We start from the raw sequence: 72,089 nt of genomic DNA, 5'->3' as shown, positions 1-72,089 counted from the left end.
CGTTGGGTTCGCGTGAAAAAGTCTTGTCTGAAGTTTTAGAGAATTAATTTTTTTCTAAATTGTTAAGAAAAATTTGATTGTCTATGTAAAAAAAACTGTTTGCATCAAACCCGGCAGAGCTTAGAAATACATTTGAATTTTCGTCAAATTGTTGAAATAATTTTTTCCCTGAATTCACTCAAGGCTTTCACTGACATTACGCTTTATCAAGGCTCTTCTTCCATCCGTCTTTTGAAATAAATATTTAATGGCAATCGCTTTCAAAAAAGCAATTCTCTCTAACATATCCATATGTTATAACGGTTACAAGTTTATTCGATGCGATTACGTTTGGCAAAGTTCCCCAAAGAAATATCGATGATTCGAATTTAGAGATAAGAATTCTCATAAAACTATACGGTATTTGTAAAGACAAGAGCTTCAAGAAATGCACGTCAATGTAAATATTTTCATTTCAACATACTAAACAGCAACGTTTTGAGACCAATATTAGTCCATTGAATAATCATTGGAAGAGTTGATTTTTTAAATGACGTCACATTTACTCAAAAATGTATCCATAATCAATTAATAGAACTGTAATTAATATCAAAAGCTCTAGTATATTATAATATCCATGATGTTCATCACACAAATGTACATAATATTTTCTTTTCTCATTTGCTTCCTCGTCAGCGATGAGGAGTAGTAGTGATTAATGGAGTAAGTTGACAGCGCGGGACACTTTAGCCGTTTGGTATATTTGGGCGATTTTGTGGAGGCATTATATTCAGAGACAAGAGGAAGGGTAGAGAGAGAAATTCGGCGTCGGATTCAGCCTAAAGGCGCCTAGGAGTCACAAAGTGGGGGATCCATCCGATGGACAGCTCGTCAACGCTGAGGAAAGGTCGCAACGGTGCTCGAATGCCAAGTTGGTGAAGAACGGCCCCTGCGGTCGAAGAGGGTCGAGCGATAAGCCAGTCTGCGAAATGTGTCTTAGACGTCTTGCTCGCCACGTGGTGTGGAATACCCTCTCTCCCTCAAGATGGCGTATCTTTACCTTAAAGGACTGCTAACGGGAAATGAATGCAGCGAACTCAAGACTATGTTATCATTTTCACTTGCTCGAAAATTAAAAAGCTAAAATTTTCAGTCCCAGCGTTTCCTTGTGTACTATATATTGTCTCCAATATAGAGCATTGTCCATTTGAGCCCATTGTACTCTCATTCGCTTAATGCCAATGTTTCTCTCTTATTGTCCCTCATCTGTAACTGTATCGTGTATTCGCAAAATTAAGAATACTTTTTTTTTTAAACAAGTCACATTAACGTGGATTAAAAACTACATTTACTGTAAGCACGTAAATTCTCTCTTTTTTGGCGTATTAACTGTAAATATTGACCAAAGCTGATCTATACGCCTAATTATCCGGATAACGTTACAAATCCGGACGATGCGGAATGGTAACTGCAGAGTTATATATATATATATATATATATATATATATATATATATATATATATATATATATATATATATACATATATATATATAGCAACAATTCCACTTGTCACTCACAGCATCACAGGGTATAGGGAATACCCTACTCAAATGCATGCACTTTCACTAATCTCGTGTGTTTTGTTGCCAAAACCTTTCCCGCATGATCGCAAGGGAATACTATTTAAGAATGTAGTAGTCATTACAGTATTGCTTGCCCTGCTTTATTTGTTGTCAAACTTCTTCCATCCCTCGTCTCTCTCTCTGTAGGGGGACCCTCTCACTACCTGCAGCGTAGAGTCACATTCCCTACCTGTGTCCTTGGAGGTGGAGACTTGTACAGGTGGAGACCTGTATACTGCATGTCCATGCAGTAGTGGAATTTCGCCTTCTTACTTTTCAAACTCTAGCTTGCACATAATTGGATAACCTTTTACTACACTCAATTGTGCAACTGTTTGTTAGTTAATCGTATATTTATTTGCATGTGTGTAGGTTGAAAGGGTTTTTGCATGAATGTATACGCTACTGCGGGTGTAGATGTGTATAAATGTGTTGATTTTACCTGTAGTTTTGTTCTTTTTTACAGGTGGTGACCTCGACAACCCCCGCCACACGCCCTTGCACCAGCTTGTGGGGTATTATGTAGATGTAGATTTACAAAGGGACGGGTTTGTTCTCTCGACGACCTTTCGCTTCCCCGTCAATTCAGTCTCGCATCATTTTGTCCTCCGACTTTCTGGAAAAACTTCGCTCATAGTGTAAGGCTGCGTTCAAAGGGACGGCGCTGCGTGGGAGGAGGTGATTTTCAGGGGTCGGCGGAAGACCTTAAGGAAGCGTGCGAGATGGTCGTAAAAACGGATCCTGAGTCGATACGAAAAGATACGGAGGCTGCCGAAAGGGGTATCGGGTGGAGCGGAGGGCTGGAGTGGGAACGGATGAGATTCGTACTCGCGCACTCGGCCATTCGTGACGAGTAATAACAATGATAGCGCAACGTTGGAGCAACGGGTGGCGTGGTATTGAGTTATTTTGGAGTTTAAGAGCGTGGAGTGGGTTCTTGGGAGAGGTAGTGTTTAAGGAAATGACGGGGGCAAATAAAGAGCGCACGAAGGGTAAATGCTATACGTGGCGCCCTCATGCGCTCCAACACTTGACTTCGGCGGGGCACGTAATGGCGCGAATGCATTTATGAAGTGGTGCGTGCCTAATGCTCACTGTATTGGCCGTGCTAGGTGTGTCCATACAGAAAAGAGAACATTTTCATGTCAAGGATACATATAATAAAGAAAAGACAATTTTCCACCAGTTTCAGTTTAATAGCACGACCATGATTCGATGTATTACATCCTCTTCAGGTCATCACCTGAAGATTATGTAATGCATTGAAACCCGGTCGTATTATTAAACTTATCCAGCGGTAAATTGTTACTATCTTTTCTTTATTATGTTCGAATAATCGGCGGACAGGCACAAGCGACCTCCAATCCGATAAAAAAGCTCAACACTCTATCCTCATCCTCAAAAACTTCTTGGAATAACTCAGAGCACTCAAAGTTGGATGATTGGACCTCAGTGATGATTTCCACAGGATGTACTATTGTATCATCAAGTTCCTCAATATACTACCTTGATCAAAAGGTTCCCGGAATAACCACCGTGTGGCGCTCCCATCGTTCCGATTTGAGTTCTGTTTTTTTTTGTTAAATTGGTACATCTGTTGTTGATATTCCCTTTAAATCTTAGTGTCATAACTTGACATTTGCAAAAGTTACGTAGCCAAGAGTACATCTATCTCTGTGTGTGTTGGCGATTTTTTACAATTTCAGAAATGGATTTAAATTTGCAATAACGAACTTGTATTAAATTTTGCGTAAAAAACGGATTTAGTGGCGCACGGACGTTGGAAATGTTGGAAAAGTGTTTCGGCAACGATTCTCTAAAAAAAACGGTCGTTTACCAGTGGCACGAGCGGTTCAGAAGTGGTCGTGAGTCAATCGAAGATGATGAACGCAGTGGCAGACCATCGACATCGAAAGTCGGTGAAAAAATTGATAAAGTAAAAGAAATGTTGGTCAATAACCGCAAATTAACCATCAGAGAAATAGCGGAGGACTTGAACATTGCCTATGGATCCGCCCAAGACATTGTGGTTAATGATTTGGGTTTCCGTCGTGTAGAAGAGCCAAAAGACCTCAATTTCATGCAAAAAAGAGACCGTGTTGACGTCGCAAAAGACATGATTTGCGAGGCTGAATCCGATCCCACATTCATCAAAAGGATCATTACTGGAGACGAGACGTGGGTTTATGAGTACGACACGCAATCCAGACATCAGGCAAGTGAATGGCGTTCACCAAATGAGCCGAGACCAAAAAAACCACGTCGTTTTCAGTCAAAAAAGAAGGCAATGCTGACGGTTTTCATGGATTACAACGGTGTAGTGCATCATGAATTTTTGCCAGAAGGCCAGACAGTAAACAAAGAGTATTATTTGGGCGTTATGAGACGTTTGCGTGAAGCAATTCGCCGAAAGAGACCAGAAATGTGGGCAGAAAACTCGTGGATTTTGCACCATGATAACGCACCGTCGCACAGTGCTATCATTATTCGTAATTTTTTGACGAAAAATGCAACAAATACCATCCAACAGCCACCGAATTCACCTGATTTGGCTCCCTGTGACTTCTTTCTGTTCAATCGAGTTAAAAAACCATTACGGGGAACGCGTTTTAGCAGCCGAGAGGAAGTAATGGAAAAATCGCAGGAAGCACTGATGGACATACCGAAAACCGAATATAAAAAATGTTTCGAGGATTGGATCAAGCGCTGGCATAAGTGTGTTGCAGTCGATGGGGATTACTTTGAAGGGGACAATATAGATTTAGATGAATAAACTTGTATTTTTAATTTTCTGAATAAATTCCGGGAAATTTTTGATCAAGGTAGTATACGGGGATCGGTATGGTGCAATGGCCAACTTACGCGCTTACCGCCTTGAGTGCTCGGGTTCGAATCCTGGAGGCAACAGATATTTTTCAGCAGCATCCCGATGCCTGCTTGAGGTGCTTTTTTTAGAGAATTTTGAGTTCGTACGACGTCCGTAGAATGGGACGTGAAACCCCTGTGCACCTTTCGATAAGAGAAGGCTAATGCGGACGCCGGGTTTCTCGTTGCCCTTCCTTTCCTATACAGCCATAATGGCGCAAATGAACTTAGCCGTCGGTCGCCTCCCGTAAAACTACTTTTATTCATCTCCTGGCACTCCATGACCTTCGTCAATATTATCACATCTTTGCAATAAATTTCATAACAACTCCGAAATGTACTAGTACTTTCAATGACCCTTTCTGTGAAACTACAAGTATAATACAGATAATCAGCGATTTTCCATGATTTCCGCTTCATAAATTTTTCTAGCTAATTCTGTAATAAGGAGTCCGTAGGAACAGCACTATATTAGATTTATTAATGATTGGAACTACCGGAAATGCCATCTGTAATTATAAATTTTAAATAATGGTCTCAGGAAAACCATTATTTACAAAATTTTTATGAAATTCCATTTATTTTAAATCTGCTATCCATGGGTTTCTTAAGATTGCGACCAACAGGTTACAGGCAACTGCGAATTAATTCATAGTTTAACATTTCAGCGAACTATTATTTCCTCGTTTGAATAAGACGTTCTTGGCGTATATATGGTAAACATTTTGAGGCTTTACATATGGCTATATAATTATCATAGAATCATCTATAGAGATGAAGTGTAGGCCCAGCAATTTGGTTAACCAGGCAAAAGGTATAATAATATATAATCATAAACATAGATGTTAGAGTTCTCCTAGTTCCACTCATATAACCTTTATAACAATAATTCTGCCTTGAAAAAAATTATATCCATGAAAGAATGTAAATCGCAATAAATATTTCAAATGTCAAGCATCAACGTTACGGGTATTACTTTTGATCTTAAGCATTGTTTTTCCACGCCATTCAATCATCATCATTCATACAGCTGACCAATTATTTTTATATGTAAGGATATGCCATTTTCATTCCAATAATAAATCAATTTAAATGGTGAACTTGATTACCATCCCTCACAAAGAAAACCCATGCGATATCGAATAGTTCTCTTTTAAATTGTTTGCATCACCCAGAGGAGTTAAAGCTATGCATTCCGACACACATTCCTTTTTCCTCAAAGTTAAATACTTCTTTAGATTAAAATTTTTAACTCGATAAAAATTCAACGCCATGAAATGCTCTCCCACCAAGTATAACATGACTAATAATGAAACTCTCAAATTTGCCGTTCAAAATGTCTTAAAGTTTTTGACGTAAGCATCTGAGAAAATTAAGACAACAAAATCCTTGCCATGCTCAGAGAAAGTTTTGAGCCCTTACTTCGTCCTTCTAGCTATGAGTGACGTATTCTTTTGCTTACTTACAGCTTTGTTCTGCGTTCGTCCTTATCCGTTCCGAGCTGTGTTTCAAACCCTCCACCAGTCAGTCACCTTCCACCCTCTCCCACCCCATAACCCGTGCTCAGCGGTCTTCTTCTGTATTCCACCCCCCACCCGCTCCCCTCGTCCTTCCAAACACGTCCCACCCGCATCCAAATCACGCGTGACTTTCGGCCATTCCAGATCACCCTCTTATAAAAATTATGCATAGGGCGTAATGACTCCGTATCCCTGGCGAGGGGCGGGGGAGGGTTTGGCCGAGGGTGCGGCGGCCCCCCTCCCTCCCCTTCGCCCTCCCAGATATGATCGTTCCGCCCGAGGGCCCTCCGCACAACAATCACCCTTATTCCTCCGATCATAATGACTCTCTTTGTGTTTCCATTGGAGGTCCACTTTCGGGGCAGTAATTGATTTTGGCTCTCTCTGCGGACCTCTCCTGCCTACCTGCCTCCCCGCCCCCACCCCCGGCCCCACCCCCACCCTCCGCCCGCCCATAACTATGTAGATCGCCACTTCCCAGTCTTTCGACCCCATGCCTAAATGGAGGATGAATATTAAATCACTGCGAGGCAAGTGTGTCTAGTGGGAACAGAAAGCTGGAGGAAGGAATTTCAGTAATTTTCGAGCCAATGTTTTTTCTCGTTGCTGCGATTCAAATTGATGTTAATGGGTGCTTTTTTAATCGCTTTTCTGAATGATCCTCCCAGATTGATTGCATGCCGTGATCGGAGAGAGGAATATTTTGAGAAATTTACAGCCCAAATCGGTGTCATCATAAATGCTGGTCATTCTGTGAAGAAATCCTCTTATGGATTAAAGAAAAAACGCTCGCTGGGCATACATGTAGAATTTACGGCAAGTTGTAGCAGAATCTTATTTTAATTCTTGTCAAAAATTATAGGACAGTCCTTGAATTTTATTGGCCATATTTAGCAACAGTTATGCACGAATACGTAAATGCTACATATGTTATGCTGGTATTAGTATATTTAGATGTTGATATGTTAGCATATCAGTCGAGTGTACATATAATATTACCTAATTACAGTAATAACGTAATGTAGTAGTACAAGAATGAAGTAGTGGAGTGATGCAGGGATGTTGTACAGCAGTCGTATTGTTGTGTAGTGGTATATTATTATTTATATATTGATTTCAACAATTCAGCAGTATACCATATGCAACTTCCGCTCTCCGTGAAGAGATAAATGTATTTATTCAACTACTACTTTGCTTCTACAGCCTTCATCATTTCATTTCGCCCAACATTCCTGTCCTTTTCCTGCACAACCTTCACTTCCCTAACGCCCTCCTCTCTATCAAAGGGTTCTAAAAAAGGTTTTTTTTACAGTATTTTTGAATTTAATAAGCGGTTATAATTTTTTAATATTTAAAATAAGAAGCGGCAATGAATTCTAGATGAACCTAAATTTTGGATGCAACCATAGTCTCATTAAATATGTGGTTATTTTGAAAATGTGGTCAATTACTTTTAATTTTTGAATAGCATCTCATTCTATTGAATAAAAACAATTCAACGGCCTCTTTAATTACACATGACTTGCGTACTCCATGGTGAAATCTTTTACGGCTTCATCTTCAAATGTAAATATGATAGTTATTTTTTCATACTGTAAATAATATACACCTACGTATTTCCGGAGCAGCCATGATTGCGCATCTAATTACCAAAGCTGTGTTTCCGCCGTGAGCGCTCCACTCCACTTCCTTTACGTTGAAACGTCTGTGTTATCACCAAAGAAGGCATTAATGTACCTTCCAATTAATTTCTTAATTTGGAACACGCCAACTAAATAAATACTTTAATTAAGCAAAGGCTGTATTTCATTCCAAAGAAATTTCCTCCCTATCATTAACGGCATGGAATGTGTGGACGAAGATGCTCATTATATATGTATATATATATATATATATATATATAGAGTCAATGCGTTGTGCTAGTTCGCCTCGCGCTCCGCAAAACTCCCGTTTTCCATATGCTGTTCTGGGAACGGCATAATTAAGCACCTGGTTTTATCATTCGCGAAAATTCAAAGGGACGTGGCTTTTAAGCATGTGAGCACCTTTCACGGCGGCGATAAAAAATAATCCGGGGCACTACAATCACTTCTGGAATACGGCTTTCCGGAATTGCCTCTGGAGCGGAGGCGAGGGGGGTTGGGGTGGGGGTGGGCCGAGGAAGAGAGGCGGAGACTGGGTGGCGGATAGGTGGTGGGACTGCATTCCCGTGAGAAGAAGTCGCTCCCTTTGCTGAAGAACAACAAATTGCATTTATTCCGCTACCCTCGGAACGCGCACCCCGGGGTGGTGCTCGGTTCCCGTGTAAGAAGGGAATGCTGTGCGCCTGTGGTCCAGGCGAGGGTGCGAATGGAATGAATGGGTGGCGCATGGTGATGCCATAGAGGAGGCGGGATGCGGCGGGAGAAAGGGCAGGGAGGTCCACCTTGACGGGTCGGGGGAAGCGAACGCTGGATAAGATTACAAGGGACGTGTAACACGGCAGCGGCGAGCAGCAGCTGTAATGAAGTCATCAAAGGAGAGGCGACGAGTGGTTTTCGTTGGCACGCAGGTGTTCTGTTATGGGTGCGCCATTGTCCCCGCTTTTGTTTCTCTCGTTTATTGCTCCCTTCCTTTGGTAGCCATCTATAATGGCGGGCCGGGGGCGTGGGGAGGAGGGGGTCGAAGGGGGGTAGGGCGGGTGGTGCGGGAGAGCGGAGCTGAAGGAGAGTGGGATCACCAATTTTCTTTTGAAGATTCATCGTGAAAGGTGTTGTGAGATAGATAGATGTATATGATTCCTCGGATGTGTATTAACGGCTGCAATATTTCGAATGGCGGGATATGGAGAACCCTCTATTAAGGAATTGATTCGCATATGCAAATGAAGTGCGGACCTTAACGATTTATTTGGGGTATGTATATGATTGATCGCTTGTCTTTTTGACAGCTGTTTTATTTACGGTTTCTGAATGATACCGCATGTTGGTGAGAAGAGGGGATTTGGTTAGTTTTCTCTTGAAAGAGTGGAAGTTGGAGTGTATTAGTCCTTAGAACTTTGGAATGCTGTGCTTCCTGCGACAAATGTATAAGGTTATGTTATTTGGATTTGAGGTCTAGTAAAATGAACCACTGTAAATAATGCAATACAAGAGCATCATATTACCTCTTCGCTTTCAATTGCCCAGCTAAAACAAGCTTGCATGATGTTGCAATGTGGCCGTCACTAGCCAAAGGATGTGCTCCGTTTCCGTTGTTTATTTAGTTGAACAAACTTTTGCCGGTTAACGTATATCATTATATTTGCTTGACCGCTCAAGACAAGAGAGGAGTACTTTTAACATAAATAATTACTCGTTTCAATGCCTTGTAATTCCAGAAATATTTTCCATACACATTTTGGTCCGGCTCCTACTGAAGTTTTAAGATGTAATGTGGAGTAACCAGGTGGTAATTATCAGTTCCTAACATCTCTGCAATTACCATGGAAGTAAATTTAAGTGGTCTTCAAACTAATAATTTTATGAACTCCCCTGTTTCAATTTATTAATATTGTCTGCTTGCAAAATCATCTTTAGATTATTTGTTCACTTTAACGTAGATGTTTTTTATTTTAGGACCCCTATTTCTTCTAAACATAATTTCTTAATTTCATGCATGAAATAAAATTACTCGTAGTAAAAATATGCACTACTACGTTACTAGAAATATGGTATGGTTACTAGAAAATAATTAAAAATATCATTCTCGAAGAGCAATGCTAAGAACTACAACATGAAACAATTTTAGAGGAGAACACATTTTTTTTTACCTTTAAAAAATCATAGTTTTTCTACGCTTGACGTAAATGTCTTGAATCTAATATAGTTTCCTAGTTTTGACAGAGGAGCCTAACCTTACTCCAAACGGACGCAGTATTGTGGAAAATTAATTTACCTAACGGCAGAGGAAGTCGGGGGAAGTCCACCTCCATTTGAGTTTAATTGGACTTGGATAGAAGTTTATTTGACATAGGGAATTTTACAGAAAGACGCTGCAAATGATTTGATCAGCCTGAAGAGGAATCCGCAACCGATTCTCCCGCGATTTTGAAACGGGGAGTGTGTCGAAGGAGTGATTTGGGCTTAGGTCGCGAGAAGTCGACTGCTGGCATAAAGGGGGAACTCAGTCCCTTCCCATTATTATTTGTGTGGATACCCAAAGCCTCGACGCTTTCCTCCGGGTTCCTCCATAACCTACTGAAAAACTTACAGGCTGTGGAATAATGGACATTGTAATGTGTGTAGTTACTTCAGGTGATTTATTCCAACTACGTAATAAATTTTAAATGTGTTAAATGAATTTATTTGTTGCGTGAATATGCATATTAAACGAGACTACGACTCAGTTTTCGTATCCTGTGAAATGAAAGATAATAGCATTATCGAAAGACATTTCCACTTCGAAAATACAAAATGTGGAAGTAAAGCAAATTTGACGGTCAGACTGTTATATTGTGTATAGTTAATGATGGGCATGGTGGCAATGGTGATGCTGATTGCCTCGACTGCATGGTTTACATTCCGCTCGCCCCTTTTACATGTGTAACGCCATGAATTGGTTATCAGTGCAGCGAATGAGCAAAACCTGATCGCCGCCAATTTGCACAATTAAGTTGTTAGGACGACTGAGATGATATCTCGGCCGACATTTCCCGCTGAAGTTAAACCGTCCTCTGCGTCGTCCATTACTGGCGAGGGATTCATACCGACGACCTTTTCGCTGGCTGTCTGCGACCTCATCACTCACCGGTTTTCACCCTGGAGACAGAAGAGTTATCATTTCGGAATTTACGACGAACGGGAAGGGAAGATGCCGGCCAAAACACACAGATACAGCACTTGCAGAGCCGTCAATGATGAGGGGAGGAGGATAGTGGAGGCTACTAATCCCTCGATTAGATTTAAACGTCCGCAACCGGTGATCTGCGCTTGACTTATAATCTTCCTCGCCGCCGGGATCCCCGCCTTTTGATGACTCCCACCTCGGCGATCCCTCCCTCAGTCCCCGCTCCAACCCCGTTCTCACTCCGTTTGTTTTCTTCCCGGAGCCAAATTGCTATCCGGGGAGGAACGAAGGAGGCTTCATCCCTCTCTCTCTCGCTCTCCGGGGCCGTAAAAAGAGGGCCGCCGTTCCCTCCATCGCATAAACTCCTTCTTCTCTCCCACAACCGACACTCTTCCGGAATTCGGACCCTCGCTCCCAATGAAATGAAAACTACCCCTTCATTACGCCCGCAATCTTGCTCAGCCCTCTCGCTCTCAGTCCCGTTGACTCCCGGCCCACCTCTCCCTCTCCCTCCGACAACCCCTTTCCTTTACCATCGATGACTCCAGAGATTTCTCCATCCCTCCCCAACTCTCTCTCGTTCTCGACTCCGGTTGGTCCTTTTTGCGGCCTCCGGAATCGCCGCCTTCATCTTTCCGATCCCTCCCCTCGGCCCTCGCCTCCCTGGAAGCACTTATTCCTATGCACTCTCAAATCACCGCGTTTTCGGTGCGAGATCGAGTCGGGTCCCACGCTCCGAGGGAGTGCTCAATGCGTTGCCGGGCGACGCGAGAGAGGACGCCCGCTCTCCCCGCGAGACGCAGCCCCCTCCCCCTCGCATTTTCCGCCCTCCCTCCCCCGGAGGCCAACCCGCGGGAGGGGGGGGGAGAGAGAGGGCGTCCAACCGTTTGATCCGACCCGACCGGCCTCGCGCAATTCTCGTAATTCGATTGCCCCACGTCCTCCTCCTTCGGATGTCCGTCTCGCCGATTCGAGGTCCTCTCGCGTCCGGTGGAGAGGGCCCATAAATTTCCCCCGCGCTCCCGTAATCCCTCGGACCGATATTATCCTTTTGATAGGCCGCTCCGATCCCATTCTTCCCGGTCGGGTGTCAGCTCGCCCCACCCCGCAGGCCGCCTCCCTCTTTCGCGGTCCACTCCCCCGCCAACTCCCCCACCCCCGCGTCCGCACCGGTCGCCCTTTAAAAGGCATTTTTACGGCCCCGGAATTACCCTTCCTCTCTGACTCGCGACGCGCGTATTCCACTGTGCTGCCTGGAGGGTTGGTGGGTAGGGGCGAAAGGGGCCAGGGGGGGCAAGGGACAGTGAGAGTGGGGCACGCGGGAGGGCGGGTGTCGAGCAAGGGGGTAGGAGCGATCATAAAAACACCGCGTAAAGACGGCGAGGGGCGGGGTGCACAGAGAAATGATGCTTGGGCGTTGAGGTGAGGGGTGGTGGGTGTGAGGGAGAGGGAGTAGGGGCCGGTGACCCCCGGGTGCCGGTACAGCGATTGACGCATGGCGAGGGAAACCATTTGGAGAACAATCGTTTTGAAAGAATACCTTCTGCGTTCAATACCTACGCGATATATTGGAATTGTTTTTAATTTAGGTAAAAGATTAAAATTTGGATCATATTAAATGCAACACTAAGAAAAAATAAATCTTAAATTTTATACATATTAATACTCAGGATTATTAATCCTTTGCTTATTTTTCCAATGTGCTCGTGCCGTTTCACGTTTATATTTTCATCGAAGTTTAATAAACCTCTTCCTTAAAATTGTTATCCCCACGATGGTGAGCTTGCCTTAAACTTAGTGGAAGATACTATTATTTTGCATTATGAGGATACCCTATTGCGCCTGAAACAGTCGAATATTCCATATTCCTGTTAGAACCATTCTACCGGAGGTCATATGTATGACATCGAGTAAAGTAATTAATATTGCGTGTACGACATCAAGTACTCCTAGTAAGAAATGTGTTTTATAATTGGGGAAATTATATTAAAATGCTATTGATGAATTCTAAAATTGATTTGGGAAAGAAGAGACAATATTTAAGGGTACTGATCGATTTTACTTTGGACCAGTTTCATCCCTTGACTTTTAAGAACCCGATGTAATTCAGTAGGAATTTAATATTGAAATATCTGATGTTTTACGGGCGAATCACGTGGATGAAGTTCTGCCGAGTTCTCTCGGAATTTAATCATTGTGATGACGGGAATGCCATTTCGGCAGTCTTCTTCGAAAATGTATGAAAACCTTGGAATGCTCTCTTTGTAAAAGTGGGTATCTTCCAAGGTGTCAGACCTTGGGTAAAATGGGTAACTTTCAATACACCAGTATAACTATTATCTGTATTATATGTTAGAGCAGAATTGATAAACGAAGCCACTGATACACAGCCTAAAGTTTCAAAACATTAGATCTTGATGTATAAAAATTATTGTAATACAGGTATGTCTTCTTTAAGTTTTCGAAATTTACACGTTAAAAGTACATTACACCTATTTTTATCGATTGATTTGAACGTTGATGTTGAAATACCGTTAATTAAGTAATTTATTCGGGCCTAGGTAAGGGTATGTTTCCGTTAAGAAAGAAAAATAATTCTAAAATTACCTCATGGACGATTTATTTTATACCCATCGATTTTAGCGACGGGTAATACACTATTTTCATGATATTGTTAGTGTCTTGAGTTTGTTATAATTAAGAATGAAAATGCTCATATTTAGATTATTATAGATCAGTAGAATATTGAAAACTTGATAATAAGAAATAGGCTGATGAATGAGTACGGTGAAAATCATGACCACGTTCCCGTGCAAATGAAGGCAACAAATATCAGCTAGGAATAATTTATGAGCATTATTCGTGGTAATTTTACGTCTTGCGTCATCCGAGCGAATGCCACAGTTTCGCTCGCAGTGGTATCGCAGTTTCTTAGATGTAAAAAAATTACAACTTCAGAGTGCGAATACCTGTTCTTCCATATGCTCAGCATATTCACATCCACTGAGTCTCTGGGAAAGGTTTGAGTGCAAATACAATCATTCATCATTTTTCCGAAAGCAAATATATTAAGGATTAAATAATCTTATTGCTATGAGCGACGATTAAACTGTGGTAATCGAAAATGATGAAACTGGACGGGTTACTCTGGAACTGATCAAGTGTGTGAACAGGAACGCAGCTATGAGACTTCAACAGCATCTGGACGTACTCTTGTTTTTGAATAAAAATTAAAAAGTTTACATCTGATTTTTTCATCATTCACATTCAGTCATCAACTTTTAAATCAATTACAAAATCTCTGAGCTTACTTTAAACAAGCTTTGCATGTATATTGACTTGGTCAAAATGCACATCATAATGACAGGACTCCAAAATCTCGTAATCCAATATCTCGAAGGGCAAATGGAATCCCAATCAGAGGTCGCTCGGTCAAATATCAGTGATTTTCCGTGGAATTCAATGTTAAACTCGTATAAATCTGCGTTCGTATATCCAAATTAAGTGATTTCTTCAGCCATGTCATATTTCTGTGAGTTCATGCCATGCCGTAGATTTCATATTGTTTTCTATTTTTGTAGAGGAGCAGGGATAATTTCCACGATAGAATTCGTGTTAATGTTTCATTTTGGAGAGAAATTTCAAGTACAACATCATTTGACTGCACGTGGAATTAGTGTTTGTATCCTTGACGAGCACGGCCACGACCGGACCAAGTGCTTACGTAAAACCATCGCGTCTATTTATTATCGCTGTCGCAGATCATAGTGGCGACGTCACTTGTCGCGAGATTATTTAACTATTTATTGGAAAGAGTGCACCAACGGTGAATGTGGGCTTTTGATTAGCATGGAGACTAAGTAATTCAAAATTTTCAAGTTCGAACTAAGGTGCCTCTACCACCGAACAAAAAAACAGACCATAATTTTAACTCAACAAACCTTTTGCTTCCGTTCATTCCGTCCAGCACGACTGCTCTTTTCATTCATCTGCTTTTCTATCTCCACAATCTCCCTTCCATCTTAGTCTTCAAATCTCTATTGTATGATCTGCATTCTTCCAATTATTTTCAGGAACTTTCAATTGCCCCATCACGTCTAACATTTCCTCCTTTGAATTTTTGTTCATTTTATTGTTTTTTTCTCTTTTATTCTCTGTGTATTACAAAAACATCCCAACTACGCTTATCATTTTTGGTGAACGTACAAAATTTTCCGAGACATCCGCCCCACATCGATGTCTCCATTAACCTTCGCGACAGTGACCTGATATTTCAAGTATGAGAGGAGATCCTTACCGAATTGAGTCCGCTTTGTTGGCTCTGTTGACACGTTTCCAGATAAACCCTTTGCGTTATTTCATCCGCCGTAAGGTCAGTAAGAGGTCACTTACCTAATATCAAAGTCGATTTTCGACTGAAAACAATAGTTCAGTTAGGCAACATGTAAGTCTACGTTTTTAATCTCGTAGATGCTTTACTGATCTGAAATAGGATACCTTAAATGAAATATTGTGCATTATATTTTACTCTCCATTCACTAAGGAAAATGTCGATTGGAAAATATTAGCATTAAGCTTTTGGAACGAAAGTGAGAGCTGAATCGCTATCGGCAAAGACTGTGGATGATGGATGTCTCCAATGGTGGATGTCTCTTTTCACTTGGAAAACGTCACTTTTTGAAATAAATCGTGAAAATAAGAACGGGTTACGCTAGAAGATAAATTTGTCAAAGATATTGTATTGTTGAAAACGAAAGTCCGGGTATAATTATTTCTTTTTCAGACAAGGGATTTGAAGACGCATGTAATTAAAGTTACACTGAAAATCCCCTTGTAATTATTTTCATCGCTGAGTTATTTTTGATTGAGTCTTAAGACCTCCCAAAGGATGGTCTTGATCTTGTGAAATGATCTTGGGTTTGATCGTTATGAAATCAGAGCACGGTGTGTGCGCAGCATGATGGCCGCCCTCAAATTCCCTCCAACAAAAATGAATAATCAGCGGTAACAGGAAGCTTTCGTTGAACTGTGAGGTGCGACATTAGAAAATCAGAGATAACGCTCCAAAACCACGCGCGCACCGTCACCATCGATAAAAGACGCCTTACAAAGCGCGCATGCATTCGGCGCAGGCGCCGTCTAGCCCTTGCACCGCGAGAGTTTCGTCCCGAGACCTCGCATGTTAGACCGTCATTGAGAACGGAGAGATATAGAAAATGAATTCATGGTTTTCGGAATTGCTATTTTGGAGAGCTAAGATTGAGTAAAATACCATTGGAAGAATAATTAAATTAGATGCCGAGATGGTCCGCCTAGATTTTATTTTTCGACGATCCTGCATTGCAGACTCGAATTTTAAATGATTTTCACAATACTTCGAGTACTCTTCATCCGCAGCACCTCCCCCCACTCCTCATCCCCTCCCCCCCCCCTCTCCACCCCCCTCTTCCCCCCCCCCCCCTCTTCCCCCTCCCCCCTCCTCCCACTCCCTCCCGTCAGTTCTCGTTTGCTCAGCCATTTCGGACAAAAAGACTTCTTCCATGCAGACCAGAATCACTTCGCGTTTCCGGAAAAAAGGACCCCAAGTTGCAATTAGCACTGATCATAGACATTTTTGCTCTTAACGTGCGACCCCTTTATACGGAAGGCGGTAATTATATCGTAGATCCTGTTCCATGTCCTTAGTCCATAACGGCGTGCTATGCAATTTCCACCTTATCAATTTAGTGGGCGATTCCAAAGGATAAGGGCTTAATTTCTGCTTCCTCAAAAATTTCATTGAAACTTGATTGAGATCTTCTTTTATATCCACTGCAGCAGCTTGGGTAATAAGTTTCAGCGTGTAGAAATGAGTTTTTGTTTGCTGGTTTTTGGCGTGGATATCGCAGGGAAAAACAATTTTGAGGAACTCTGTGATGGGTTAACCGCGTCCAAATAAGGTGCAATTAGGAGCAATAAATGAAATTTTAATTATTTGGAGTTCATAATTTTTCTAATCAAGATAGTATTCTCATTCGAAGCGATCCGTTATGGAAGCTGGCAGCGACACTTTTACGCGTCTAGATTACCGGAGGTGCGCTTCAAAAGACGCCATGACTACTCATCACATGAAAACAATGGTACGGCCTTCGCTTCAGACATAAGTGGAATATTTATATTGAACAGTCTGATAGAAGAATGTGTGTAAGCGCAAGTATTAAGTGACAATTACAAAGGTACTTATTTAATTATAAACAAGAATTGAACTCTGGAACTGAACACATTTCCATGGCTCGACATTCATTTTAGCATGCAATCAAAGAGCCTGAATAATTGTTTTGACCAGCAGTAACCAACCTATTAAATTTACTCGGGAGAGAGATTAAATCATTGAAGGTAATACTTCGTTCTGCTTATATCAGAGGCAAGATTAACCACATGTTACTTAGGAAGAAAGGCTACAGTCGTATTGTGAAACTAGTAGCATTCTAGGAAATGAACCAACCTGAGCATTAGTAGGATTCAAGTAATGAGAAATAGTTAATATACGTAGTTCTTTTGTTAACCTGACTTGGTTTGCTTCATTCCCACAAAAATGAAATGAGCATCGTATCAACACCTTCTTTTCCCGATATAATTTATCATATTAAAGAAATAGGATTGTAAAAAACTTGCCACTCAGTGGTTGCCGATTTCTTTGACACTAAAGGTATTGAATTGGAGAATTGAATTGATAGTAATCTGTTTATTTTAATTTTCCTGGAGAAAATATAATGTCTGAATGCGAATACATGAATGTATATATATATATATATATATATATATATATATATATATATATATATATATATATATATATATAAAGATTTCCGAAACTGTCTTAATCATAATGATTTCAAACCTCATCTCCGTAATGTGTAATATATCCTTTGTTCTAAATTTGATCAATTTTATTTTACTTAAGTTGCCGTACATTTCTCTTTATGCTGCAATTTGTTGATGTTATAGTTCTGAGTTCCAAATAAATCATTTTTCATAGATAAATATTTTGCCTGCCTAGAAATAATTACCATTTCATCGTTATTAAAATATGTACGTATATACACATTTTTATTTTATGCAATTTTCCGCACAAGGAAAATTTGAGGAGGAGGAAAAGGTATTATGAGGAAATACCAGGGCTGTCTCTTCTTAATGTCTAAGTTCCTCATAATATTTATTAGTTAACAAAAACAGTTATAACTAGGTTTTATTTCCAAGCGGTTATTTACTTAGACCATCATACATCAATTTCACTACCCCGTCACGAAACGTACGTAGTCCAATATGCTCTTGTTGTCTCTCTTCGATTTCCGTTGCATCAATACGTATGTTACCAATATTCTTAGGGAGAGTTGAACGATTGAAAGATCTAATCTCATTCTTGGATATCCCGTGCTGCTTCCGGGAAGTTTGGTCTCGTAGGATGGTTTTCTTTAAGTTTTGAAGTCGACATTTCTTTTTTTTGATTTTTAGAATAATTACACATCAGATGATGTTTTAGATTACAACACTTGTTGTTCAATACCTGGTTTGGTAATTGGTTTCTTGTGATTGCGAAACTTGCGAATGAAATGCCAATATTTGAATACCATAACTAGATTATGTTTCACGTTTACTTTAAGAGCAGTTATGGTTAGGCAGACGTGATTTACGGTTTTTCGTTAGTTAGGTATTCCTTTGCATCGCTTCGGCATTGTATAGATTCTTAATTGGCAACAGCGAATCACATCCATATTCCCTAAAAGGTCTATAAATAGAGATATTCTTCGAATATTGTAAAATAGCAGCTAGAATTCCAACGAAGAAAATTAAATATATAGGTAATATAATTATTTGCCGCATTTAGGAATTATTGTTTGCGTAAATATACAGTGACAAAGAAGTCTATTGTAGCATTTATGAAGTCACATTCTGTTTCATATAACAAATATAATTTATTTATTCGATATAATATGCGAGTAATATAATAATATATCGCCAAGTGCCCCTCAAGCGGTTAGAGCATCCGCCCGGCAAGTGGAAAGATCCGGTGTTTGAGTCCCGGCTAAGGAAATATTTTTACTCTTGGGATCCGTTCGTTCCGCCTTCCCCACCTCTCCTGTGTTCGTCCTTTATGTGTGTTCCTATCCCTTATCCTTATATCTATCTTCGTGCAAATGAATATTTGTTTGCCGTATGGCGGAATTTCGTGTTTGAATGTGTGTGTGTGTGTGTGTATATATATATATATATATATATATATATATATACACACACACAAATTCAAACCACTTGTACATACATATATTATATATATTTCTGCTATCAGTACAACGTTTTCTTCTGAGGAAGACGGAGCTGAATTCCGTCAAAATTATTTATATTGTTTGTTGCTGTCTAAGTTGTATATACATTATATATTTATGTATATATATCTATGTTTATATAAAATAATGTATATATAATTGTATAAATATATATATATATATAAATAATATATATATATATATTTATATATATAGATATATATATATATATATATATATATATATATATATATATATATATATATATATATATATATATATATATGCCGTAGAAAATTCCCGTCAAATTTAAAGAGAAGAATTTGAACGGCATAGAACTACTTAACGAGTAAACGTGCATTCATATTTTCACTCATTATTTTAAAATGGACATTCAAGTTATTAGTTGATATCTCGAAAAATATATCCTAAAAAATATATCTTAAAATACCTCAAGATGCAGGCGTTCCAGAGGGTCGAAGAATATTCCCGTCAAATATAGTGCTGATATTTGAAAAATGAACTGGCTTATACAGAATAAACAAATACAAGCATGAAGTATTCTGCATTGTCGGATTTCACCACGTCGTTGTTTGATTCAGACAACAGTTTATAACAACCACCTATATAAGGGTGGCAAAATTCCGAGTCCCTCATCTTCGACCTGAAGACGCCGAATGCAACTTCGGCGTCTTCAGGTCGAAGTTGCATTCGACTGAACGATCTTCAGTCATTGCCTGTTTCCAATTAGTTGTTACTGGCATCAAATTACTCTCATCCTAATTATCTTTCATTGACTCCGAGCAACAGTCAGTTCCCGAAGAAGCTCTTCATCAGTTATTCCTTCCATCCAATGATTTTCATCAATCTTTTGCACATTGCGTTGCGAGTATTAATCTTTTCTTAGTGTTTGAGAAATGGTCAAAACTGTTGGTGATACTTGTGATCAGTGCATGATTTTTATGATAAATTTCGCCTGCACTATTCTGCTCGGCTCTCTCTCCAGCTCTCTGTCTGACGTTTCATTCTCAAAGGTGACGCAACGTAACACACTCCACTTAGTTATTTAAGTGCACTATTTTTCAGCGAAAAAATGCCGTCGTTAATTCTCTTGCAAATCTTAATTTTCGTTCCACACGTATTTCGTATTTTGAGATCGTACATTGCAATAACCTTCTTCTGGCAGGAGAACAACCCAATCAGCTCTGTCTTCGTCTCTAAAAATGAATGGTTACGTAATCTAAAATCGGCAACGTATAACTTTTTCTATTAATCGAAGCACTTCTCTTGAATAGATTAAATATTGTAACGGGTATTTGCGAATAAAAATTTAATAGGTAATTTAAAATAGAAGTAAATTCGTATTAAAATTATTAATATTTCAGCCAATGATGTTTTCAAAATGTTGTAATATGAATACATTTTATTTTTAGACGTGCTTCGCTGCTGACTCATTTTAAGCCCTCATCCAAAGGAAAATATTTCCGCTCATAAATGTTTTTGATAAAAGATAAGTTTGGCCAACTTTTCAAATCTTCACGCTCAAATTTTGAACTATATCTAATAATCTAAGTTTATTGAGAAGGTCATTTTTATGGTAGTCCCATACTTATGATAAAATTCCACGCAACTTGCTTCTCCTTTAGGTGGCGTTCCTCGTAGTGGGTGTCTCCCGCGTTCGAGAAAGGCGTTCGCCGACGTGAAATTCCCTCTTCACTCACTCTCTCTCTCTCTTCGCGGTCTGCTTTGTGCTCATTTATTTTCTCATGTGAACCATGCGTAACTGATGGCGTTGACGGTATCCTCTTTAGAGTATACGTATAAGTACGGGTAGGAGGAGAAGGAGTGAAACAAAATGCAATCCTCGTCTTCCTTGCAAGATTTTGATTATTTAGGCATAATGTGTGAGAGTGATTTTCAAGCTGATTACCGTATAAGTCAAACACCAAAGAAAGTCTCTCAACATAGAGTGACGCGCTTTACAGCATGCAAGGCTTTCAGATGTAATCCTCTCCCTCGAACAGGTTATTACTACGTAAGTCAAATCGTGCTCATTCCAGTAGTCGAGAGTATGGCGTCCCAGTTAGACTCGTAATGGAAATGATTTGAGCCATTTGATTACCATGCCTTGTTAATATGTATCCTAAGTTACTTATTTCATATAATGGTTAATGGAATTCTTATAATAATCCACCGAAATATAGAACATCAATATGATTTTATTAGAGCTATGAAATCTCAAAATGTCCATATTATTATGACTTTGAGTAGAAATTTGAGGTTTTGAGCCATTTTTCAAGTAGAAGGCCAACGGACCGAATATCACCAAAAGATAAAATATATTACTTCTTGCTGCACGAGGGCCGTCCAAAAGTAACCTTTCTTTTCGTGCAGCGTGAGAATTAGTGGAGGAAGCCGTACAGTCACTGTACCGCTGATGCACTCAGTAGGTCAGTACGCCTCGAGCTGCAGTGATTGGAAGGTCGCGCAGCTTGTCGTTTGTTTACAATAGTGAGTCAAAATGAATAATTACATTGAAATTCCCGCCAGATGGGAATTCCGTTCAGTGATAAGGTTATTAACTGATTAAAAATAACTTCATAGCTGCTCTCATCCATCAGGATATTAATGTTCTGTCGTGGGACCAAATTTGATGGGTGTCAGTACTTTCGTTCCTTTAGGAGTGAGCGGACAAATGTCCATGATGTTACCAGAAGTGGCCGTCCACCGCCTTCACCGGGGTCCGTGTTTGAATCCCGGTCAAGGTGAATGATTTTTACACACTGAAAATGTTGCATTGTGGTACACATTTAGCGGGTGACTCCGATAAAAGCTATTGTCGCGGCATCTCCTCAGTTTCTTGGAATTAATCCGTGGATTTATATTCAATATTTACCTACTTTACTCGTTGTACCTTTGGCTTTCCTTGGAAATATATTTCCTTGCATTACAAGCTTCCGTAAGCCATTTGTGCATCAGAATGTGACCCATTACTTTCTTCCTTCTCCTCTTGTAAGTATTTCCCATAGGCTTTTCTTTTCACCGAGTCTTCGATGAACTTCTTCATTTGTTGCTCTCTTTCTACATTTACTTTTTCCATTATTCTTTCGTAGCTCCTCATTTCTATTTCACTTTCTTTACATCTCACATTTCTTTACCCTTCCGTGACCGTATCACTGTGTCTAGAATAGTACTAGTTGATGTTAGTAGCTGCTTTACCTGATAGAATTTCTTCTTTTTCATTTATATTCCGCTAAATATGTATATTTCCTTCAAATTACCTCATCGCCAGAAATATTGCTGTTTGCAATAAGCTCTTTCGCATGTCCCGCCATTACATCTCTCCCCACTCATGCATTAAGGTTATCTTCTCTACTTGAACTGTAGGCAATTTTTTTCTCATATTGAATTTGTTATTTTTATTTCCCTCCTTGCATCTGGTTAGTGTTCTTCTTAGTTATTATTTCATCTTTACTGGTATCATTCTGCCCTATCCTTTTTCCATGAATTCTTAGAAGACCTCGTATGATCCACTCACTGAACGAAGGTTAAATTACAGATTAAATCTCTTGCAAAAATTGGAATGATGTCTTTTTAGCAGTGATGTTGGAAATGCATTATTACCCCTATCATACTACGGCAGGAGAGATTATGCTGTAAAAATTAGATGGATTAAGTCTAGGACACATAGATTAAAGATTTCATTTTTTCCTCGAGCGATAAGGGATCAAAATAGCAATGACTGACTGCGGTAGGGTTATGCTAGGGTGAAAATTAATCTGGTGTGTATTCAACCCCTGCCACGCACCCTGGCGGCGGCTTGTAGGTTGCTAAAATATCTAAAATAGTTTCCCTAATCTCAGATACACTTTTGATACCAATGCCAATGATAAACAGCTCTGCCTCGCTCCTATCTTCATTAATTTTCGTCCCTCCCTTCGTCTGCAATCACTGCCTTCTTCCACTCTTTCTCGCACAGCATTTACCAATCCCTTGCGTTGGAACTCATTCCGAGGATTTGATCGATAATTAAGAGATACGATCGAAAGCTACGTTTATTCGATCCAATAGAAATAGGAGGATAGGTTGATAGGGGCTGGCTTTGCGGGGAACGAGGGAAAAGGCGGGAAACCCGTCGTTGGTTTCAAGTCTTACCGAAATGCGCCGATGGCTCCGCAGTACAACGCCCCATCCGACGGTTCGCCATGTGGCATTCAAGCTAAGGGTAAAAAACAAGCGATCGGGGTATTTCGGAAAAAGTCTGCCAGGCAAGGGAACCGGGGGATATGAACCCTGGCTCTCATGGTGGGAAACCAGTACACTAGTCAGTGCACCAACATCTTTCAAGCTGCGTTGATCATATTCCAGTTCAAGTTATCAATGAATTTCTCCAGATTGCAGTCAAGCATACGCAACCAACCGTATTAATAAAAATCAAGCCTTCCCAAAAGAGAGCTCATTATCAGAGAGTGCCATCTTTATTTAAAACTCGGATGTATATGAATACATATTGAAGATTATTATAGCCGTCAACGCTCCCTTCTCTCTCTCTCCAGCGCACCAAACGCTTCCTTCCGTGGCGTTCTACCAGCACCACTCCTCTGCCTTTTCCTACTCGCCGTTTGTCTCTTCTTTCCCCCCTTCCCCACCCACCCGCCCATCTCCCTCGTTATCCTTTAAATATTCATGCGTCTCCTCTTTCCGCAAAATGACGCATCCTTCACCCCCTCCCCCCCCGCCCTTCTCCCCATTCTCCCCTCTCCCCCCCACCACACTCATCCTCTCCAATCGTCTGCGGTCCCTGTCTCTTGACCCACCGCCGCTTCTTTTCCGATACTCTTCTTTCACTAGCTTTTTTCCCCGCCGTGAGGCACAGCTAAACCATAAAGCCGAAGCCGCTTTGCAGAGGATTTTGAGTGCCAAGTTAACGCGCTTTCTGCGGTAATGACCAATTCCACCGAAAACATCTCTTCACCCCCTCTCTCATTCGCCGCTCCTCTTCCCCCACCGCCCCCCTCCGCACCTCGAGGGGCACTTCCCTTTTCCCTGCCCCCATCCTCCGCCCGCCTCCGCCAGCGGTCACCATTTCGACTCTTCAGAGCCACTTAAGGCATCCAATCTTCCCGCCGCCCCTGCCCGGCCACCCTCCCTTTCCTTGTGCCCTCATTGCTCTTATCCTCGCAGTGCTGTTTTTATGCACTCCTTTAAAACACTCACCGGTTAACTCAACAGTTAAGATTGCCCCCGCCACGGCTTTATTCATTGTTTTACACAGCCTGGACCGTGTCCTCGCGGCGTTTTCGGCGCTCCGAGGCACTTAATGTATATGCGCTTACTCTCTCTTCTTCCTTTTAACTTCCTCCAAATTGCTTCTCGAGCCGTGATCGCCGGAGCAAAGCGTGATCATAAAATGACTGGCTTCATACGATCACCTCTCTCACGTGCTAGTCTTGAATTTATTATTTTGGGCGAATTTTGAATCCGAGACTCGTATTTTTTTTTAGTTTTAGTAATTTTTATTAGTTTGCAGCATCATAGATGGACGAAAATATAAGCGTCAATATTTTGATATTGATGAAAATATAATGAACGGAGTAAATTACCGATGAAGAAGACCGAGGAGTTGGCAGGAAACGCGAGAGGAGAATGAGAATTAAATGCCGTCAAAACGACACTGGGTTCAAATTAATTCATCAAGGCAGTCATGCAGGATGATATTCGCAGAAAAAACTCAAAACTTGACAATAAATGCATTGAGTCAGATAGGCAACGGCGGGTGTAAATGGATGAATCGATGGCGAAATGAGAAGGCCGTGTATTCAGCCGCGAAGAGAAAAGAGTGGAGGTTTGAAGTAAATAAGCAGCCATATTGATGAATGATCTCTCAGACAGACCTTGAGCTATAAATTGCTACTCAACAGGTGTGCCAGTCAGGTCCACGCATTCGTGCGCGCGGGTTTACCGTGCGTACATGTGTTGCAATTATTTTGGCAACGAAAGCGCAAATAGCCTCGCGTCGACATTGGTGATTGCGAAAGGATTCGATCCTGAATTTTAATATTACTAGGGTGACCACTACCATCAAACTAGACAAAGCTCATTCTCAAGTTATTGAAAATAATATGTTATTTGAAAACTGAAGAAATGCCTGATTTCGACGAATTATTGTGCGCAAAATATCTAATGGCACTTTAATAATTTAAATTTTTGGCTACATACAGGAAATGGCTATGATTAAGAGTTGAAGCCTTAAATTTTGTTTATAAAATTGATTCTTCTTAATGAATTTTAGTATTGCCTTACGATATAAAATTTGGCAATGTGGCTAAAGTGGGGAAGCAGTGATACATGTAGACGTTTTCTACAACGTCATTAACAGCCTCACCATCCTCACTTTAAACTTGCCAAACATCTGTTTATTGCTGTCGACTTGCTCTCTACGTGATGATGATGCCATTAAGGATCTTTCACTGAAAAAACCCGCCAAGGAAGGGTATGCAAACTTCACTTTCATTAACAAGTATTTACTCATTTACTTATATCTATAAATTACTAACTCTACCATTGTAGATGGCAGAACAAACAATAATCTACATAATATTAAAATAGTATACCTTATATTTGGATCACAGATCACCATACCAAGTACTTCCTCATTTGTTTTCTTCTCTGTCCATTTCACCCTCTCCATTCTTCTCCACACCCACATTTCAAAGCCTCCAATCTACGTCTATCCTCCTGCTTCAATGACCACGTTTCCGCGCCGTACATAGCTACGCTCCATATCAAAGTTTTTACGAGTCTTTTCTTAGCATCCTTACTCAACGTCCCTGTCATCAACTCCCTCCTCCTTGTGAAAGCCTCTTTGCCTAGCGTAATTCTTCTCCTTACGTCCCTACTACTTTGACCGTGTCGGTCCAAAACACTTCCGAGACACGTAAACTATTCTACCTTCTCTAGTTTTTGCCCCCCTATTTTAATGTTTAGCTTAGCATTTTTCTTTCTAGAAAATCGAAAAACCTTTGTTTTATTAATATTGATTCTCATCCCATACCTGTCGCACTGAATTTCTAATTCACTCAGCAATGCTTGCAACCCCTTGGCTGACTGACAAACTAAATCTTGGCCATCAGCAAACCTAAATGATTTTACGAATTACCCACCGACATTCCTACCCATCGCCAGTTCTTCTCATACCTCTTAAATCATGTCTTCCACATATATGTTGAACCGCACCAGTGATAATGGACAAGCCTACCTTGCACCTTTAACACTGCCCATCCGGTCTCTCCATCCCAACTCACACCTGAGCAGTCTGAGACATGTACAGGTTGGGGATTAGCCTCCTGTCCCTCCAATATATTCCTATTTTCTTCAATATACTCATTATTTTATTCCAGATTCACTCTATCAAACGCCTTTTCAAAATCTATGAAACAGACCAATACGTCATGATTGTATTCTATATCCCTCTCCATTAGTGATCTCATTGCTGCAATGGCATCACGCGTACCTCCCCTAAGTAATCATTTGCCCTACTCTCTATCCTTTTGTTTATGATACTGAGAACAACTTTAGCTGCATGGGATATCAAACTTATTGTTCTGTAGTCCTCACATGATGTAGCCTTTACCTTTTTCAGAATAGGAACTTACAATGATCTCACAAAGTCTTCTGGTCTCATAGATACTACGAATCAGCCCATATAGCCTCTTCCTCCCAGATTTTCCTAAACATTTCAATAGTTCCACGGGAATGTTATCCACCCCCACGGCCTAATTCAGTTTCATCTCCCTTAATGCCCTTTCTGCCTCATTGTTGAGTATGCCTTGACCTAAGCTATTTTCCTTTACGTCATTTTATATGTAATGTATTACCATATTATTTAAATACTATTTCTTAGTTTAAAAATCATGTTGACACATATCTATTTCTGAATTCGCAATTCTTTTACCTGTTGATTTTACTTAATACGCAACTGGCTCTTTTTGGTGTAGCAAAAATCCCGCTGTTTTTATAATTTACTGATGGAATATACAGATGCTTTCTATTTCGAAATAAAACTATAAATTCATCAATGATCATCCTATATACTGTATGTCTTTTTATTGACTTATGTCTTCTTCTCTAAAAGCTTTTAGCATTAGATATCACCAATAATACTCTCGCTGCAACCTATTTTTCTCCCGCCGGATACTTTTGCCTTATCTCATGCAATGGCCTCTCAAGAAAACTTTAGAAACATTTTATATCAAAAGTTATTATTCCACGTTGCCATTATTAAAGTCTATCTGTGCCAAATTCATTCGACAGTCCATTAATAAAAATAATCATGATGGGCTACCTTCGTTGGTGTAGCTAAGCTCTTTAATAATAAAATGCCCCAATGAATTTAGAGGGTACGATGTTACGTGGTCCATAATATTTTCTTTGTAACATTTGGTTGCAGATTTGATGGACAGTAAGTAAAATGCTAACATTAGATTTGGAGGATCGGCTAACGACTGCATTTGGCCGCGTAAAATTTAATGGACGCTAAAGGCGCTTGCTTACCTGTTTTGGTGATTACCTCCATGGCACTCAGAGCTGTGGTGAGTGTAGCCGCGATGGGAGCCGGCCCAGATGAAGCCATTAATAGGTGAATAAGAGGAGAGGGGGGTGGGAGGGGTTGGGGGGACGAGGAGAGAAGCATGCGGCCGAAATAATTTAAGGAGGTCGTAAATAGCGTAGGAGTCTTGAATTAAGAAGCAATGTTGGAGTGGAAGGGATAATTAGTGGCAGTAAAATTGGAGGGTCTTTTTCTTTTATGCTTAACAGCTTGCTGTTCTGCGGACTGAGAGGATGAACACATATGCCCTCTCTGGATCAAGAAGGAGGGAAGAGAATAGGGAAAGGAAGAAGGAGCTCCCAGGAAGAAAGGGAGAGGGTCATAACTCGAGGAGGCGGGAAGGGAGAGTATCCTGTTTGCGGGAACCCCAGGAAGCAGGGACAGCGGGGACCAAACCGCTGCCCCGAACCGGGAGGGGAGTGGACCTCAGTCCCTCACCGGCGATTATCATCTTCCCCTGCCCCTTCTCCTCTTCTTATTTTATCTTTTTCACTTTCATTTTGGAGCGTATCTCCAGGCGATATTGCTCGCGAAGGCCACCGCCCATCTCTCAGACCACGAGTTTTTTTTTCCATTTCCATCGCTTAGTGTTTCCACTCGGTCCTTTTGCGGGCCCAAGCAACATGTTCATTAGCCCCGGGTTGAGATTTTTTAAATGCGGCGTCTCTACCGTGGCTACTGGAAAAATGGACATTGATTTAAAGAGAAAAATACCACGTCTTTCGTGCCTCTTAATTTGATAATAGCAAGAACGGGACTCTTATTTTAGTATTTTTTCTTAAATTACACTTCATAGATATCCTAGGTAGTGTATTTTAGTAGTACTTGTCCCATTTATGTATATATATATATAATATATATTAATAAATGTATACATATATAATAGTATATATTAGAATTATTGAACGGCATGCTGTGTATGAAAACTTTTCCGGCAAGATTAAAATGGTTGCAATATTTTTTGGTCACCACCATTCGAATTTACGAGGATGGCATAATCAAACCAACCTCACTGTGATAAAAAAGTTTAAAATTATTTAAGTTTCATGGCCAAAGTGAATCATATGTTGTAAGAATGAAAAAATAACTTCGTCGTAATGAAACTTTTGAATCCTAAAAAATCACATCAATGTAAAAAAATTTTGAAATTTCCAATGACAAGTAATTATTAGAACTTGTGCTCCAATCATGAAAATATTGCGTTATTCGTTTGAAAAAAAATTCACTTGCACTCCAGATCAACATTACAATAAATCGAGCGAGTATTTTCGACATTTTTCACGGGCGTTGCTGGGAAATTGAATGAATGGTACAATGATGAGAGATGAATTGTTTTCGTGTATTATTTTGTACATGATTATTGAGTATATTTATATATTTTACAACGAACAGGACATCGCTGATCAGATACTGGGATATGTCAAATAGGAATCTTCATCTCCACCTGATGTCTGACACGAAACATTCCATTAGTCACTCACTGATTTTCAATTAACTAAGTCTATCCTACCTACACATTGCTTATTGTCAAGGACATCAAGGAGTACTTCGGTATTATATGTTGGCTGTCTTAGACATAAGTTAACAAAACACTCTTTTCTTGTTCCTTATATGGACAGGTATCCAGGAATTTATTGCTACAAAAGTCCTTCAACATAAAAAGGATAGGATGCATTGCAGTCTAGATCCTATGCTCCTTCATAATCTGCGAAGGTTGTGTATTGTCACGTACAAGCAGTTTCATTCTGAGGATTGGGTCTGTTATTTACGTATTAAAGTCCGTTGAGGCAGGAAGCGGGATGATGGAGAAACTCAATCATTTCTCCACATTCATCGGGGAAACATTAAGCGCGATCCGATTGTGAGCACCAATTGACGATGGGTGTCATAGGACCTTCCATTCCCTTCTCCAAGGGCAGGTGAGCATTGTTTTCCGCAAGTCCCAGGGGAAGACATCGCTCGAAGAGGAGCACACGGGGGGGGAGATAGAGAGAAATCGCCAACGGAAAGGACAGCGCCCACTGATCCCGCCTCTCCCAATTAGGACGACGGCCACTCCACAGCCCCAGACAAAGTAGCGCCGTCGTCTTCTCTGACACTGCGCTTCCACGGCCCGCAAGGGGTCCCCATGGCCCACGGAGGGAGAGGGCGTCGAATCGAATTACCCTCTGCAGGGTCGAAATTCCGGGGAGCTTACGCCCCTCACGAGAAACATCGCATCTCGACCGTTCATTTCAACCCGCCTTCCAACGGCCACGCCGCCAGGTTTCCGATGGTTCGCTGAGCACACTAAGACCGGGAAAGGGCGATGCCGGGCGACCGATGTTCCCTCGGGCGTATTTTCCCTCATCCCCTCCCGCCCCTCGGTTTCAGCCATTTCGCCGTTCGCGTCGGGGGCGTCGCATTGAATTCCGCTGTTCCGGTCCCCGCGGGGTTGGATCACGCGGGTGATCCATCCCACGGCCACCGAGTGGTCCTTAGTCACGAGGGGTCCCCCAGCGTGGGGCACGGGGGCGGCGGGGGCAGAACCCGCCCTGCCGCCCTCTCCTCGGTCCTCGAGAGCAGGGATTCGATGCTGAAGGGATTGAGGCGGCGGGGTTTGGCGGGGGGGCTCACCAGAGTCACGGATTTATGAGCGGGGGCGGAAGGGGGTTGCGGCGGAGACAGGAGCGACGGCGGCGGTGGCGCCGGGGGCGTGGGAGGTCGCCGGGGCGGCGCCCTCTGCGGTATCGAGAGGTGGACGACGGCCGGCGGCGACGGGAGGCCGCCCGCCGCCTCCTCCCGATCCGACGACTGCATGCTGCCCACGCTCCGGCACTCATCCTCCTCCTCGTCCCTCTTGGACGCCCCCTCCCCCTCCTCATCTTCGTCCTCCTCCTCATCCTCATCCTCGTCGTCCCCCACCACGTCTATCTCGATGTCCCTCCCGCCACCGGAGTCGCTGGCGCTCGCATTGCTGAAGCTGCACGAGCTGTTGCTGGAATAGTCGAGGTGGTGCTGCTGGAGTCCGCCCGCCGGGTCCTTGGCCCGGGACGAGTCCGGCCCGTTGGCCGCCGCCGCCGCGGCTGCCGCCTTGGCCCTCTTGCCCTGCTGCTGCTGCTCCCAGTCGGCCCTGAGCGCGGCCAGGGGCACCCGGACCCCCTTGAGGGCCAGCTTCCTCTGCTGTCGCTCCAGTGCCTTGAGCAGTTTCTTCTCCCGCCTCTCCCTCTCCTTCCGCCGCAATTCCTCGGGGGGAATGGGCTCCCCGCTGCACGTCTGCGGATGGGCGTTGTGGGCCGGGCGCCCCGGGCCCTTCTTGGTGTGCTCCTTCTTTCGCCACTTGGCCCTCCGGTTCTGGAACCACACCGCCACCCGGGACTCCTTGAGTTCCAGCCGCAGGGCCAACGCTTCCCGCATGAACACGTCCGGGTAGTGGCTGGCCAGGAACGCCCGCTCCAGTTCCTCCAGCTGCCAACTGTTGAAGTTCGTTCGGGAGCGCCGGCGCTTGCTCGCGGCCGATTCCTCCGATTCGGAATCTGTTTTGTGGAAGAGAAAGTAAACATACTAGGGTCAAATTCTGAGAAAAATGGCCGTGATGTATTTGTAATAGTGGGAAGATTACTCTATCTAATGTGCGTTGGCAAGAGGTCCAAGATTTTTGCGGGTACAATAAATCGTTTGTTTACTACTCGAATTCAGTTCCCAGTTAGTTAAGTCCTAAGGACGGCCACATTTAAAAAAATACTCGCGGTAGGTTTTTCTTGCAGGGTAAGAGCTGGAGAAACGTCATTAGGAACAGAGAGCAAAATATCCATTCCTCCCACAGTGAAATTTTGAATTTCACGCACTGCAAGCCTTAGCTGGAGGCGAACCATCAACTGCCCAAACCAAAAATTAGTTCGGTTTCTGTGGTGAGCTAGAATTCCATAACTGATGGAGCCCATCCAAATGCCTCGAACGACGCTAGCTGTGGCGTTGGAAGGCTTCATTCACTCCACACCTCCTGTTATAGGATGTGAAACTTTAAGTCACGAACTAATTACGATTCTAATTTCATACATTTACCCCTACATCCATACTAAAAGAAGGATGAAATTCCTGAAACTTCATGTAAAACTAATATCAAGTGTAATGAGCTCTAAAAAATAACAAGTCGTCAAAATTGAAATCAAAACCATTTTCCAATTTTTTTTAGTGTTTCTCAAAATTTTTTCTTAATCGGAATTTAATTTGGCTTTACCGTTCAGGCGCAATTGAATGGACAAATTGCCACCTTATGACTCTCCATTATAGTCAAGAATGGGATTTATAGCATCCTCAAGAACCCACACTAAAATGTTTTCATTATCTCAGAAAGAGCCGTATTTCGCAATTTAATCCAAGGAAAATATGAGCATTATAAAGAAGTCTAAAGTTTCCAGAGGCCACAGCCGTAAATAAGTTAGCGCGAGCCCGAGGGAAGTGATGTATTTAATTGTATAATGGTAGTGTGAATTATGAAGCACTTGAGAACATGATTTCTTCGGCAAATTTTTGTGACGAAGTTGGCTTAAAAATCAAGCGCATGAGCTGGAGTATATGCATTGCTTTGGATCTTGATTGAGAATTCTCCTTTGGCCCTTTAACTGGAAAATATATGGAAGACATCAAGAAGATTTGATATTGCGCTGATAATTCTCCGTTTGACTAATGAACAAAGTGCATGTCTCCTATTATGAGTTTCATGACCACCTCGACCAAAACACTCGCGCTCATTACGGAACTATCTTATTTTAAAGCGGCGCGAGTCAAGAGGGAAAACTCTTTAATGCAATTAATGGAAGTTCGTATTTTCCCGAAAAATTTACGATTCTTCTGACCTAGCCCAAATTGACTTTATTTCACTCATTTATCATGAGTTCAAACCTCCATTGGCTTTGTTTCTTGCGCGGGAAACATTAGCGGAATGCATAATTGCAAAGGTGCTCAATTTATTTGATGCATGGTGTCAAGATTGTGTCCCATGGGTGGATAACATAGAGTGAATGTAATCGTTAAAAATAAAAGTTTCCCTGTCGGGTAGAAATTTGAATTATATGACATAAAACAAGGATTTTAAATTTTCAGGGCACACAAGTTTTGCGAAAGGTAATCATTACACGTTTATTGACTGCTCTAGCCGCAGTTTTAACACGAAAAATTATAGGAGTAGGTTTTTTGGCGAGTTCAATTAAAACAGTATTTCATCAAAGATGAAACATTAAAAAGAAAATCCCCGTTTAGACACTCGTATTGAACAGGATAATCAACTCTGAATTCATAAATTACGCTATTTGAATATTTTTACATGTACACTCTGTAAATGTATGGCAAGAAGAAAAAAGGAGTAATTAAGTGAACTCCGCTAAGTCAATGCAACAATTTCAGAGCGTAAAAATCATTCGCCTTGACCATTGGGATTCGAACCGGGATCCCTCGATGTTCGGCCGGGTGCTCCATAGCCAGTTAAGCTATCGAATTTTTTCCTGAAAATTCTGAAATTTTGTACTGTTGCGGCATCTCCCACAGTTTCTTAGAACTTCACCATGTATGCCATGAAGTTAGGTGATAATTAAACAATTCCTGTACCTCCGGTGACGGCAGAAAGTCTTCTGAACCACGCATGATGAGCACTGATCCACAACCATGCGTTTGCTAACCTCATAATGAGAGGATTCCGCTGAGAGATGTCCCCAGGACGCCAAGCCATTTACCTAAATTCCCTGGCCTTTACAATTGAGGAAGGTGAGCTAATACGGCTGGTAAATTTATAAACAACTGATGTAAACATCGATTCAAAAACGATAGGTGGGATGATTTCGCGTCTATTGTATTCTATTTGTCGCTCGGCCCACATCTCCGTAAACGACGAGTTGTTCGCTTCAGAGTTTAAGCACATAATCTTCCCTCTACCGGGAACATTTGGTAAAGGGCTTTCACAGATGGCTTCTTCCCAGAAGATATCGTATTTGGGACAATCAGCTCTTTCGACCCCGTCGAGAACGGGAGGGAGCACTGGCGAACAAACACCTCGGTTCGATTCCCGTCCCGGCCGATCACTTTCCGCCCGTTAATGGCGCTTTAAATTTTCCCTCCTGTACGCCTTGCCTCCTTGCCACTCCCCCCCAGCCCCCCCAAATCCCCCAACACCCCATTCACGCACTCGCACTTCTCGCCTTTAAAAGCTGGATCGTGCACGCTCTGTAAACACCGGAAAATGACGATATTAATTTTATGGTTCCAGCAGTTGGCAGCCCTTTCGCAAACGGCGGACGCAAGCTCGCGTGCTTCAACATTTTGCATCCGGTTTCGCCACGACTGGCGACTCCCATCTGTTCGCATGGCCTCATCGCCTTCCCACCCCCACCCACCTCCTCCGAATTATTTTCACTTAAACAAAACTCTTCCTCCGCCCAAATATCCTCCCGGTTTCAGTGTTTCCTCGCTTCGCCCTCTCCACCCCCTCCCTCCCCTCTTTTTCCCTTCAGCCCCTCATTTCTCCGTCATAATTCCCTCCATTCTCCGATTTCATACACTCTTACGGCGTGTCCGCAGACCTCTTGAATCCTTACTTACTCTTTGCCCTTCCGTTTATTTTTTTATGTTTTCCGTCATCCCATTTGTTGACGGGGGCGGCTTTTGCCCTTCAATTTTTTCTCCTCCGCCCTTCCCGCTGCAGGAAAGGGAGTAATTGCGCGGAAGACGCCTCCTTGCGCTGCGGCCTATCTGCCGGCCGGCCGGTCGTTTGGTGGGGCGGAGGGAAGGGAGGGGGGTGGGGGTCGGCACGACGAAAGAGAGCGCGATGACCCCCGGGGACCCCGCGCCAAATTAAAACAAGAGAAGATCGGTTTCCGCTCGAATTCAACCCACACCACCCACCCCACAGAAACCTCCCTCCCTCGCCCCACGGTCCACTCCAGACATCAACACTCTCGAAGAAAAGCGTTTCGCGCCCTTCTTGTTCGACGACACAGCCACGTGGTCATGTTGCCTCCGTCTCAACATCGTTTCCTTTCAGTTTTCATATCTTAAACTTCGGCTTGACTTCGCAAAACGTTCGAATCAACCAAAAAGGGAATTGAACTTGCCTCAGCCCTATTTTCAATAACTATTGGTCGAATGGATAGCCCATTCAACTGAGCTCTTTCTTTCACACTCGGCCAAAGCCTCTATGAAGGATGAACTGATGAATTCAGAAGTAAGTACTCTTCTCCCTATAGTACATGAAGTGTGATGTAATACTTTGTGTAGTAGTACTCTGTTTAAATGTGGTGGAAAAAAGCCATGCGTGGCTGTTTTTCTTAAAATAAAGTCACATTAAAATTATTACGATATTGCATTTCACCGGGGCCATTTTCAATAATCCAAGTAAATATTTTTTAATCGCATGTATTGGCAATTGTATTAGGCAAGAGAAGCTTTCGAAAGGAGAAGGAGATTAGTGACGGGGATCGTTGAGTGAGGAGGTTAGGAAACGGCTCGTCAAAACTTTGATGTGGCGCGTGGTTTTGTTTGGAGTATGGCCGTACATTTGAAGCTTTTGAAATGCAGGTGTGGAGTAGGATGAAGAGGAATTGAGGAGGTGATTTGGACGGGAAGGGAAACAAACGAGGAAGTGCTAGGCCTGGTGGGGGGGGGATGAGAGGGGAATTGGTGGGAGGAGTCCTAAGGAAGCAGGAGAGATGGATGAAGAGCGAGGGGAGAATGTTAGGCAAACGAGGAAGGGGAAGGAATAGGATTGGGATGTAAGACGGAATGAAATATTAAGAAATCGAAGAGGGTTTCATTGTAGTGCTGGGCTTCGGGTCGTGATTTGTTTGGAGAGACAAGGGAATTGTCGCTGTACCGTTTAATTACTAGTGTCCACCCAAAACCTACCTTAACCGGTAGACTGCCAATAATACAAATAATTTTACGCAATGATGTGAGAAACTCACAAGAGTCTTTTAAAAATCGTGGTTTCTTCGTCAGCCGTGGATGAGTCAGTAACTTTTTTCTGCTCTTTAACTATTGTTTCAATGTCGTGCGTAAACCCCACGTTCCCCTCGAATTCTGGCAAGTGACTGCGCATGGTCCCAAGGGTGGCACATCTGCCAGCAGGCAACCCGGCGAGTCCCGCTCCTCCCCTCCCTTGATATTCCGCCTCCCACCCCACCCCCTCATGATCCCCTCCCGATCGCCCCTTCCCTCGGTTACAGTTTAATCGCCCACAAATCACCGCCGCCAATTTCTCAACATCCATATCGCATCTTTTTTAAATTGCGATTTTTTACAGGGAACACACCATAAAAAATCCATTCGGTTTTTATTCAGCACATTTCTATCGCAGTTTTATGCCATCGGTATCGGACGGGCTTTATTACTTAACTGTGCATTCATTAAAATATATCATTTTATTTACATAAGCTAATGGACATAAAAACTATTATTGTGCAATCCATTCTCACAATGCCGAAGCCTTATTTTCTCGCTGATTACGAAACGCGGCGGGAAAAAGGAAATGGCTCGAAGGAATTCTGCCTTTCTTGTTACTTAACATTCTCCCTAGACGCGTTTAATGGCCATAACCTTTCAGTTCAAGTAAAAGTAAGCATCGGACCGATTAACTCTTTAATTCAATTGCTTGGTTTTCGAGTTACGTTCTCTGAAAAATGTACAGAGGAATTTTCTGGGAAGTGAATGATTAGAAAATATTTCAATCGGTGTTTATTTACAGTTAACTCAAGAAAAGGTCAGGTCTCTAAATAAAGACAGTGGTATCACCTTTATTCACTATTGACCTCTTACTCTGCTATCTGGACGATATTACTTGCTGATAAACCTTATTTTATTAATTATAATTATGCCCAAACCTTTCCACGGCAGAGATAATACTAAGCAGTAAGACTGCTGCGTTTCATATTACGTGTCACATGGTACTTGCAAAAATATTGTGAAAAATTAAATTTTTCTTTGTGTGTGTGTGTTTATATATATATATATATATATATATATATATATATATATATATATATATATATATATATATATATATGTATATATACATACATTAAAAATAGGTCGTAGAGTTACTGTAATTTTGAATTCCTCACACTGTAATTCCACAACTTTGAGCCGGAAGCCGTCGATATCGTGAGTGATTTTATTAACATTAGTATATGGAGATTGAATTGTCATTTCCTCCTGTGGTGAAATAATTGAAAATTGATAGGCTATATATCCACTGCTTGCAAACTATGAATGGAGAGAATGACGCAGAGAATAGGACGAAAAGAAGAATGACAAGTGGACGAGCAAATGATCGAGAAGGCGTGCATGATCGTTGTGAATGTTTTTTCAATCTCATTCCCCGGATTGCATTGCCGGCGATTGCCAAGGCGCCGTCGGCGGCGCGATAATTATAGTGACGCGGGGCATTGAGAGGGAGCGAGGATGTGGGGCGGGGAAAGGAAAGGCAATCGACGCTGGGGGGAGGCGGACCACGGGGTGGGATGGGTGAGGGGGGGGGTGAAGGAGTCACAGCCGAATCCTTTGCGAGGAGAGCGGTCGGCAGTAGAACGTTTTGCGACTTTGGGTGCATTGGAAGTCAAGACAAGGGACGAAAGGGACCCGGAAAGGTGGACGCAGATCTCTGCCGAAGGAAATGGTCGGAATCCGTAGTTCACTTTGAATGTGTAGAAACCTTTTTACTTCACACGATTGTTTTTGCTGTCCACGACCTGGCTCTTTGGTAGGTTTCTTCATTCAGAGGACATTTGAAAGGCGTTGCAGAACGAACTCATGCGATCTTGACAGTCGTATGGATAAGGATTAAAATGGTGGCACCGTATCCAATATTTTCATACCCAATTGCTAAACTGCATCGCTTAATTTTTTTGAAATAATTAAATAACCGCTTACAAATTATAAGCACTGTCATTTTTTTCCCTCCCCACCTTTATTTCTCTCTCTCTCGACGCCTGTTGTACATATCTCGTCATCTCTCCGCCCAGTCTCGGATTCACTTAGCGCTCCAAACGTTGAGCGAACACTTAGTCAACGCACGTGATAGCGATAACTTGCACAACATGGCGGATACGAGTGAGTAATTAGGCGGGATATATGCGACAGGATTCTAATTTTAATTCTAATTTCTCCGTCGAGCAGTTGAACGGCTCAAGCCCCTCGTTGAGCACTCCTTCCGGGAGAATTACGTGTGGTGTCGCCCGATTTCCAGCCCCGGCTGATTTCTGATTGAAAAAAATCCTCATGTGTTAACGGTATGATACATCGCGGAAATTGATTCCGCTTTGCACGACGGTATTTTGTTTCTACATCTCAGAACATTCTTCCAGCGCGCTTACTTTGTCGCTTCCGGTGCTATTTTTCACTTTTTCTGTGCGAAGGCAGCCAAGGTCGAAGATAAAGCAAAGTGTGAGGGTTCTGTGATGAAGGCGGTGCTTTCAAATCCGGCATAGATCTCGCCAAGACACTTTATTGGAGCTTTAGTTTCAATTTACTATTTCAGATTCATACTGACTGTAAAAGCTATCTTTCAATGTTGTTTTCATAATGCTCATTGTTGTACAACATTTTCAAAAGTTTCACAACTGAGAGCTTGAGCCCGCAAATAATATATTTCGCTTGAGATAATGGTACTTGGGCGTGATGGCCTAGAGCTGTTGGATTACTTATCCAAATTTGAATACTTCTGTAGGGCCCACGGTTGGTTCGTGGGCGTGACTCTCTGGGAACCCTCAGCTCTATCCAAGTTCCGTGATTTTTCGGGGACCAGATATTCATAGCCGGTACAGAGAGAGGGACTGCCCCCCCTCCCCTTACTCTGCCAATGTGGGAATTCCACTTGCCGCATAGGGTTTAGTGCTGGGTGAACTCAACCATCACCAGCAAAACCAAACTTAGGGTTAATAATTATGGTTGAGTTAATATGTGCTATGAAAATAGCATTAATTATCCACATCTTAGTAGCTTTGGTAGCTTATGTCAGTCATAAGAATTAGCTATACACGCTATCGGGTGATATAACGCCAGGACATCCCCTTTTTTGTTAAACATTTTTATTTTTCAAAATAATTTGATGAAATTGGATCTAATATGCATCTCGGACCCAAAGTAAAGCTAACAAGTTGCTTCAGAATTGTTGCTGAAAATGCTTTCCTTTTCGGAATGTATTACTTTCGCAATAGATTAAGAATATGGTGCGCGAATCACTAGCATCGATGAGAACCGTTGCCAATCGTTTAAGATTTGTTGGACGTATCTGCCCAGGTTTTCTATTAGAATGTGTCAGTACATCGCAAAAATGAGAGTTGCAAAATTGTGTTAGTCTCTCCCTCCCCATCCCAAGTCGAGGGAATGCCTGGGGTGTCCGCATTTGGGTATCCGTCGGTGGTAGAGACGAGCAGAGGACACTCTTCTTTAAAATATGGTTTTAGGGAGCACCAATATGCACCAATGGTTGAAAAATTTCATTGGACATATGAAACCAAAAATCATATGTATGAGTTGATACCAGAGCACATTCTTAAACACATCTGGAAAACTCACGAGTTAGTGAGGAGAAATGTCGTCTTGAACATCGACTAACATTTATGCCAAATAGATTCGTCCTAGAGGAGAACGCATTCCCCTCGGTCTAGGCACACGATTTTTCCATTTAATTATTTCCATTTTATTATTTTAATTAAGGGGTGGGGGAAACCATTTCAAACATCAATCTATTTTTTTCGTATCTCTTTTATTTTTCTGTGGCAAATAATATGTATATTTATCCAAGGAATTCTATCCGCAACGTGTAAGATGCTTCTTCGTCTTTATCTGCGTGTTCTAAGTTAATTCGATCTTGCTCACATATTCCTATTGGTGGGTTCACATTGGCTATACACTTCATCTTGAAGAACTTGTCTTCAAATGTGTTCTTCAAAATCTGGATAAAGTTGTTTTCTTGAGTGGTTCTTGTTTTAAAATATTCGTTTGCAAAACATCATTTTTCTTTTGACCTGTTTATTCAATACCTTGGTATTTCCTCAAATCATTTTTGAATTTTCTCGATTTGTCCAGCTCTCGCCAAAACAACGTGCTTATCAGTGTCTTCGAGTCCTATCTTTCTTTCTCCTCTGTTGTGTCCATTGTCCACCAGTCACACCCATTGGCCAGAACGCTCAACACGTAAGATCTAAATAGATTTTTTGCCTCCATACATTTTCGCTCTGGGCAATTTAATAAAAGCATTTTCTTATTTTGAAAGGTTTGTTGCACGTCTTGATAAGAGTGATCATAAGTCAGTTTGACATAAAAGGTGAAGTAATAATCCCTGGTTTTCAATCCGAGGATTGGTTTCCCGTGGCTCCTCAGACTTTCCCGCCCCATGCCAATGCCTAATTTCCCTCATCACCCTTTGAGTCGACATTTCCCTGTCTCTGCTTCTCATAGTTCAAATATTCATTTATTGGGCATTTTTCCCTACTTCTTTCCTTCCATGCCTTCTCTAATTACCCGTACTCTTCCGTGAACTATCTGGCTTCAGGGCATTTCCAATCAATTAATCAATGTCCATTTCCTTGTAAGTGTCTTCCGAGGGATTATCTCCACAACCACTCTTTGAAGTGCATATGTATTTGTTTGCCTCTCTGTCTACTCACTTCATTTTCGGTATTTATGAACACATTTTCATCGCCTTCCAGCTTCTCTCTACTGCTACCATCGTCCAAGTCTATCTTTCGTAGGAGCGTGGACTTCATATATGCCCCTGAACGAATCGCTTCCTAGTGTCAATGCTAATACTGTTAGCTATTTGTGTTTCTTTCTTCTAGTAGAAGGGCTTCTTCGCCATTCCTGTTCGCCTTACTATATAACCCCATTGACGCTTCCACTAATGGTTATCCTGTTTCCTAAATAGAAAAACTCTTCCTCTTATTTAACTTTTAATTTCTCTAGTATTGCCTGGAGATTTTCTTTCCTAATTTGACTGCATACCTTTAGTTATTTAGCTTTAGTTTGAATCTTGTTTAGCTTGATGCTATATTTTTCCATTCCCTTCTCCATGTAGCTGGTATCCTTGTAAAATCTCCATTCTTTTCTGCCAGTAAATTTTCCGTCCGCATATTGCAACATACTTGGACTTATCCCTTCTCCATGAATTCTTACGATACACCTCATATCTTCACAGACACAAATGCAATGACGGAAACCCGCCAAATGGCGAACACCTTCATTCGCATGAAAAATAGATAGCATAAGGAAAAGGGATAGGAACATAAAGTATGACTTTCGCGTTTGAAAAATAAGAGGTTATTTTTGTGTTTTATTTTCATTTAGAATACTAGTGTATTTATGTAGTCAGCGATTAAAATTTAGCAGTTGTTATTCTTTGTCTTCATAAATTATATGTGTAAATAGGTATCCAGCTGTATCCATCTTTACTACGCGGCACATTGAACGGGTACACGAATCGTATCATCGAGAAGGACTCGAATATGAAAGAAAAATACTCAAGTCAATCAATGTACATGCCAATAGGCCACTAGATTCTGATCAGATAATAGCGTAAGTATTTTGAAAGTGCGAATAACTATAAAAGCATTCAAATAAGTCGGGAGTGTACGAGCTTCTCGTGTTTTCACCGCTATCGTTTGCTTAACTGGGCAACAGCAGCTTCGCCAGCATTCCAGCTGACGCTTCGAGGTCGAAGGTACACTGCTGCAGTTTTTGCCTCTTTGACGTCGGAGCCGTTTCGTCTCGTCGCTACCGTCTGATTGTTAGGTTGCCGGATAGCTCTATTCCTTGCGCTACGATGTGAATATATAGGCTCTTTTGTCCCTTGACTTGACCTCGATTGTCTCTTTTTAGAATGGCCATGGCTCGCTTCCTCAAATTTGAACTCATGCCCTGGATCGCTTTCATTCGGACGCATATCGGTCTTCAGGTTTCACCGATATAATACTTCCCGCATGAGCATATTCGGCCTATATCTCGTGTGCACGTTTCGGATTTTGGGTTTTACGGAAGTTTCAGGCGAAATCGTCGTCTTTCCAAGCAAGAAAACCCTGTGAAAACAAGACGGAACTCATTGAATCTATGACGCGGTAACCCTCGCACGAATTACTCGAGGTACGATGCGTGAATGTGCGTGCGCAGAGTTTAGTTTTGCAAATGAGTGGAGAAGGAGATTTTTGAATTTCGTGAGACTTTGTCTCTCCACGCTAACTTGGGTGACTTATCCTTCCCTCACGGATGGCATTCGGCCAAAGCGATGGCTCGGGGGAGACGCCCTCGAAGGGAAGGACGGACGCACTCGGCGTCAAACTACCCGGAGATCACACGCCTCGTCGTCCAATGCAACGTCCAATGCCGATGTCAACGGGCGATGTCCTGCAGGGGGTGATCTACCCCTGGGGGTTCGATCCCAGGTCCCCACCGCGGATCACCCTATCCCAGCACCCAACCCGTTCCCATGGACGCGCTCCCCCTTCCCCCCCTCGCCCGTCCACCCCTCTCCTCTCCCTCTTCAGGGCGCCTGCGCCGTCAGCAATCGATAGAAAAGAGAGCCCCGCCAATCTAAGGCGCCCTGACCACGTGACCGTTTTCTTCTCATCCGTTTCCCCTCTCGCTGCCCCCGTATGCAATTCCACCCCCCTCCCTGCCTCCCACTCCTTCCCTTCCCCCATCTCATCACTCGCTCACTCCGTCGGCCCGCCCTCCCTCGCTATTCCCAAAAGCCGATCTCCAGTCCCCGCGGAATTTCAATCTCCCTCCCAGTAATAGCTCCACCAATGTCCTCACCGTGGTGTCTCCTCGGGCGGGGGGGGGGGCATTCCCCCCCCCGCTATCCTCCCCGCCCACGCGGCGGAGGCGTGCATTGGCGCGTGGGTGCATTCCGGCAGACGACCTCCGCCACCGTGTCCTAATCCGAAAGCAACTCCTCGAGGATGAAAATTAACACGGAAATAGTCATTGTTTCTAGTAGTTGAACGCACGTACCGATACCTACTCGGCATTCACGAACGATAATTTCTTACGCTTCTGGCAGTATTCTAGGGATGAATAATGGGGATTTAAAATACTTATTTTCAACAAATTTTGATCAGCATAACATTTTCAGGCTCAACTTTGTGGAATTCCTTCATGATGAGGGTAAAGAAAGAAACTTTTGCACTTCCACAATAAAGATTTAATACTTCACACGACCATGGTTTCGATGCTGAGCATCATCATCAGGAGACATAAATGAAATATTTTTCAGCTTATATAGCCTGGCTTCATGTCTTAATTTGCCTGCTTGTCCGTAATGGTTTAACCCTCATTAAGGGACGGTCGATGATGATTACTGCCTCGGTGGGGGTGCGGTTTGTGGGGAAAGATTTTGGAGACTTTTAGGAAATTTAGGAGGGGGGAACGGGAGAGGTACTTCGTTTTGTTGACCACCTCAAATCTGTCCGACTGAAGGGATTCCAAAGCCTACAGAGTATTCAATCTGCGCCCTTTCTTTTCTATGTGAAGGAGCTGGGCTATAAAAGTTGAAAAATATTTCATTTATGTCACCTGATAGTGATGCGCATTATTGAAACCATGGTCGTGGGAAGTATTAAATCTTTACATGGAAGTGTAAAGTTTCTTTCTCTACCTTCAAATTGGGTCAGATAAAACTAAGCTGTTTGAGTTACATCGCCTGCTTTCAAGACAATTGGGTCATTATTTGCATTGATTTTCTATTAAGGCTCGACTTCGTGTTTCCACACTTTTCTGGTCCAACGATGGGCCAACTGTTCCCAAGGGACAATGCAACGGCGCGATCTAATTGAATAACATATATCCTCACTTGATCTTCAAATAAATCCAAATATGACCGCAGCTTAGCAGGCTTGTCCTTTGAATCTCCAAAAACGATAGATGCAAAATTATTTTAAAAATATATATTTAAGAAATATGTGTCTCATACTAAGAACTCTCTCTGCCAAACCGTTGTGCCAAATCTTCTCAAAACGAAGAAGCATCAGATTCAGGCTGATATTTGAAGGAACAGAACAGTTGCAAATATTTACGCTGCCAATTATTCAATTAACGGATTTATGATATTTATAGTTAAGAAATCAACGGAGCAATGCACAAGGAAGCAAAAGAACCAGCAGTCGATATTTTCTCTGGACAGGGAATATGATGTTATTGCCTTTTTTTTAAGATTTAGCTCATTCTTAGAATTAAAATTTACTCTCAGAATTTAATATTAGCTTAAATTTATATCCGGGCCAATATTTCGAAAATTTCCGTCATTTGTTTGTACACAATTTTAATCACTGTGCATCCACCATAAAAGTAGTATTTATTTACATTAATAAATGAGGTGTAACCGGACCTATTCTTACGGTATCAATAGTTTTAAATAATGATTTTTGTTAATTTTTCGCCAGCACCACTTGTAGGGGTACTAATGCCTGCAAAAGGATTCGACGATGCGTGATTCTTTCTTGTGCACCCGTTACTCGAGATAATATCTTTCTTTTACACATTCTAATTCTTTCGTAAATTGCTAGCATAACTATAAAAGTGTCCCAAAATTATTCACTCTTCTCATCCAATGACTTCCTGAGGAGGAAGCAGTCTATTCTTGGTGACTTTCAAGTAGAAGATATACTTTCTTTCCTTTTGATCGAATCAAATGCTGAAGTTAGCCTTTAAAAGTCTTATCCATTTTATGGAGCGAATATCCTCGCGTAATTACCCAAGAAAAACAGCAAAGCTTTAGCTCTGAACAATGTAGGGCAAGGAAATACCTGAATCGAGTGATAAAAACCCGGGCGGGTGGATCGCGGCGTCTGGGGGGTGGGGGGCGTGGAGGGAGCAGGGGAAAGAGGGGGCTGGGGGGGGCCTCCCCCGATAGCCACCTTCGTGTGTTCAGTTTGATCATCACTCGAGGAAGTGTTTTTTCCGCCTTTATTTTAGCGCATGATAAGGACACGGAGCGAGAAATGAGATATGCTTTTTAGGAATTTAGACCCGTGGAGAGATGGGTGGATGGGCGGATATGGTGGGCGGGAGATGAGGCGCGGATTAAACGGGCTTCCTCTTGCGTCAGTCACAAACGCCCGCTTTGTCCGTCGGCGCGCTCCCCGCCGCGGTGCCGTGCGGGGGAGTAGGCCTACGGACGCGTGGGCCGGAGGCGTTCGGACGCGTCCCTCAATGCTTTGCCATTCTCTCGGACGACGGACACGCACGCACTGCGCGCTCTTTTGACGCTCGTTACGCCGAGGAGGGGGAAGGGGAAAGGCTGTGACGTATTACGACGTCATAACATTTTTTCAAACTTTCCCCAAAGATGGAACAGCTGTGAAGAGGGAAAAACAGTAAGTTTTCTTCACAGATTAAAACTTTTTCCCTATTATTATAAATACGTCGGCTTCCCGTTAACTCAGTGATTTGCTACCTATTTCGGGAAAAAGTGTTGAGTGTTAAATCAATTTTTTTAATTGCTGTTCAAAATTAATGTGTGCGAATGGAGATTGTATGTTATTAATCGTGATAGTAATTTCATAAATGCCTAATGAACTCTAAATATACCCACAGTGAATTGCTTGAAAACATTAACATTCATTATCTTTCTTCTATCTAAACACGATTTTTATTCATTGGTGTTATCAAAAAACGGCACGGTCAACATTCGTATAAGTGTGAATGTTTCCTGATTTAAACTTACTTTCGCATTCCATTGTACTTAACGTTAAGAGGTTGATTCTAAGGTTCATGTCCTTCTAATTTACAATTTTCCAGGTGGATAACACAAAAAAGGAAATTTTAATTATTTCGTTAAAATGTTTTATTCTTACTTCTTGTTTGCCAAGCAGCATTCAGCAAATTCTTCGTGAAGATTATTCCTATACGTAAACCTCCTTCATTCCGTTCCTCTTCTCGGTGTTTTACACACATGAAAATAGCAATTTGATTCACCATAACAAGGAAACAGTGCGATGAAATCATCGTTCACTTTGAATCCGATTTCTGGGCGAAGTTGTAATAATTCTGAGAAAATTCATTTTATTTGCTAATTACTATGTTTGAAGCTTTTTCCCTTCATGATTTCATTCCGTTATTTAAATTGTTTTAAATCATTAAAATTGCATTTCAGAGAAATGATTGATTTACGTTTTTGAGCATTGTCCGAGGAGATACTGTAAACATGTTGATTATATCACTGCAAGGACTACCGCCTAACCTTACGAGTAAATATTTATTACGCTGTAATAAACTGAAAAGTACCGATGCGAAATTGTTTGAGGGGCGCGTTGATTTTTCAGTTCCTGACTCTACTTGCATAAATGGGCACGTGAAGTGTCGAAGGATAGAGAAGGGAGAAGGGGTGAGAAGGGAGGCATTCAGCCTAAAGTTGCCCTCTTTTTATGACAGTGGTGCAACAACTGGTTGACCTCTTCGGGTTCTCAGAGAGAATCATGGCTCGAGGAAATTTTTATGATTCAGAGTTTACGAGAGAGATTTATAGTAGCAACAGGAACAGAGACGCCGGGAGACATTCTCTCGCTGTTTTTGCCTCTCTCTCTCTTTCTCCTTCATTCCGATCCGATGCATTCCGCATAAATTTGAGCTCAAAATAATGCAAAACCGTTGTTTAAGTCAGTCCCTTTCGTTCTGCCTTATTTATTTTTATTCTGATCTAAAATTAACGCCATTTTGTGAACTTTATCTATTAGTAATGAAAAAATAGTAACTTTGTGATTCCACAGAAAATTTATTTCGATACGACCCAGGTTTCGACGTTCGACGTCATCTATGGAGCTTTGACTAAAACAGCGGTAGATTATTTTTGGTTCACTTGAATGAACACCAGTAATGGATTTATTTAAACGCATATTTAATATCGGAGAAACTGTATTCTATGTGCAACAACAACTGGTAAAAATTATTGTTATGTTTTAAATTATTATTGCTTCAAAGGAATTCAATCTACACATTGCCTACCGGCTCTATCCACTCACCTATATGTACCTATTTACTCTACGCCCGAGGAAGACTATTAGAAGAAGGAAGACGATTTCTGCGAATATAGGCTGTTGGATATTATTATTTTTCGCAGAAGAAGTCAATCTACTCTAGTGCTAAATTAGTGCCAATCGGTGCGGTATAATTCATAGATTTAACACGAAATTGATTAATTATAATGCATCAATAACAGAGTGTAAAAATAATATACCTTGTAATGCACCCTTAGCGGATGACTTCGTTAAAAGTTACTGCTGCGGCATTTAGCGCAGTTTCCTGAACATGATTAATTAAATTCGCATCAATACAATTTTTAAAATAAACATGATAATTTCAAATAATAAAATATGTTTAATGTTCAGCATACTAACTGAATAAACATGCATTGTTTTTTCATGCATTACCTTGATGTCATTGACATTACGATTTTATAGAATAACTTACTAAAGAAATTTAAAATATTTAAATTCAATTTTGAAAAATCATTTTAAAAAATTTCGTAAAGAAATGCGTATTCAAGGAGCCGCGCCAAGTCAACGGTTGAAGCAGGCAGGTGATGAAATTGATATCCAAACAAGAGTACACGTTAAAGTTGGTTAACTTGGTCTTATAATTCATTCCTCTTTAATGACACTGCAGACATATGAAATCCACGGAAAGCCACACTCGTGACGGCGATGCAATTTAGGCATAATATTTTAATTTTTTCTTGCATGTATGTATGTGTATATATATATATATATATATATATATATTTAATATATATATATATATATATATATATATATATATATATATATTTATCCTGTACTCTGATAAATGTGCTATAATTGATATTTTTAGCATTTATAATTTTATTAAAGCCATTCTGGGCCAAGAAATTCCAGCAGCGTCTGCGCATGAAATACACAATTTCACATTATTTGCAGTCGACAGGTTCGAATGGGGTCGCTGAGTTTTTGGGAGTCATTATGCAGTGACGCCTTAATGCGAACCGGAGCCCCAGCCATGCTATTACCGAGCACGGCGAAGAGAGCTCTCCAGAATCCATTCCGTTTATCGCTGGACGGGTTTCTTCTTCCAAGACGGATCGTGGACATTAAAATAATGCTCGGAGGAAAGTCACCTGAGTATCTCATCCTATTTACCGTAATTATATCCGTGCATATTTTTTTCGGCAAGGAAAAATAATAAAATACCCCCAACCGTCTCACGGGCAGTCGTGATTGATTTATATCCGCAAATTAATAAACTCGTCCCAACTTGGATTTTTTCGACGTAGAACGATGACAGTGTAGAAGATTGAGATATCCAAATTTGGTCATCGAGTCCGGCAGATTCGGAAAAGCGTAGGAAACGATTTATTATTTGAGGCCATTCACGGAAGCTTTAGCAGCGCCGTAACGGAAGCGGCATTTTCATGACGTCGCCATTAGTTACGCTCCCCTCTTCGGAGAGAAACTCCGTCGAGAAGGATTTCGTCGGGATCCATCACACGCAATGCCACGCATCGAATGCTTAAAGCCTCCCTGCCTGACGAGAGGGATATCACCAGGCCGAGTGGCGCGGGGGGAGGGGGCTTATTCGAGGGACGCCCCTTTTCGCCGATGGACGTCCCAGGGGCTTCTTTTTGTCACCTGCCCCACCTTTGCCCCACCTCCTCCCACGATCCCAACTCGCTCCAATGTTTCTATTGCTCACTCCCACATGCGCACAAGGATTGTATGAAAAGAATCGGTAACATTTTCTTCCTGACGTCTACGCGAAGTGCAGAATTCAGATAGACGTGAAGTGTGCGAATGATCGCAGTTCGAATTGAAATTGACATGATGACAGTGTAACCCATTATCACTAGAAATTTGGCGATGCGGAAGACTGCGTTTAACTCGTCCTCCCTAAGGTCTTGACGGATGACCAAGAGGAGAGTCTGCTTGCGAAGACCTTCTGCAACGGCATCGCAACGATTCCCCACCCCCTTAAATTCCCAACTTAGCATCAGCAGGCGATTTAATATTCCTAAAAGTGAAATCCTCTTTCGAAGGACACCACCATGGGATCCTTAATGCCGTCAAATAAGATTGCACGCGTACCCTTCAGAACCTTCCGGATTTCACCAACCAGGGAGCCTTCGAGTGGTGGAAAAACCGCAAGGGCAAAAATGTGTTGACGCTGTCAAGGGACGTACTTTGAAGAATTTTGAAGTATTGCAGCAATATCTGAAATAATTCTACTTATCTGACAATTTTCCCGATACATTTTGTGCGAAATAGGTACATGCTGTGAAATACTTTCCATAGGTTCCTATCATATTGTTTAGGCATTAAAAGATCCAGCCATTAAAGGCTAGATTGATTACGATTTTAACCCCTCATCTCTCTTCATCTCCTAATTTTAATTTTTTAAATGTGGTTTAAAAACCTAATAAGTGGTGAGGTCTTCACTCCAGTGGCCATATTGCTGATGCGTGATTGGTGCCTAAAGTACAATCCAACGATTGATTACGATTGATAATAAGACTTACCATTGAATGCGAAGGTTTCTTGAATATTACTAACACTGCAAGATGGATTAAAAAGTCGAGGAATGAGGATAATTCAGAAAGGAATAAATTACTAGAGAATACCTACAATGACGAATCCATACGAACTAGTATGAGAAAAATAGATTTTGGTAATCTTTAGGGAAAAACTATTTGAAATTAAAAAAATCCTGATATGCTTGCATTCAATTCTCTAGTTCGAGAAAGGTGCTCAGGAATTTTGTCAATTGGTCAGAGAAAGGGAATTTAGCTTTAAGGAAAACGAATCAGGCCGTAGACTCGTGTCCCGGATGTAACATATTTCTCCCATGGAAATGTAATTTGGATCCGTGGTTCAAGTCCGGTTTCCTCAATAACTTAGTTTGCCTTTTCTCTGTGACCATACGTATATATGTGTGTGTAAAATTATATATATATGTATATATATATATATATATATAAACATCGAGCGTGAAGAGAAAAATGGACAATGACATTTAATCAAAGGCGGGGGCATACCTCTCGCGCTTCTTCGTTTTTCTCGTTTGTAAAAAGCGTGACACGTGCTGACTTTGGGGTTCCGTAATGGAGCGAAATCTCCTTAAACGTGTCACCGCGGCATTCCACGGCTGCAAAGCGGCTCTTCTTTCTCAAATTGGTCCCCCAACACTGACAATGAAATGCTTTACCCGCGCACACGCCACCCACCCTCGCACTAATCTCGCTTGAAGCGCGGGGTTGGAGGGGGTGACTTCTGGTCCCCCGCCGCATGGGGACGGGACCGAGAGCAACGCCCCTATCGCCGGGTCCACGGGGGGGGGGAGCCCCGTTCGCTGCCTCACCGTCCGTCTCTTCACCCCCTTCCTTCAGGGGGGAGAGGGGTGGAGGTGGGCACCGAATCCGCGGATTACGCTCCCGCCCAGCACAGCACCCGCTTGCCGTTTTTCATTTGTCTTGCCCCGTCCAGGTGGGCGTCGGATGGGTGGGTGGGGGTGGGATGAGGGGCCGTCACGTTTTCCACCCTTCACTCTCGCCTCCGACCAAGGTATCAACTTGTCAATTCCGATCCGTCAAAGTGTATGTTAATGAAATTAGATTGATTGAGTAATCGGTTAACAATTAACCTGTTCGCCTGGATGAAGATTAGCGAGGGACGCTCGAGGTCAAATATAAAAAAGGTCTCAGTGAATACTTACATCGGCCATTTGAGTTAGATGAATTATCTTGCTGCGTACGACATTAATGTTTCGTTTTTATATCCTAATCGGTCTAACAATTTAAAAGAAAACGGCATAGTATTCATGTTTTACATCCTGGAGTTTACACTGACTCGTAAGCGATGTGAATAATAGTTAATACTTTAAATGTCTCTTTTTTTGATCAAAGTGCTATTTACTTTTCATTCAAAGAGCAAAAATTATAAATATTTCAAGGCGCTGTCGTGGAAAAGTGATCATGGTAGTTTAAATCATTCATCGTTAATCTTATGTTCTTTAATTCTGGGATTGGTTTTGAGACGGCGCTCATTGCTTTTCTCTGTCGTACAATTTATCGTCATGTCACAATGGTTTCTCGGTGTCATCCCTATAATTTGTGGAGCCATCAGTATCAGTATTTTAGCGTCAAAGAATGTTAATTATTTTCGGAGGTTTAAAACTAATTAATTAGAGATAAATATGAGAGGTCGTCCTCTGATATTTTTTTCAAAGTAATCCAATATTTTGGCACTCTTGTAGTTTCCATATTTTTGAGGAGAATTGGAAACTAAATGATTTCTCTCGGTCGTCTTTAATATGTTTTTTATGACTTTGGTGATGGCATCGCCTTCCGTGAGTGACGGGGAATGGAAGGTCACATTCTGCTACATTGCTCTCTCAAGAGTTCTCATAAATAATGCTTCCATAAGATTTATTTAATAATCTATCATGAGTAGACCGTCACGAATATATAACAAGTATATTTTAGCATTGTGCTTGCCTCCGTTTAGGAATCTCCTTTTGATGATATTGTCGAATGTCAGAAAAAGAGGTTTCAGTTTTAATTTACCGAGTAAGCGATCACTGAATCTTCATTCATTTGAAACTTGCACACTCAAGAATACGTCCTTTAGCACCTAGTGGGATCAGTATGGAAGACGACGCATCGCAGAGCCAACACAGCTGCTTATTGATTAATTACAGTGCCATTAACGTCGATTTCCGGCATATTCCGTCCACTTTGCTCAATCGCATCATTTATTTCTATTTATTCTTAGATAATGAGACCGTAAGAGTTTTCATATCTGAAGGAAACACTTTTGTTTTAAATGTCATCTTGTTTTCAAGAAAAAGAAGATAGATAGTTTTGTGCTGCGGAAATAAGCAACTGAAAGATGCACCGCCGCCGCACTGAAGCACGGCGTGACGCGTGATGCAATCACTCCCGCGGCGGTGACGGAGGCTGGAGTGCCTCAGCGGCGTCGGCTCAGCATTCTCTCATTTTTAAATAGGAGTTCAAATGAGTGCGGGATGCAGTCACTAATTCTTGTTTTCCTTCAACGCAAAAATCGTTAAATGCGTTTCCGCCGCGTCGATGACATCAACACGTACCACCCCTGAAGAGGCCTACGTATGCCGAGGCTGTCATAAAAGTCAATGTCATGCACGTAACTATCAATTTTGTGTGCTGTGCTAACGGATAGCATGAATAAATAACTGTTTGAGCATTCATCAAGTTAATTCTGGCTGACATGGCGTGCCAAGAAGGTCCGAGCGGGGCCCGCGGTGGACGATGGGGGTCACGGCGATGAAACGTAAGACTCGCCGCCCGCGACTCTAAATCCGACCCCCACTCGAAGGCCAATGGGGACCAAAGGAACACGTTTAACAGTTGTTCCTATTACGTGAGCAGTTCATGATACAGCAAACGTTTCGAAGAATTCAAACTGTGAACGGAAATTACATATCTACGACGGACCTCATTAATCGATAACAGAATGTTCCTTAAAATTGAGAAAAGTCATGTGACCCTTGGTGCATTCTCATTCGCGTAGCGTCAACGCTCGGCAATAGATCGTATTCTTATGAGCTTTTTTAAATGTTACATTTACGGCAAGTAAGAAAGTAAGAAAACGACTTTTGAGGAGTTAAAATCGATATGATAGCGCAATAGGGAACCACGCTTGTACATTTTATGCACACTTCCCCACTAGGCATGGGGGTTGGCGGGGGGGGGGAGAGGCATGGGAAACCACCGTCATCAGCTCATCACTTGCGTGGGCGAAGTGCTTAATTAATCGCCTCATTCTCCTATTCTTGCCTTCTTGGGGGTTTAGTACCTTGGGGTTTTGTGTCCATCAAATGGGCCAACGCATCCTCAGTCCCCCACCCCCCGACCACTCTCTGCTCTGGCCCTCCGTCTGGAAGCGGCAAATCAAAGGGGGGGCGGCCGGGGACCTCCCGGTCCACAACAAGACAAAACCCTTCGTCTTCCCATTATTTACCTCCCCTCCAGTGCGTTCAATTCATGAACAATCACGTGGATAAATCCAAAAAACTCGCACCTGAGAGGAAACGTTTTGATTCAGACAGTCCCCTTCGGACCAAAGTGTTTATTTCTTCAAGTCTTGTCTGAGACATGACTGACGTTTGGCTTCCATATCCAGAGTTCTGCTTTCACGGACTAAGACTCAGCACTCGTGCTAGAGCTCAGTCTGTAGTTGCGAATGGGTCAAGGGGATTCGCTTTGTCAAATGACTTCTGGCGTTTAAACACAGGTTAATAGCCATCCGAAGTCTACTGAAATGCTTATGCTAGAGCACTGAAGAAACACCCATTATCTACCATAAGGTGGAGAAGTCAACGTGACATTGGTAAAATATAGGTACACATTTGAATTTTATCTTACATTTTTCATATACTGATTACCACTGACACAAATACAATACTTATAAAGTATTAACGTATATACTTAGCTTTGTATCGAGTGTTTTATAACGCATTGAAAAAACTACTAATTAATCATGAGAAGGATTTCAAGTGATGGTGTTTGCACTCGATTAATATGGCATTTAATAATATGATAGTGTTCAGGTTTATGAAAACGAATTGCCCCCGACCGCTGGAACCTCAGCAAGCACCAGAAGTGTACAGGGATGCATGCGACCATCTGCGCTTCATCCATCACCGTGGGAGTCCTGACGAAGCGCCTCTTTTACCTCGTCTCTCTCCGAATTTCGCCTTCTTCCCATAGCAATCGTGCTCTTTCTCTTTCAGCCAATCAGTGTACTGGCACAAGTGAGTATGGTCACGCTGTGGCATGATAGGCAAAACGTTTGCTAACTGCTTTCGGGCTCCAATCTTGGTCAATGCCTCCAAGTGCGTCAGCAAATATTTAAATGCATGCCGAGTGATTTCCTGTGTAAAAGATGCGTGAACCCATGGCGAATGGCGCGTGGAAAGGAAACGGGATGAGGAAATGAATCCACAAGGGGCTAAAGTTGGGCTATATGTTATGATACATGATTGCCTGATACGGTAGCGGTAGAGGAGTGAGAAATATTGTCCTGTGAGCACTTCACGTAATAAGTTCAATTACGAAATTATATAACCTAAACATCGCCACTTAGCAGGCATGTGCACCTCACACTGACGCACCGACAGGCTGTTATCTGACGAACTGTTTGGGATACGGTGTTCCGCCATCCTTCTTGCAATTTGAAAACTACGGAAAAGTCGCGTCGCTCAAGAAAATTGACTTTCAAAGTTGGAAGCCACAAAATAACCATCCAAACGATCAGATTATCGATAAGATTTCATAATTAATTTCAGGATAGATAGATAGGCTTTGAAAAGTTTGAGGTCAAACTACCTTTCCCTAAGAAGGCCAAGATACGTAGCGTCTGTTTAAATTCACGGAGAGAGGCAGGTGAGACGCAGACTTTTAGAAAGGTAGACGGGACGTTAATTTGTCACGTGGCGCCGATGTGTGACCCTAAATTCCAGTGGTGGATTCGACTATCGAGGTGAAATAAGAGAGACAGGCCACGTCCACGACGAATCGGAATGTGCTTCTCAATCTTACGATAAGCAATCATAAAAAAATGCAACCCAAGCACCTGAATACACTTATTAAAGACCAAAATTAAATGATTTCGTCAAGCACATCAATTATCGCATGATGTACATAGGCATACTTACATGCATGTCGAATAGTGAGTATTTATGTATATGGGGAAATATATATTCAAATATATACGTGGACACGTGCACGCATGTACTTGTATGTCTGGGGCCCTAACACCCCTGCCTCACGCGCGGCTTCAGGGAATTGGGTTGGTTTAGATGTATTGGCACTACCCGTGGGTATTCAATAGTTGAATCACGGAGAAGTAGTGGGCAGTATTGTGTGGCCGGGCAGCATAAATAGTGAGCGATTGAGGTGGCGAGGAACCTGCCCCCTCTCTCTCCATGCCCTGCTCATCCGTCGCCCCTGTTCCCAAAGGAGGCGACGGACCCCCCGTCACCCCGCGCCCCCCTCTCGTATTACATGCGAGCGTGCGTGATGGAAGGGTGGCGGACGACCCGTGACGGGTGAAGCCTTTTGTGTTTGTGGAGCGGGTCGGGGAGAGGAAGGGGTGAAGGGACGGGGCGAGGGGGTCAGGCGGCTGCGTGCGCTTTTATGTTCGCATGCATTTAAGAGTGTACATATATATATATATATATATATATATATATATATATATATATATCTGTGTGTGTGTGTATATATACACACACACACACACGCCCACACACAATACCCATGTGAGCGGGCAAGGGGGCGGCGGAGGGAGGGGAGGCGAAGGGAGGGGGGCGGAAAGGGGCGGTTGCGTAATTAAACCAATCCTTCGGTGGTCGCGTGCACTTCGGCCCAGGAACCCCTGCGCACACCGCCCTCCTTTCTTCTCTCGCTTCCCCCAACTCTACCCTCACTCACATGCTCTCTCTCTCTGTCCTCCTCCCCTTTCTCCTCCTCTTCCTCTTTCTCCTCCTCCTCCCACTCCCACCTCCATTCCTGCTCTTTATTCCCATGATTCGAGTGGAGATGAATACAATGGCGTTGACGATTGGAGCAATCTTCGTCGATTTAATTGGGAATAATCTACAAGAGTAGACTAGATCAAGGCATCGTTTATCCATGCATAATTTCACTTTCATTTTAATAAAGAGGATTGGTATCAATCAATCTTAGGAAGCAGGCGGTGATGATGACGATTTTATTCGTGGCATAATATTTCATTCCTCTCTGCAGCCCATTTTCCTGAGCAATAAAGTAATATTGGTGGCAATAGTCAGATCCTTTGAGATGAAACCCAGGAGACATTCCTTCCATCTTCTCTTTAGCGTTTATATCTGTACAGTTGAAGTGATTCTTGTTCCGTATTGTCATTATAGGACACTATTTTTGCGTTCTGGCATTGAGGCCATTGGCAACATTTTGATTGCAAATTGTAAGCAGAAAAAATGTAATTATTGGAGAAAGATAAGAAAAGGGTATAAAAAATCGAAATGATAGAAATTGAAGGAAATAGGGAATGAAAATTGCTTTAAATTGGATGGTTTCACTTAAAGTATTTTAAGCAAGGGATATTAACACTGTTTCAGGGCAATTTTTGTATTTAAGAATTCTCATTTTCATTTGAGTGATTGTTCGAATTCCCAGCCTATCTGTAAGATTACAATATTTTTCCTTCCAGGGAAAACATAATTTTCAACATTTCTCAAATTTTCGATATTACAAGCTTTTTTTTTAAATTCAGCACTGCACAAGTTAGTTAGTTATTACATTTTTCGAGACTACTCATTTCACCGAATATTTTTTGTCCATGTCGCTAACTGTAAGTCCACAACCCGGTCACAATATCACATGCTCGATACATCAATGCGTCAAATCTGTCAACCAGCTTATGAATACTTGCAAATTCTGGAAAGCGAGATGTGATGTGAGGATGAAATATAAGTCAAATCCAAGTAAGATAAAAGTCATTTTCAGTTCAAGTACAATTAAGTGCCCAAGTATTATTTTGTGAACTACCGTTTGTGAAATAGATACAACGATTTTGTGAATGTGTTATCACGCTAACTATAATACACACGACACTTAGATACATTGCTAGAAAACTTGAACTCAATTTGCTAACGTAAACGACTGTGAATTCTCATCATAAGTGCATATACTTCCAAGCTTAGTATGTCTTCTCAGAGCTAAGATAACAGTTCTCAGGATGGTAAGAAGATGTTAGGACCTCAACGAAAGTGGTTTTCATTTCACTTAAACATTTTATTCAAATCTAAATTGGAGATTATCCCTTCGTGTCACCACGAAACGATTATGGTCTTAATCTTAGGATAACAAGGGCAAGCATTCCAGCGCACAGCTAACTCTCTGCGCTTGAACAAGTTGGATCGGTGTTGGCATTGAATGCAAATAAGAGGCTAACGATGGAAATACTAGTAGATCCCCCAGCGTCCAGCCTACGTAAGCCTATTCTTATACGTGAGTCAAAATGGTTTCAATCAAAACCAAGAATGGCGTGTTTTCATACCTATTTCCTTGCCTACGCTCATTCTTATCTTTTGTATTTTACATTGTGTAAAGGAAACGGGACATCATTTTGGTATCATGAGAGTCTATAAGGCCCTCCCTCTATTATTATCTGTTGATACCTGCCGAGTCATGGAAATACTGCGTTGATGGCGATAATTCGCCCGGGGCTCCGGCGCAGACTTATCAGCGCTGCATCTTATGCTGCGTGGGGTTTCATTTCTGGATTGTCTGCATGGAAATTAATGGAGATGTATTAATTTAAAAGCAATTAATTTGCTCATCATCCGCCCGACTGTTTCGGGATGCGATTGAGTGTTCGTCGGGAGGTTGATTCCCACGTCATCCCGTTTCCCTCTATCCCCCCTACCTTCCCCTCAGCACATACCCCCCCTTTCCTTTCCCCCTTCCCACCCCCCAGGGCCCAATTCCGTCCTTTGTTTCCCCCAAACCGTCCAAGAGCCGCTTTCCAATTGCAATGATCGATATGGGATTGAGCTTATCACCGCGCCGCCTGGCAGTAGTGAGTGATGCCATCCATCCCATCACTTCACTTCCCCGAAGGATCGTCGAGATGGCGGTCGATGGCGGGTGATGGACGCGTAGGAACGCGCGCGTCCCAGAGACTAACTCCCCAAACATGCATTCTCCGTAAATGGTCACGCACTTCGGGCGTGCACGACAATGATCTCGTTTCGTGAACCATAAATAAATGTATCCGTCTAATTTCAGCACCTATTATGAGTAATCAGCGGAATATTTTAAATATTATCCTGCCGCAAATGAGGATGGCATGAAAAGGTCTCATTAAAAAAGAGTACTCATCAAAAGATATTTTGACGCAAGTCTTAAGCATATGATATTTCTCTTATGCTTTTCATCATTTCAATTGTAATGTTCATGCACTGGAGAAACGTTGCGCAATGTGGAACTCAAAATATTCTCTCTAAGAATATCTTAAAATCCCCCAACCCGCCTCATCCACTTAAAAACACCTCCCTCCATCGACCATTATTATTATTTCCCTGAGACTGTCCCCACCGTGAGACATGCCCTCTCATCTGTTCCGATCTCCAGTCCCTCACAACCTCACGTCAACTGTTCCCACTCCCACAGTCTCTCCAGAAATGACATCTTCAATACTCCATTCGATCACTGATTTCTATCACCAACTTTCATTCCTACTTCCCGTCCTAAATCTGGTAACAACATGCAAGTTGACCCGTGAGTCCGCATACATCTGGGCACCAACCCCAAAGTCTCAACAGCATTTACAAGATTTTTATGAAAAGTATCGGTAAAAATTTATTCTTGACGTGTGCGTGAAGTGCTGAGTTCAGACCGTCGGTAAAGTGTGTGCATGATCGCAGATCGTATTGGCATTGATACAGGATGACAGTGCACACACCCTTATCACTGAAAATTTAGCGGCACGAACGATCTGCGCTAAGATCGTCCTTCCGAAGGTCTTATACGACCAAGAGCAGAGAGTTGAGTGTCCGCTTGCGAAAACCTGCAATGACATCACGACGATTTCCCAACCCTCTCAAAGTTCTAACAGCATTAGCAGAATATTTCCTGTTCCAAAAATGAAATCCTCCCTCAAAGAACACCACTATGGGACCCTAAGTGCCCTCAAAGAAGCTTACATGCGCACCATTAAGGACCTTACGGAATCCACATACCTTGGAGCCTTCGAGCCCTGGAAAAGCAGTTATCAAAATTGTGTCCACGCTCAAGGGATAAACTTTGAGAATTTTGAGGCATTGTAGCAATGTCTACTTAAATAAAGAAATACTATACTTAAATATCTACTTTTGCGAAATTTTTCCTGATAAATTGTGTACAAACCTTGAATTAATCTCCCTTCTTCACCCACAACATCCCCTCTACCCATTTCCTCCCTTCAACCTCCAGTTTTCTTCATAAATGTTACTATGAGAAGATTTATAAAGGTTTTATACAAATCTATAATTGCAAAGCTTTCTCTTACATCGTTCTCTTCTATCTACTAAGTTAATGCAATAAATTAGGGTGATTGCTTCAGAGACACTAGAATGCTAATTTGGTTTGATCTATCTAGTATTGATTGGCGGGCTTACAATTTACGTATTTGCCCTAAAGCAGTAAATAATACAAAAGACATTTCATAATTAAAGTAGTTTTTGTTCGATTGAAACACCAAAATAATTTTAACACAATATATTCATTAAATGGGCTACATTTTTGGCAGTATTTGTTCTTTCTACATTTTTGATTATTCATCATGTAAAACCTATGATGAAACGTCTTTTAATTTTATTTTCACTTGTAAACCTAGTAAATTTAGAATCACGTAGACCTACGTCCTCTCCGATGAAATCCTTAAAATGTAGCCTTCAATGTGTCCATTTTGTATTTATATTCTTATCAGACGGTTTCAATCGTGATTTGCTTCGAACCACGCGTCAATACTCCATGCTGGCAGTCCATTATTTTCAATTTTCTCAAAAAATATTTTTATCCTGAAGTTAAATAGCCACGCGAGGAGAAGCCATATCTGAAAATCTTAAGTATCAGGAAAATGTCGAAAGACATGGAGCTCTTTTCTCAACGATCTTTCCCTCTGCTTTGCACGACATTATTGATTAAGATATATTGAAAAACCCCTCATAATATATTGCTAGGATTTATTCCATTACTATATTAACACTGAATGTCTTCGGATATTAAAAACGTCTTTTAAAACCATTTTATTAGCTTTTTTAATTAACATAAAATTAATATTTAATTTGCCATTGAACAAACGTTCTAAGTGATTTTGATTCTCAGCAAATATAACTAGACGTTCCTATTGCACTTTAAAGGCTTTTTGTGAAGTCAATGCATTATATACGATAAAATACCATTTAATTCTGCAAACAGCTCCTATCATCATGATGAGATATTTATTTCAAATGGGAGAATTTTGTCATAACATCTTATCAGATAGCATCAACAATAAGTGCGTCGTTTCTTAGCTGGAAGGGGTGAAATATATTTTGAATAATGGCAATCCTGTACATCAAAGTGATCCTACTAATGTAAATATGAGCAATATATATACTTAATTAGGCACTAAAATTGACTAAAACAAAAAAAAATGAACCTTCACAAATAAGATACAATTAGAATCTCATATCTTTAGATTTGATTTTGTTAAATATTTAAGAGCTAAAAATACCGAGTAGATATTTGAAAAAATTGTTTTTTCTTTAAGCTATGTTCAAGCATGTTATGTTATTTTTCTTTTTCTCGTTCGCAAAAAAAAACTACTGCATCCCTCAGATAATACTGTGTGAACTCTCGGAAATTTATATTAAGGCTCATTTTCTATAATAGCTAATCGAAAATTATCAATACTAAGGAACAAATCAAACTACCCTAATTAATATGTGCATGAGTGTGTATATGTGCATATCAACACTGTAGCTTTAGGAACGCTTCGCCCAAAAAATCTGTACCCATCTGAGATAATGCCTGCTGGTTCCGCTGACCACTTGCTTTCTGTAGCCTTCCTTCCATGTGATCACCATCACTCCATAATGACCCAGATTATACATAAGTATGCCTGAATCTCGAATCACTTGAATTCTATCTAATAATTACCAATATGCGGAAGCCCTTTCCCTTACAGTCTTGGTCAGTAAATAACTTCCGCACAGTAAATTTAATGCTCTTTCATCGGCATTACTTATTACTATTTTGGCAGTGAAACCACAATTCTAAACAACGTGCATGCAAAAGTCTAATTAAATACACAGATATCGTTCGCAAGTTGACGAATGTGCATAACTCACATTTGTGTATAAATAAAAATTTTTTCCAATAACGCGTTTTTTTCCATTTTACAAGATCATGAGAAATTATTAGTACACGGTATAGATTATTTATCGTGCGTTCTATTGAAGTGCTCCAGCTTTGGGCAATAAAGCCATACACCAACAAACACACGTAAATCGGTAGCAGATCACGTAAGTACACCAGGAAACATGAACTCCATTTATCGCCTTCCTGACTAGAGTTTATCATGTCATTAGGAGGAATCCGATCGACTACAATTGACCTGCAAGGCAATTTAGCCAAATGATAGCCTTTCATTTGAATGCATTGGAAACTGCCGACCGAAAACCTCACTCCCGCGTGAAGACTAGTGTGAAACAGCCTGGCCACCTCCAAAGCGTGTTACGTAATCGAGATGAATGGCCAAAGACGGGAAAGTGCGAAAAGAGGCCTTTGCCCGAAGAAGAGTCGCGAGAAGGTTCGCGTATTCTATGGCGCCTTGACGCCCGAAGTCAAAGCCCTCTGCGCGGAGGGCAAGAAAACTACGAAAACAAAGGAACACCGTCAAAGGCAGGAGGAAAGGAAAGAATGACACAGTGGAGGGATTTCGTGGCAAGCAGGGGATGCGTGGGGGCCGGGATCGTTTCTCGGCAGCGTGAGACGCAACTGAAACGGGTGAAGAGAACTCGGGGTGTGGCGACCCCCTCACGGCACGGTTGAATAGCGTCGGCCTACCATTTCGATGACGGCCGCTTTTAGTCCTCAATACGACCTCCTGTCCAGAAGGCCTGCGTACCGAACCCCACCGCCGTCGTGCCTCCTTCCGCGCCCCACCCCCAGCAGCACCTCCCCTCCTCCTCCCACCCGTGAGAATCGATTTGCAGCTCATTCGCGAACACCAGGTGCGACGATACTCCGCCCCCCTCCCTCTCCACCCGCTTCCTGTTCTCTCTCAGCCGCCCCCTCCCCGCCCCTCTCGCGATCGGAGAGGCACCCAAACGCCGCCCCCCATTTGCTCATCCACTCCCTCTCAGCCCCATTCGCGTGGCCCACACCGCCGGCCCTCCGCCCCCATCCCCTAGATTACCGTCGGCATTTACTCCGCCCGCGGAAAGCGCCATTGCCCCTCGATTGGGCTCTCTCTCCACCCCCGCCCCGGTCGCTCCTTCTGAAGCATTGCAATTGGGCAAAGATATATCGATTCTCAAAATAAATATAAATAAATAAATAAATAAATATATATATATATATATATATATATATATATATATATATATATTTATATATATATATATGTATATATATATATAAATAGATGATTTCGTCGAAGTAACACGGAATGTTGTATCACAAACTTGGACAGCAACAAACAATATAAGAACACATTAAAGATCACTCGCACGTTATTTCTTGACGATTTCGACGGACTTTTGCTCCGTCTTCATTGGAAGAAATATAAGTAAGCATTATTTTTTCTATTTCTTCCGATGAAGACGGAGCAGAATTCCTTCGAAATGATAAAGAAATAACGTGTGAGTGATCTTTTGTTTGTTGCTTTGTTGCTGTCCAATTTATTATTCGGCACTTCCGTGTTACGTCGACGAAATCATCTACATATATGTATATATATATATATATATATATATATATATATATATATATATATATATATTCTTTGTGTCTCTATATTCTAAAAATCTACATCTGTGTTTTTATATATTTGTGTGTCGCCGATGAGCGTTCCATTTCGAAGATATTATATATATATATATATATATATATATATATATATATATATATATATATACACACACATATATCACACATACCTCTCTTCCACCGCCTCTCCTATTATTTTTTTCGCCTTCTCTCCCCCTATGCTCCAACTCTTTCATCCCTATGCTTTGCGTGTCATTAATAGCCGTTTAAAGTTAAGACATTATGGAAAAAATTTGAAAAGTTGGGCATTTCTAACCCTTCATCGTGCATTCAATTTTAACCCACAATTTTCGGGAAAACGTTTCCCGTCCTACATCAATTGCGATCGAGATAAGGCATATTTTTAGTTCAATAGTTTCAGCCTCAACTTTGTGGAAGTTCATTTTAATAAATGAAAAAGAAATACTTTGTTCCAATCCAAAATTGGTGGATTGGAACAAAGTGTTTCTTTTTCATTTATTAATAGGCATATTTTTATTAAAAACGTCGACCAAACGGTGTACGAGTCTATGGAGCTGTTGGCCACGGTTGTCCGTTCCCTGCACCCTCGCCGGGGAGAGTGGCCGGGAGGGGTGAAGCGGCGGTGGGGACTGGTGGGGGAGTCTGCCTCCGATTACCTGGAACGTCTGAGTGAGTGGTCAGAGGTTTTCGGGTGACCTAATCCGGGCTCTATCTCACAGACGAGTGAGTGTGCCTCGCCTCCTTCCAAGTCAAACATTTGATTTATTCTCTGCCTTTGTCGACCCTCTGTCTTGTTTCTCTAATGTGATATTTTTCGAGAAAAAATTGTTATTTTCAACACTGTTGTGTATGCGTTGTATATATTTTCAATTTTGAGGAATAATGGTCAAAGGAAAAACTTGAAATGTGAATTTGCCATTGAGAAGGGAGACTAAACCATTGATGTTCGGATTGCCATTGGATTGACATTTTCATCTTTGCAACGCATACGAAAGACTTTCCAGTGATCTTCTTGTGCTGCTTCATGAATTTCAGGTAGTATAATTTAATTAATGCTATATATTTGGCACTCATTGCTTACCTAGCGGTTGGAAAAAGTCTGTAGGAAATACAATGGAAGAAATCGTGCATTCACTTCTCCACTTGAATCCTATACCTATGCTCACTACGGCTAAACCAGAGGAGAGTTTTAGTGAGGGGATGATAATAGGTGCCTTCGATTGATCTTGAAATCTTCAAAGCATGTCAGGTCCAACTCTACGTCTTACTTCTCCATATTAATTTCAAGGTGATTAGTTTTCTTCTATAAACTTCCATCGATGGAAAACACCAATCAAAAATATAATTCAAATACTCAACGTGAATGCCTATTTAAATGACGATATCGTTTTTATGTGCATCGGAAATTAGAAAATGCACGGGGGAAATAGTCGTGGTTAGAGCAGTTTTACTTGATGCAGTGTTACATTGGTAGAAAATTCCATTTGAGTGTCCATAGTTCCCATTAAAGCGTGAACTAATCGATATCTTGCTTTTTGATTTAATAGTTCGTGGACGTCAGGTAATCTTTGCTATTTATTTTCACGGTTTATTCCGTCACACGGGTATGCATGATAATGAACGTATACTGCACCTTATCTATTACGAGCACTAGTACTGAGCCCAGCAAATGATAATCGCTTTCTCCGTCAAGTAAGAACGATAACTGTAGAAACTTATGTCTCTTCTTCAAATTAATTTAGTAATAAAACTGCACGAAAATGAGCCAGTGAAGGATTGGAAAATCTAGTTATTGACAAGGATAATACTTATGATTCCATTAACAATATTTGTTGAATTTTAGCGATATTTCGATTCCCCCCCCCCCCCCCGTAGTTAGACATTTTTCCCCATTTCACTCATCCATCCCGAAATTTCTCAGATTCACCAAGATTTCGGAGGAGGGCAGAAGTTGTACGTATGGCGTATTAACTGTAAAGAATAGAAAAGCAAAAACGCCCATTCTACCACATCCATGGCTCCGCCATTCATTGTGCATCTTGAAATACTTTCCAAATTGTTCACGCGAAGGCATTTCGGACAGTCATGGCTGTTCGCTCTTGTGGAATTGGTAAATTTATTTCATTTACTTTAATGAGATAACCTGTGTCCGGCGAAGAAATATTTTCTATTATTAACGTCGTTTGCGTCCAGTGAATATCCCGTGGAGGAACATTCGTTTCATTTTACAAAGCTTAAGTTTTACTCTATTAAGTTCTCGACTCGGCCTTGCTGCCGACCCTTGGCGGCTTAGGTATACGAGCCACCCCCCTCGCGCACTCTCCCCGTCTGCCCCCTCTCCCTTGGGTCCATCCCCCTTGCGACGACGACCCCTCCGCACAACCAACGCGAGCCATCCCTCGCTCCCACTCCCACGCCCTCTTGTCCATTAGCGGCTTATTCCCACGTGGAAGTCCCAGGGGCGGAGCTTACCCGCATTCGTCTGCCTCCGCCCCCAACTTCACCGGGGGGGCGACCCCCCTCCCCGCACTTCGCCTCCTGGAGGAATCGAGTCGTCACCTCTGTCGTAATCCGTCCCAGCTGTTGCCCCCCCCTCCAACGTCCTGGTCCCTCGGCCGGGGGGGCATTCGAGTGCAGTCGGTATTGTCTCTCCGCCTCGCCCTCGACGAAGCCTCCGCGTTTGCTCGGCCTCCTTATCGCTTCCCTCCTTCTCTTTCCATCCTCCCCGCTACTCTCATTCGCCTACTTTGTATCCCCGATCTTTGGCAATCAGAACACGTCGGAATGGTGGCGAATCATTTATGATTCGCTAATACGCGCATTATCAGTTCGACCAAAGAAAATAAAGAAATACGCCTGTAAAATTTCGCTGAACTCCAAGAGATCTTGCCCTAGAAAGAGCTATTACCTTACCTTTTGATACCTCTACTAGGGTTCGTTGATTTTTACGTTTGCGTGCTTTTCTGACGGAAGTACAATAACATCTTGAGAAGAAGTGGAAAAGAAAGGAGGTTTTTGGTGTCACGGTCAGCCCGGTTTCAATTTAAGAATATGTACGAATACATATATTTCAGTACAAGTGTAGACAATAGTTCAATATAAGTGTATGTATGCTTATAATGATAAAGATTTTCAGAGTCTTGAAAAAAATATGAATTACATTAAGTTAAATATGTTATAATATATTAAATATTTATTATTATTAATCATTCGATCATACGGATACCGGTGACCGTTACAGGTTAGGCATAAACCATAGGATCGTACTGTAGCTTAATTTTGCGAGTGGGGCTGTCCTCAGTTTACTTTGTTAAATGATTCCCAATGGGAGAGAGCGGAGTGGTGGCATAAGCATTCGGCCGGTATTCACAGAGGATATACTAAGAGTACTAGTAAGATTAATGAAATATATAGAGATTGATGTTTCCTTAAACACAACCCAGAAATTGTCCAACAGCAGATTTTTTTTCTGTTAATTTCTTTCCAACCCGGAGGAACCGTGTACATTTTTGGATTCTTAATTATGGTTCCGTCAATGGATTTAAACCAATTACCAGTGTGTCTCTAGCATTAGTGGGAACGGATTTCTCTAGAGCAATGGCGTAGACAATGTATTATTACCCGCATTTTACTACGGTTGGAGAGATCATGTTTATAAAATTTAAGAGATTAAGTGTAGAACAAATAGAATTAAAATGTCATTTTTCCCACGAGCGATACGGGATCAGAATAACGTTGTACGACCGTGGTGCGACCAGCGAAAAGTAGTTTGGATCAAAAGTAGTCAGGTGTGCAATCATTCCCTGCCACACACCCTAGCGGTGGCTTGCAGGGTACCATGTAATAAAATATTTTCCCTTCGTATTCAAAAGGTCTCTCCGTCACGGATTCAAGTTACCACAGATTCAAGTTACCACTTATCCTTTCAATAATTTCTGAGCCATTTTTAGTTACTCCTTTTTCGCGTGAATATACATGGGTCGTCTGAAAGGTTTCCGACCAAAAAAAATACAAGACATTTTTTCTGAAATTTTTGAGGTCGAAAACTTTTCAAACCGCCCGTATGTAACTGTTTCAAGGAGTGTTTAGTTGCTGCTGCGTCACGTCTTTATATTGTGTTTTTTAAGCTTGTGATTAACTTCAACAACTTTTGCATACAAAATTGCCTTATTTATTCACATACGGCAGGGTCTTGGAGCTGAATTAATTAATGACTGCAATATCCACATCAAGCAGTTAATGACTACAACTCACTTTTTCCCCGATTCAAGCCAGGAAACGTCATTATGTCAGCTAAATTTACGGCCCCTGACTCTCTATTAGCGAGATTTATAATGTTATGAAATATCGTGATATGATGAGCATACTTTGTTCTCAAGTTGGAAGAGAGTTTTTCCCATTTACATTGGATACTCATAGAACTTGAAAACGGTTGAATGTGTTGGAAATGGCGTCAGTTTTGTCCTTTAGATGCTACATGCTTCGTGTTCACTTGCCCCTGCCGCACGCACGGGCAATGGCTTCCAGGGTACCGTGTAGGAAGATGCATATCTGAGAGAATTCTTGGGTGTATGCGAGATTGCGGGTAAATAGTCTTGTGAGCCGGAGATGAACTTGGTGACTAAGTCTGAAGAAGGTGAACACTGCGGCAATTACGCTGTCATCGTTCCATGATGTCATTGATTATTCCGGCCAGGTCCCGGATGGCGGATGAATCCGGGTTTAAATATTAAATCACCTTGTAAATGGAGTCATATTCAATTAATTAATATAACAAATTGATTTAAATAATAAAATGATATAATCACAGAGAAATTGATTAATTAATCATTTGGACGCATGGTCAGATTTTTAGTAAATCTGATCCAGTTTTCGGCATAATCAAGTTCAGTGTAGTATCACTAGTATATTCAAATTCAATATCCCGATGTGGAATGAGAACACTGGATGGGTATATTGTTGTGATTAACGACTTTCTGGGTAAGCTGTAAATAATTCACTTAATTATTTATTTCTCAATATTCATTATCCAGGAGTAAAATTACGGTCGCAGTGAAGAAATACGTCAAGGGCGCAAGTTTTTTATTTTGCCATTTCAAAATTTTTTGTTGAAATCTTCCCTCGATTGCCATCAAAATTATTTAGGATATTCTATGAATAACCCGCTAATATTTTAAACTAAGGTATAATAGTACTTTCTCTTCAAATAGTGAACCTAACATTTTACATTAAATTTCCAATTAATTCGCATAAAAACTCATGTCCTCGGTGATTGTTTTTATTATATTATGATCAACTGCCATACTGGCAAATGTAAATTAAAGATATTTTACTTCTTTTTTCAAATTTTTTTACAATTAAATACCATACGTAGCTATTTTTTGTAATTCGCTGCGTAATTATTATTTTAGGTGAATATCTGTTGCAAAATGTTCATTTTCCTTTTCATTCCGGTGAATCTACTCTTTGCCAATGGGAAACCAAAGTTTCATGAGCAGGATGCCATTAATGTGACATGAAATACACATTTGATGGTCCTCGACGAAGGAAATTTGGAGTGGGATTTTATGATGGGTAAATGTTTCCATCATCAGTTTACGTAGAACCTGTGATGCTGTTGAAATAAGAACTGTTGCTCTGCCTGATCTATAGGGTTAAGCAGTTTGCAAATGACCCTACTTTAGCTTTTTTAATACGAAATAGTATTACAATACTTTATTACGCACCTACTCCTTATTTCGGCATCAATACAGAGAAATTGTCTCGAGCAGATGTGCTGCTGTTTGATTCCAGCTGAATAACTTGTTTTTTTTGTAATGAGTCGCATTAAATTGTTCACATTTTACTCCCGAATTAAAGAGCCAGCATGGCGTAAAAGTGAAGTCGTACACGCCGATTTATTTACAATTATTGGAGATGTATAAATGTTTAATTTTTAATAGCAATTAGCAACTGGTTAGGACAGATTTTCGTTGGTCTTCGACACTACACACTAATAGGAGAGGGGGGAAATTTATATTCTTAAACTACAAATTATTATACCGTAGATTGTACTACGTGTGCACTGTAAATAATTGTGCCACATACATGTACTAAACATTGCAATAACTCAATCTTTGTTCTGTATACTTTTTACCTCCCTTAATTCCATCAGAAAAAGCCCATTATTTTCTCCCTCTGCCACGCTTTCCCAGATTTCCCTCCTCTATTGCCACCTTCGGCGTCCAACTGCCACCTCTGCATCCTGCTGTTATCCTGCATCTGCTGTTTCCTTCTTTGGTTAACACTGCTCTCCCTTCGCCTCACCACTTCTGCCTACAACTTCATAATTTGTTTAGCCTCCTGTCGATTTTATTTCCTCATTTCTTCTCCACAACCACATCTCAAAAACCTGCAATCTTCGCATGCTCCCTGGTCCCAACGATCAAGTTTCTAAGCCTTACAAAACATCGCTCCATATTCAGGATTTCACTAGCCTTGTCCTCAGGTCTTTCCGTCGTCGACTCTGGCCTCTTTACTATCGCCTACTTACTTAACTTGAGGAGACATTGCTACCGTGTACTTCCAAGATTGGTGAACTGTTCTACCTGTTCAATGTTTCCGAAAGTAATGTTTATCTTAAATTTTAGCTAGTGGTATATACATCTGCATATATAACCTACATACATGAACATCATTTCAATAGATTATACAGATATTTCTATACATCATTATACAGATCTTTCTATTTATCATCTGAAGAGGTTTTTTACACATTTGTCAACAAAATTTAACCACAATTACAAAATTATTCTTAGCGAAGACCTGCATCTAACTAAAATGATGGATTAGATAAGAGCCACGAAAAGGCATGCAGCCAGTTTGAATAAAGTCGAAAATGTTTTATAAGTGCATAAACCAATACAGCATTGTTTATTGCTCGTATGTGATACATAATTTCTGAACGGATACTTAGGCTACTCATTAGTGCTCTGATATAGACGTTCTTGCTATTAAGGATTAGTAAGTGAAAATGTCACAAGTTATTTATTTCACGCATATTGCAACACACCTTGTGCAGTTCTCTCTTGTCAGAGTTTTGACGAAAGACAGATGTGTTTGCATGATAGTTTACGTAGTAGCACTTAGAGGCCATAATCTTAAAAGCCACATTCATGAATTTCACATGGAATGAGAAATTTAATTCAAACTCAAAATTTAAATGGGAGTTTAAATCATTTATTTATAGTTAATGGACCCTTAAAATAATTAATACTCTTGAGATTACTTATATTTTAGTAATTTATTACTGGGTACTACCCTTGAGTAAGATAATATTATACCACTTAGATTAGATCATCATCAATGGAAAATGTAATCACTAAACTGGCCACGGCGGTCCCTGACGGACTCTTTTAAAGTTCAACGAGTAACTGCTTTCAGTTATTTTCTAAAGTGCCAGCATCGATGTATTCCGACAAGAAATTTCGAGTGAGCTACATGTGCCTTTCTTGTAAAATGTAATTTCATGCAACAGCAGCGTAAAGTATGAGAGGCGCCTTAATGCGGTGTCTGTTTGCAAAGGTGGCGTTCGTTGAATATGCACTGGGACGCACCTTGGGACCTGGTGCCATCACGTGACGATAGGAGACGCTCCATTTTCAGAATTTCATCCAATTTTTGTACGGGAGTGTCGAAAGATATGACGCTTTATTTGAACACGTCAGTATCTCTCCGCCAACTTTTAATTTAAAAGCTCGTCCACTTTGCGTAAACATTAATGCCATCCTGAAACAATATAGAGAGTTAAAAAGTAAATGGTAAAAAGATCAGAATCTCTTATTCAGAGTAGACTGTCTCTCATTGTGAACTTACTTAAATGCTCTGCATCAAAGAAATCTACGTATAGACATGGGGTTTAGCAAGAAGTTAACTTAGCTGAGTCCGCGTTCGTGTGAAATATCGAACATATTGAATGTAGTGAGCGAAAGTGACCTTGAGAGAGTCCAGCTCTCCATTATTTCTCCTCCTGTAGTTTTCAATTTTCGGACTGTTTTTAAGGACCCAGGTGCATGGGGGTTGCTGGAACTTAAAAATCCGGTCTGACGTTAAAGCATGTCAATAAGTTACGCACTAGCTCTGTCCATTAGCTAAAATATGTTGACGATAACATTCTATTACCTTTTTAACGGGAAAAGAAATAACCCTATTCCGTTAACTACTTATAATCACCATTACGTTTTTTATTTTAATCTTTGTAATTGTGATCAAATATTTAACATTGCATTTAACTGCAAATAATTACATGGTTTTATGAAAAATGTGTAAACGTTGGATAAGTTGTTCCGATTCCATAGAATCTGGTTCGACCACATGGAGATAACATTTTCAAACTCATATTATCGACCCATCTACTTTCAGTCCATTTGTAATCGCGCGTTGATTTTCTTTTTTCTGTGTGCGCCTAATTGAAGGGTGAGGCTGGATGGATATCATTCAAATCATCGATGCTTATTTCATCGCCCTACGCAATCCCTTCAATCTGTCTTGCTTGATGGAAGTTTAAGCTGCGGATATCTGGGGAAAGAGTCACGCACGCTCGACTCCTCCCGCCCGAGTTTATCCTTCTGCTTCCAAAACAGTCGAGATCTCTGAGCGATTTGTCTTTCGAAGCCGAAGGGGAGGAGCGATGGCCCTTTAAGAGACAATTCTAGGTCGAAGGGAAATAATGTTTCCTCTCTACGCTCACCGAAGAGTTTATTTCGGGGGTGTTTTTTCTCCGTCCTCTCACAAGTCCCGCGGTCCCTTCCCCATCTCTTTCGGGGCGGCGAGGGGCCTGTTGTGTCGCTGAGAGGGTGTCGATGGCCTCCGGTATTCCGCTCTTGGGAGCGATACGTACGCCCCTCTCGCCCTTCCCTCGATCCATGTCTCGGGGATCGAGGGACGGAGCGGAGATCCTCCCGAAGAGGGGCAACATGACGGGGAAGGGGGTGGAGGAGAACGGCGAGAGGGGAGGATTTGGGGACCCCCTTCCTTCCCCCACCCAACCCAACCTGTCCCTTCGCTGAGAGTGAGGCAACGGAGACTTAGAAACTGAAACGAACACCGCTTTGAGAAAGCACGAGTGAGAGCCGCCCCCCGCCCCACCGCCCCCACCCCTGCCACCCCCGCCCGAGTCGCAACGCGTATGTCCAAGCAAAGGTTGGCCGGGTAGAGAGCAGAGCATTCAAAATGTCAGGGCATGGGGCAGGGATACAATAGAACTCATGTGCTTCGAGTTGACTGATGTGAAATCATTACCGTTGAGTAGCGGTGAAATAACACAGAAAGCAAAAAAACATAATACGAATTCGTAGACAATTAGAATTTCTACTAATATAACCAGTTTTTTAAATTTTCGTTAACAAATGAAAAATGAATTACTAAATGAAATTCCTCCATTCGGTTCCGAAGAGCGCGCTCTATTTTCAGTCAGTGAGCGGTCGAAGACTCGAATTTAGGAATTGTCTCGCCCATTGTATTTACTTACGTATTCATTATTGTCAACCAAACGCGAATTGACATCGTTTTAAGTGACAGAATCTTCATCTTTAATTATAAGTTAGCCAATTAAATTTGTAGGTATCAGGTGTCGCAGTTTTGTCTCGGGAAAATTTGAGACGCCGGATTGAGAGGTGAAGAACTTAAGTATTTCTTCTTTGTGATAGAAAATCAATAGCATAAATGGAGTTCTGGAGCAACATTTTTAGCTGGAGTATTGGGTGAAAGAATATGACATGCATATTTCTTTTCTACCAAGTAATCAGCGTTTCGAAATAAAGCGCGAGCTTAGCAGTGCGTGGTGTTTCGAGGAGAG

General features: G+C 41.6%; 1 protein-coding gene across 1 annotated transcript; it reads right to left on the bottom strand.

Moving 5' to 3' along the window:
- Window positions 1-29,111: 29,111 nt before the first annotated feature.
- LOC139694742 (homeobox protein unc-4-like) lies at window positions 29,112-58,540 on the bottom strand. The gene is made up of 3 exons (XM_071593245.1): window positions 58,459-58,540; window positions 30,613-31,223; window positions 29,112-29,159 (listed from the first exon to the last, which is right to left on the bottom strand). Exons 1-3 carry the CDS (start codon window positions 58,538-58,540, stop codon window positions 29,112-29,114), a joined length of 741 nt encoding a protein of 246 aa, XP_071449346.1.
- Window positions 58,541-72,089: the final 13,549 nt, after the last annotated feature.

Source organism: Hetaerina americana, unplaced genomic scaffold, assembly GCF_022747635.1.
Source record: "Hetaerina americana unplaced genomic scaffold, ioHetAmer1.1.p SCAF_54, whole genome shotgun sequence".
Taxonomy (NCBI): Eukaryota; Metazoa; Arthropoda; class Insecta; order Odonata; family Calopterygidae; genus Hetaerina; species Hetaerina americana.
Note: the sequence above shows the minus strand (reverse complement) of the source record. Positions and strands in the feature narration are given on the sequence as shown.

Excerpts from the sequence above, each read along its gene's own strand:
- LOC139694742 (XM_071593245.1), bottom strand. The coding sequence starts at position 58,540 with ATGCCTCAAAATTCTCAAAGTTTATCCCTTGAGCGTGGACACAATTTT. Across the intron at positions 31,224-58,458 it reads CAGGGCTCGAAGGCTCCAAG|ATTCCGAATCGGAGGAATCG; the intron begins GTATGTGGATTC and ends TCCACAAAACAG. Across the intron at positions 29,160-30,612 it reads GGGACATCGAGATAGACGTG|ACATCAGGTGGAGATGAAGA; the intron begins GTGGGGGACGAC and ends GTTTCGTGTCAG.